Below are 72089 nucleotides of genomic sequence, written 5' to 3'. Positions count from 1 at the left end.
CTCTCTCTACAAAAATTATTAAAAGAGACAGTTTAATTTTAATATAAAAGTAGACCTAGTCACTAAATGAATTACACTAGTCACCGAAAGAAATTAATTTAGTCACGATTGGGCTAATTCTCTTTTTAATATTGGGCTTACCATTGCCTAATTCTAAGTTAAAGATAGGCGGTCTCTTACAAGACAAACTCCTCTCTCTATCTCTAATCTCCTCAAAAAATGTGCAACCCCTACATAATCCAATAATCAAAGAACGGTGGAAGTATATATTACAATATTTCAAATGTTAACTACTTTTAGGATAAAACTAGTTATTAGGCTCGGGCTATGTCCCGGGTAAGAAACAAATTTCATTTATTAATATAATACTTTATGATAATAACACTAAATATAACTTAGCCTAGTGGTTAAAACTATAGTATATGTACTTGAGGTCTCAAGATCAAATCCTATACTATGCAATTTCTTAATTTTTTTTATTGTACATGGATTACATGAACTAAAACTCCCTAGGGAGAGCGCCACGTGACATAATTTCTTATTTTTCGCACGCTTTTTAATATATTTATATAGATGCTAAACTGGTTATTTGAAAGTTACTTGAAATTACTATTAAAAATTTAAGAACTTTATATTAAATACAAAAAGTTATAAATTAATACTTAATAGAGGAAATTTGATTGCGAATAATTAGTGCACTAAACTAATCAAGTATATATGCTCACGAGCACCTTGAACTTGACCGGAAACCCTGACGAGTCGAGTCTAGCCGGAGAATTTTAAGCTTGGTCAGAAATTGCTTGACTTGATATCTTAATGAGTCGAGTCAAACATAAGTCAGCTTGTGAGTTGTGACGGACTCGGCTCGATAAGCAACCCTAGCTGGGGGTGATAGTCATTATTGGTAGAAGGTGAGAGCATGCATCAGTTCGATATATATGATTCTCCGAATGTTAACTATGTTGAGTTGGCAGAGTATTGGAAGTCACCAATACCCAATTCGGGTATGATCTAAATGGTTGGCCTTTGCAACTATATAAACACCTAAACAGAACAATATAGATTCCTATTACGCTATTATTCTTCCCAAATAATTGATCTCAAAAGGCTCATATTGTGATATTGATGCACTGATCCTATATTATACTACCAAAATAAATGTCCTTCGTTGTTATTTTCTCTGTATGCTGCATGATTATACGGGAACTTACATGAACAACATACTCCATCTCTTATAATAAGGAAAAAGATATTTTCGAAGCATTATGATACTAACTTTTTCAATTAAGAGCTAATTAGATTTTTTTTTCTTTTTAATATGCATAAGGATGTAGAACTTGAAGCTGGTGATGATGAAAAGAAACATTCCCGGGGGTCACACTTTGGAAAGAGATCTCGTGCTGCCGAGGTTCACAATCTCTCAGAACGGGTGTGTAAATATGTAGGAGTAGCTTAACATCTAGCATGGAACTTCTGTATTCTACGAAATCACACGCTGATAAGTTGTGTCAAAGTGCAGAGACGTCGAGATAGGATAAATGAGAAGATGAAGGCATTGCAAGAACTCATTCCTCGGTGCAACAAGGTATGAAAACTATATCCTATCAGCCTCGATTGTAGGTATCAAATGGTTTAATAAATTAATATCTAATTTTACTGATTAATTCATCATCTTAGTAATTTCTGTACACCCTGATAATTCACTATTTGAGAAAATTTCATTTTCAGTCAGATAAAGCTTCAATGCTCGATGAGGCAATTGAGTATTTGAAGTCTTTGCAGATGCAAGTTCAGGTATTACTCTTTGGTGCTACACTATATTTCTGAAACTATTGTGCAAGTATTACAGTAAAATTGAAGATGGTCATTGTGTTTCCAGATGATGTCAATGGGATGTGGAATGGTTCCAATGATGTACCCTGGAGTGCCACCACAGTATATGCCACCAGTGGGAATGGGAATGGGAATGGGGATGGGAATGGGAATGGACATGGGAATGAACCGCCCAATGATGTCATTTCCACCCAATATGCCTGGTTCTAACTTACCAACCGCTCAGTCGGTAGCAGCAGGATCTCAAATTGCTCCGCGGTTCACCATCCCACCAGTTCGTATGCCTTCTCTTCCTGGTTCCAATTTCTCTGCAAACCAAGCCAGCAATCAGGTGGATCCTGTCCATAGCTCATTTCCTGTTCAGAATCCTGCCTTGCCACAGCAACCAGTTCAGAATCCTGCCTTGCCACAACAGCCAAACTTGAATGACCCGTATCAGTACATGGCTTTCCAACAGATGCAGATGCAGATGCAGATGCAAATGCAGATGCAGATGCAAGCAGTTCAGGTGACTTTACCTATATATGTAGTTACTTTTATGTGCATAATTGCCAAACATAGAAGACAATCAAATATCTGTGTTATTGAAGGTCCTTTGCTGTTTTATGATAATGTGTATTATGTATCTTAGACTCTTAGTTCTAGAAGTAGTATCAGGTGTTATGTTGCTCGAACTCTTGATTTCACCTCAAATACCTGTGTTGGCTCAACACTCGGACATGAATGGAACACTTGGACACATTTTGGGCCAATATATTGTAAAAATTCTACAAAATAGCGGAGTTAGACACTCGGGCAAGTACACCGTGTTGGATATAGGTACTCTAGTCCGAGCAACATTGGGCAAGTTAATACATCCATGTCATTGTTCGAGTTTTGACACAGTTATCCGAGATGAGAGAAGCTCTAGCATTTTGTTGTTAATAGATCCTGACTGTAAAGAGTCTAATGTGGGGTTTGGTGATCAACATTTACTAGATATGCACACTTGGAATTTGGCCTTCATGCTTACGTAAAAATCCTGACTTTGTTCACAGAACCAATCAATTTCCCAACCTGGGTCAAGCAAGCCAAGCACAAGCAAAAGTGAGGCCCAACCTGGGCCAAGCACAAGCAGAAGTGAAGCTGAAGATGATCAATGATGTAAGCTTTAGCGCCGAGTTAAGCAGCTTAAGCAAGCTGAAGATTATTTTTTTGGTACCGCAGTTTGAAGTTTTTGGTTAAAGAGACGGCGAAAGGTTATTGCCTGCAAAGTTTTGACAAGGACATGTAGTTTTTCCACCAAGTTCAGTTTCATTCAGCCTACAGAAAGCAAACACAAAACTAACATCTGAAGAGGAATTCTCATGTAAATATTGTCTTCTAGGGATCAGTTCTCGTTTTTGTTCAGCTTGTGAGTTAGCTTGGTGGGTGCAACAGAATGCAAATATTTTGCAGTTGGTAGAAAGAAAATGATAAAACCGTCTTTCTACTGATTGCGTTGCACAATATTAAAACAAGTTAAGCTGAAGTGTACAACTAATAGACATAACAGAAGTTCCCAATGTGCTCAAGTTTGGAAGAATTTGGCAGTGAAATTCCGCACTAGCATTTTTTTTCGTCTTGATGGATCTAACTGATTATCATTTAATCAGTCAATATTTGTAATATCAGTAACAGGAAGTACAGAACACGTTAAATAATCACGTTCTTGAACTGTACGAGAAAGAGAAGATTTATATGCAATGGTTGCATGTACATACCAATATAACCTTCTTATAACCTTTGAAATTTGAAAAAGATAACCGCAAATCTTTAGGGGGCGTTTGGTTTATATAGTGGTATATGGGTTTTGAATCATGAATAAAATCAAGATGTTATAAGTTTGGAACTTGATACTCAATACCATGCGTTTGATTTTATTTGGGAATAAAAAAAATTTCTTTCTATCTAATACCTAAACATATTGATACGAGCCAAATCTACCTTCCCCCTTGGGTTTCTAAACCCCATACCTTATGGGTTTGAGGTATGGGTTTTAGATCTCTCAAATTATTAAACAAACACTAGGTATGAGTTTTGCTCATTTTAAACCCACACCTCATACCAAAGTTGTATGAACCAAACATTCCCTAACTGGCTGGAAGGTATTGTTGTGTCGTATAGGATATACAATAGTTGCACTGGATACTCCTGGAGTAAAAGATGAGCTTTTGTTTATTTCAGTGCATCTGCACCATACCAGACTACAGGTGTAGAGGAGAGTTAAAAAAGAGAGCAAAAGTTCAAAGACATGCACAAAGGACCACAATGAAAATCCACATCGGTTTATCCATTACAACGCTAGCACTTCTAAGTGCAAATAAAGCATACAACGCTAGCACTTCTAAGTGCAAATAAAGCATCATGGTTACTGAATATGTTTCTGTCAACTTGGTTGATCTGACTGTCACTAGACAAGTCCAATACCTAACAATGAAAGCTACAGAAACCCTATATTCTTGAATAGTTCAAGAATAAGGCATGCCATATGCATATTATAGTGAGGTTTTCATCAAAAAAATTTGGAGCCTGGTGTGTAAGAACATTGAGTAGGTTCTCCTTTAATTTGTTCTCTTTGATTTGGTTAGTCTGCAGAGACTACGGTGTTCTTTTATATCAAATCTGGTTCGTTGTTGCTACAGGGAAGCTCACTGAAACCTGCACAAGCATTAGCGCTGTTCCCCTTTAGAATTTGCTGCAGACAATACCTGCAAGAAAATATAGCAAAATGCAATGGGTTGAGAATGGTGCGCCCATGAATCATTGCATTCCAATGAGAATCTCAAGTAAAACAAGGTATTATCCTCATGGTAAGGGTGACATCGCTAGGCCTAGGGCCGATCTGACACAACCCACATGCCTGACCATCGCAACCCTCTGCCGCAGACTGAACACCTCCACTTAAGTACGGCCCACAGGGAGATCCGGGTGCATAGCCTATTACCAATGCCCGGAAAAGACAAGCTTAAGTAGGAACTTTGCACTTTCAGAGTACCTTCTCAGAGAATACACGAAACACATCCACGCTCATAGCCTTTTCGAGTTCCTGATAGTGAAACATAAAACATTAGCATATTCCATAACATAGTGCTTCAAACAATATGCTGAATTCTTTTTGGCCTCATGAAAATTTATTTACTTACTTCTAAAGCATTTGGAGAATCATTTATCCTGCAGACGAGCTTCCGAAGGTCTTCATTCTTAAGAGTATCTTGAATTTCAGTAGAAGCCCCTAGAAAAAGAATTTGACAAGGATGATGTTAAAGGCCACATCAGTAAACCTCTAGATGTATGTACTGTCTGGACCAAAATATGACCCACTGACTTTTGGGATAATGATGGAAATAATCCACAGAAAGTTAGCTACAAGAAATGGAGAGTTTAGAAATATCTGAGATATTTAGGCCCTACTTCGAGGATGACAGATAAGATTCTTTGTTCTGATAAGCCAAACTGAAAGCTATTGAGTAAAAATGACCAAATGTACTGGTAATAAGTGTTTCAAGACAGGAAAATCTAACAAAAGAAACCGCATCATCATAGATGTCTGCTATATCTTTGTAATGCTATTACGTAGTGGGGCATTGATGTATATAGCCAGCAAAAAGAAAGCCACAGGATAAAAATTGAGAACTAAAGAATATCAGAAGCATTTGAAAAGATTTAGGCCCTACATTCTACACAAATCCTTAGCACCATTCAGAGTAATGGAAGATGCAAATTGAGATCAGATGTCAGAAGAGACATGGAACAGAAAAATCAGTTTTGTCAACATCAGTTGTATCCTCTTCAATGCTCCTGGTCAGGATGGAAGAATAAAAAGAACAGCATCTGGCACACAAACTCTTAGTTGCATCACTGAGCGGATTATTGATGATTGCAATATGACAAAACCCCCCAAATTTCTAAACTTTCAAACAAGTTTCACACATGAGTAACCCTGTCTAGTGCTCGACAAGTCATACCTATAGATTCCAGTTGAGCCTGATCCAAAACTTCACATGCTTCATCAACAAATAGTGGTCTTTCTGCAAGCAGTTGAGGAGTCGCTGTTTCCAGAACAAAGAACAAGGACCTCAATAACAACCAAAAGTAAATCAGAGGGCAATTCATGTCTGTAAACTTTCTTTACATAGCACTGCAAGCAATGCAGAGTACACAATAATGCAGCAGTGCAACATAAGTGAATTAGTAGGCCATTAGAGCTAAGAAATTAAGTAAGACATTATCTAGTTGGGTTCAAAAACTAGTCCAAACGCTACTAAATTAGAGATTTTGTTGAGGGGAAATTAGAGATTTATTATACAACAATATGTAAACAAGTCCAACCACAGAAGTGTCATGATATAATCGTATACTGCAGTCAATTGAACTTTTAATTGAGGCCACTAAAGGAAGGACGTGTGAAACTAAAAAGAGTTGGCCCAGCAAAATCAGAAACAGCGCTTACAAGAGATAACTGTGGAGAAGAACTTAAATATTTAACATACGATGAACAACAAGGGCATGTTTATAAGCCTGTGATGCTTCTTACTTGGTTTTTCATCAACCGGTACAGGTATAACATATGATGTTTCTGCACATATGAGCAAATAATTAAAGACCGCAGTATGCCTTATAACAATTAGTATCAGAAAATCATAGCAATATACAGTATCTTACTTGGTTCTTCATCAGGCAATACTGACTTAGCAGTAGCACATGGAGTTTCTGAACCAAAAAAGAAACAAAAAAGAACTCATGTTAGCCTACCTTGACAGAAACCAAGACAAAAGTCTACAAAACTCAATAATCAAACTAATTTTCACCACAAGATTTTCTCGCTCTAGTCATTACTTAATACATACACCCCTAGTATCCAACTAGTATTACCTGATTTTCTGAATCCCAACAAACTGCGATTTGGAGAAGGCGAATTGACACATTTCAGTGGTATAATGTTGGCTATAATTACAAAACTAGGTAGCAACTTGCATTTTGGACTTCCGGTAGTCATTCTCATACTACAAATTGGGTACCACTACATCCAGCTATAGAGTGATTGCAAACTTGCAAATTTTGTTCTAAAGCAACTAGGAAGCACAAAACATAAATATTTCCTTTGTCAAACATCACAAGATTTGTTTTCCCTTTAATAATACAAGCAGCTACCTCCCTAGATAGATCAGCCATACCTTTGTGCTTCTTGAAGCAACCAAGGGAACAACTGCAATTCACAATATGTAGCTATTAAGACCTATCCTGAAACACATTGAACAAAGAGGATAGAAATAATTGCTTACTATGGTATAAGACATGCTGGACATTTGTACTTCGATTTCGCTTCGTTGCACACCTTACATTGCTGCAGACCCATCTTTCTTTTATAAGATTAGTATCGAAACCGAATATTCGGCTTCAAATGTCTGGTTTGCAATCTCCACTGAACTACATTACACACAGTAACCATTATTGATACATATGACTTCCTACAAAATAACACTACCAAATCACTCTGGCTTTAGTGGGTTCAACTGAAAGATCCTGAACATAAAAATTCTTAGACTGCTTTTTTTCTACCCTGTTAAAAGTTTGGAACCATATGTTTCTAAAGAGTTAAACAATACATTCACCCTACACTCTTTCTCTGTTTCTGCAATTCTAAAATTTTGGCTCAAAATTGTGGCAGAACAAATTTACCAAATCTTAAAACTTATACGAGTATTAAACTCCAAATTTTCCAGAATATTCTACTGAAGTTCCCAAATTCAAGTTTGCGATTTTTGTCTCTTATTTAAACCAAAATATTAATAATTACCCATATTTCGATTAAGGAAGAAAGTGTGCAGACCTATGTATATTTATAGATTAAGAAGAAGAAAAACACAGTTTACACAAATTCAAGAAAATGAATTTGGTACATAATAAGTGGGGAAATGAAACAGGCGAAAAAAGGAGGACAGAGAAAGATACCAAGATTTTCGGTAGCTGCTGTCTGCTGTTAATGGCGACTTTTTTGTTTTCACCTATGCTTCTGCCGTTTCAAGTTAGAGGTTTAAACGCTTTAGGAAATAAAGAATTTTTTCTGTCAAAAATTAACAAAAAGGTTTAAATTTTTAATTTTACTGATTTTTTTAATCTGGTGCATGTCGGGCCGGCCAGAGCTTACCCTATTTTAGAGGCTAACCTAGGCCGAGCAATGATATTTTACCATATCGGATATGTGCCAATACCATGACATCTATGTAATTTTTATGACCAAAGTAGTATTAAAAAATTATTAAAAAAAAATTTCATATTTTTTTTTGGGGTAGCTTGTTAGTTGACATCTTAAATCATATTTGGGCTACATCAAATCATATCAGTTCGTTATTAAATCATATATGAGCTACATCTAATCATATCCAGTAACTGATATGGGAAAAGTTGTCCCATACCGGGTATGGGACTATACTTTCTCAACCCGGCCCACCCAAAACTCCCCCGCCTCAAACCAGCATAACGGTGGGACGAGGAATTGACATAATCTAATCATGGTTGGTAAATGCAACCTCACTTTACTATACACAATCCAAGATACCCCTCATAACTCCATTCACCATCTACTAATTTCTGCCTATTTTCTCTCTCTACCATTTCTCTGGCCTTTTTTAGGGTTGTATCAATTTAATTTCTAAGAATTCCTCCATTTACGAGTGATATCTCCATAACAACACAACAAATTCAGTGATTTCTCTTGTTCCTTTCTCCATTTTCGTGGTTTTTTCTTCCTCCTTCTTCGTGATTTCTCTTCCTCATTGTTCCATTTTTGTTGTTTTAAAATAGCAAACAGTAAATTGCGAGTTAAAATTTGGAAGGAAACTGTGAAAATTATTGAAGGTTCGAATTTAAGCGGATTAGATATTGACTTTTGAGGAAAGTGCACGAAGTGAAGCAAATCGGTTCATCTTCTATTTTTCCTGTTGAAATTTTCTTTAATTTTTTCAATTTTGTTGTAACTTCTATTTGTGCTTTCTGTACTTTTTCCAAGTCTCAATTACTGCGTTTTTCTGCATTTTATTGCATACTTTATGAATCCTTCTAGATTACTCTCCGTAATTACTCCTATGATGTGAATTTGGTTTGTTTGGTCCCATGACTGTTTCGTGCAATCTGCAGGAAACAGAATAGACTGTTTCGTGCAATCTGCACGAAACAAAATAGACTATATTTCTTCAATCTGCACGAAATAGACTAATCAGGTTCGTGTAAATTAAAATATAATACTTCCTTTTATAATATTTGCAACATTTTTGAAATTGCCGATCCCTAGCCAATTTTTCTTAAGGGGTGATTAAAGTGTTGGAGAGAGAAATAATTAAATGGTGGAGACCTAATGTAATGGTATAGTTGGAGGGAGAATATTGGAACCACCAAATTTTTGAGTGTGAAAAAAAAAAGCAGACTCACGTGGCCCCGTATTTTTTAGTGGGAAAGTACTGATGGTGTAGTGGGAGGGATGATAAAACACCAATCCAAAACTTTAATAATGGTCCCCAAAGTTTGTGGACAGTTGCGTGGAAAAAAAGGGCAACTTTCCTCCAAAACTGACAAAAAATGCATTCATCTCCCATAAAAGTATGGAGGAAAATTTTACCTTCAAAAATTAAGTTTTTGCCACCATTACATACATTTATTCATTAAGTAAGCACCACTATATAAACACCAACCCAAATGAGCACCATTAATATTCACCAACCACAAAAATAAAAAACACTTAAGATAATTTTTAGACCAACAAATTAATCTCCATAATTACACAGCACATATAATACTTAGTTCCTTAATTACCATCTTCAAATTAGTAAGAAAAAAAAAAGCAAAAATCATCTTCTTCATTTACAGATCTGCTAGGGGTAAAATGCAGAATCAACAAGATCATGGGTTCTTCAGTGTTGATAAGTTGTTAGAGGAGCGAGGGATGGGATGTTTTGCTTGATAAGACCTCTGATTCAGATGAGAGGTAACCATTAGTGGTCTAATAGAAAAAACAAAATTAACTCCAAAAAAAAGAAGGCACTTAGTGGATAAGGTCCTTCAACTACAAAATGGTGATAAGTTAACTTAGGGCACACAAAGAAAACTATCAACAGATTTTGGCATTTATAGAACCACTATTCATAGAATTTCTAAACTTGCATCAAAAATCAAGGATGAACGTGTTCCACTAGATGTGAGCTCAAAGAGAAAAGGCAATTCTGGAAGAAAGGCCAGAACTTACGCTCAGGAATGGCTTAAGTCATCCCCCCTAAGCTACAGGTCCACTTTGAGGTCTTTTGCAGGATACCTTAAGGTTTACACTGCCAACAACCATCTAGCTAGGGGTGTTCGCGGTTCGGGTTGGTGTGGATTGGGATGTAACCTAACCCAAACCGCAAATATACGGTTTGACATATTTCCAACTCAAACCGTAAAACATTTTTGCCGAAATCAACCCAAAGCAAACCGCGCAAAATAGTTTGGTGTTGTTTGGTTTGCGGTTTAACCATTTTATCCTCCAGGACATTTATTTGTAATCTAAGAGTAAAAAATAATATTAGGGGGTGTTTGGTAAATGAAGGGGAAAGGGAAAGGGTTTAAGAAAAAGAAACAAGGAGAATGGAAAGCCAAACCTGTAACACCCCGATAATTCTCTCTTTCTAGAAAATACTTTTATAACAAATCTAGAGAATTACCCAGGCATTATCGCCCGTGTGAAAACGTTTCGGCTTACTCAGAATTTTGCAGCGGAAAACTTATTAAAACAAAATCAACTTTATTAAACTTATGAAATAAGAACCAAACAATGTTTGAACTGAAACACACCAACTTAAAGCTAAAGTCTGAAAATATAAATTCCTAGAAACAACTTAAATACTACTAATGTCACAAAAGCCTCTCCATTCCAGATTCCCCAATGGTATGCATCTTCGAACCTGTAATGTCAATGCTTTCTTGATTCTGCTCCCCCGAAGGATCACCACAGGATCAATAGGCAAAGCCATGATCACAAACACAGACAAGCACGTAATCAGCAAAGCTGAGTACTACATATCAGGTATACATAACCCTAAACATGATACTACAAAGTATACTTGCAGAAATAAATAATAATAAGCATATAACAAACTGCAGATGACTCTTACTGAACTAGACTCTAAACTTTTATTTCTTCTTTAAATGGAATAGTTATGGGACGAGTTGTCTATACTGAAGTAGGAGATATGGGAGCTACCACATATTCCAATTGACCTGCGATATCGAGGAACCTTTGAGCTAAAAAGGAAAGGTGATCAATCCAATCCTAGGAAAATACATATCACGGCGGACTATGTATCCCAACCCTTAGTGTCCAACTCTAGACGTGCACCAGTCTAAAGTCTATAACCTATCTCGTTTCACTTTACGTTGCATTCATTTTAATACTTGTGTTGACACCAACCAAGCACACAACACATATAACTAATAATCACATAAGATCACAAAACTCCTTTTTATCTTGGAATTAACAAGTGTTCACAACTTATCATTCAAGACTCTTTTAACTTCTTTTATTCTTTGCTAACTCGCCTGTTGAACCTAGCCAACAGAAAACTGTACCTTTATATAGGTATAACTCATATTTACCAAATAAGATCCACGGTTCTTATAAGACAAATTAATAATCTCCAAGAAATCTATGTAACACATGATTCCAACTTACTTAAATTAATCCACTTACGAATTAATACCAAAACTGAACTTATTTGCTTGCATCAAACTTCCATACAAACAAGTCATACTCATACATGTCCTCAGTTTACATGTAGCACATAGGCAAGTAACATGTAAAGCAATTATAGTAAATCATATACATGAACAATAAGGTCCTATACATGATACTAATAAATAAAAACATCCCTAAGGCATGTTTCTAAATCATATAGCACGTAGACTATGTACGTACCTTTATATACTAGCCCGTAGGCCACTTTTAAAACGTTAAAAGTCTCCTACGAAAGATTCTCCGCCTAAAAATTAATATAAACTAAAATCAATATTCTTAATTAAAAATACAGCAACTTTAAAATATTTAAAATCCCCTTTAAATATATTCAAAAGCTTATTTTAATATCAAAACTTCAATAACTTTTAATTCCTAGCATAGTACTACCATACTAGTAATTAAAAATCTTAAAACTCCATTAATAAAACTCTTTCTAAAATTCCAGCAATTTTAAAATCATAAAACCTTCTTTAAACGTATATAAACATGTTTAAAATCATAATCTAAATCAATCTCATAGTATCTAATATGCTACTATGGTTTTATAGTAATTAAAACTCTAAAAATCCATGCTTTAATGATTAAAACTTCAATCTAAAAATAATAACAAATCGAAAATATTAATATTCAATATATAATATATATGAAGTCAATATATAAGAAAACGAGGAAACGAATCAAAAAGGAAAACGGAGAAAAATAGTGAAATACCGAAATCGCGAGTGAAATATGGCAGCAGAATTGCGAAACTTGCAGAGGCCATAACTGATAGAATAAGAATCGGAATTGAGTGATTCTTGAGCCTAAATTCAATAACTTTTTGAGATCTACAACTTTCAAGAAGGAAGTTTTGGCTAAAAAGTAACGGAACTATGAGAAATCTGGCCAATCAGATTCGGGTGAAAGAAAAAAACGAGTGAAGAGAGGAAAAAGAAAAGTCACGTGAAAAGAGGAGAGAGAAATAGAGTGTGTAGGGTAAAATATTTGGGTTTTTAGGATATTTACATAAAGGCTAATCCTTTTAGGTTTAGGAAAAGAGATAAGATTTAAAATGATTTGATGACTAATAAGATGATCAACTTAGGACTTTAATCATCAATAGGACTCTTTTCCTTTTTATCCTTTTAGGAGTTTCGATTCCATTAAACTTCTTTTTAAATAAATACTTTTAATACTTAAAGCTTTTATTAAGACATGCTTAATTAAAACATTTTCAATTTTATTAAGCTATGAAAATATTTTTAGTTGACTTTTAAAATAGTCAACCCTTTTTAAAAGTCAAATCATTTTCCAAACTCATTCGGATTTAAATATAACTACATAAATATTTAATATATTTATGAAAATCCTTTAAAAATGGGGGATTACAGTCTACCCCCCTTAAAAGAAGTTTCGTCCCGAAACTTAACACAAAACCCTCGTCTTTCGAAAGTTTGAACTCATCATTTCGAAAATCTTTGAAGAAGGTAGTGCATCTCGTGCACTTTCCCATTTTTAAAACACTTGTGTACTTATGAACACTTTTCTTATGCGGAGACTCTACTTCTTTTGCACTAACATGTGCAAATTGCCCAACATAGGCATACATAACATGAAAATCTCATAAAAATGGCAAAAAGCGCGAAATTTATCGCATTCTACCCCCCTTAAAGAAAACGAGTTACGCCCTCGTAACTCACCTCAAGGAATAGGTCTGGATACTTTTTCTTCATATCCTCTTCGGCTTCCCACGTTGCCTCTTCTGACTCGTGGTTAGACCAAAGAACTTTGACAATATGAACATCCTTGTTACGCGTACTACGCACTTTCCTGTCGAGAATCTTGACAGGTCTTTCCTCATAAGTGAGGCTACTATCTATCTGAACTCTTTCAGGCTCTAACACATGGCGCTCATCAGGGATATAGCGCTTCAAGTTGGGATATATGAAACACATCATGCATCTTTTCAAATTCCATTGGCAATGCCAATCTAAGCTACTTTCCCAATGCGCTCCAAAATCTCATATGGGCCTACATATTTAGCACTCAGCTTGCCCTTTTTCCCAAATCTCATAACGCCTTTGGTGGGTGATACTTTCAGGAATACTTTATCACCTACAGCGAACTCATCTTCGGCCGTTTTAAGTCTGCATAACTCTTCTGCCTATCTTGCGCAGCTTGAATTCAGCCTGAATCAATCTAACTTCTTGACGGTCTCCTCAATAATTCGTCCCCAAAACTATATTCTCACTATAGTCATTCCAGCAAATGGGACTTCTACACTTCCGTCCATATAACGCCTCAAAAGGTGCCATCTTTATACTCGCATGGTAACTATTGTTGTAAAAACTCAATCAAATCTAATTGGTCCTCCCAACTTCCTTGAAAATCTATAGCACAAGCTCGCAACATATCCTCCATAGTTTGGTTAGTCCTCTCAGTCTGACCATCGGTCGCAGGGTGAAAGGCGGTACTCATCTTTAATGTTGTCCCAAGGTTGATTGGACCTTTTTCCAAAACTTAGATAGAAATCTAGAGTCACGATCCGAGATAATGTCCTTTGGAACTCCATGCAATCTCACTACATGCTTGATATAGGTTGTAGCGAGTTGCTTCTTCTTCCATGTCTCCTTAATAGGTATGAAAACAGCGGACTTGGTCAGTCTATCCACTATAACCCAAATGGTATCATTTCCACTCCTCGACTTGGGTAAGGCAGTCACAAAGTCCATAGAAATCGAATCCCACTTCCATCCAGGAACCTCTAGATTGACTTTCCCCATGGGCTCTTATGGTCTATCTTCACTTTCTGACAGGTTAGACACTTAGACACATACTCAGCTACCTCTCGCTTCATGTTCGGCCACCAATAATCACCTTAAGATCCTTATACAGACTTGTCACCCCCAGGGTGCACAGAATAGGAGTTTTCCCTCATCCATAAGACGTCTCTTAGGCATTGCACTTCTGTGGTACACACCACCTCCCTTTAACCTTAGACTCCCATCATCATGAATCTTGAAGTCTACTTCCTTACCTTGCTTCATTTTCTCTTATCTTATCTAGATGCTCATCCCCAACTTGACCCTCAATGATCTCATCGAAAACTGACACTCCCAAAGAAAGATTACTAAGTCTAGCCTCACTTTCCCCAGGATTTAAAATTTCTAGGTTCAACCTTTGCATATCTCTACACAACTCCTCAGGGACTATCAAAGCACTCAAGCTATGACTCGATTTCCTACTCAAGGCGTCAGCCACCACATTGGCTTTCCCCTCATGATACTGGATATCTAGATCATAATCCTTAATCAACTCTAGCCATCTTCTTTGCCTCATATTCAAGTCTTTTTGGGTAAATATGTACTTCAAGCTCTTATGGTCTGTAAATATCTTGCAAGTTGCTCCATAAAGATAATGTCTCCAAATCTTCAATGCAAACACTATGGCAGCTAACTCTAGATCATGGGTAGGGTAATTAGCCTCATAAGGTTTCAATTGACGCGACGCATAAGCTATTACCTTACCATTCTGTTGCAACACACAACCCAAACCATTTTTCGAAGCATCACTATAGACCTCAAATCCCTCATTCCCATCAGGTAGGGTTAAGACAGGTGCAGTGGTTAAACGATCCTTCAAGATCTGAAAAGCTTCCTCACACTTCTCATTCCACTCAAACTTGGACTCCTTTTTCATCAAATTAGTCATAGGTCTTGCTATCTTCGAGAAATCTCACAAATCTCCTATAATAGCCAGCTAAACCCAAGAAACTCCTAATGTCAGACACACTCTTTGGAGTTGGCCACTCACTCACAGCTTGAATCTTAGCAGGATCTACGAGACTCCTTCCTTAGACACAAAATGACCCAAGAATGCTACTTTCTCCAAACGAAACTCACACTTAGAGAACTTGGCATAAAGTTGGTTCTTTCTCAAGGTTTCCAAGATAGTCCTCAAATGTTCATCATGCTCGTTTCATTCCTCGAATATATCAAAATGTCATCAATGAAAACCACTACGAACTTATCAAAAACTCATGAAAGATTCTATTCATCAAGTCCATAAATATAGCAGGAGCATTGTTAACCCAAATGGCATTACAGTGAACTCGTAGTGACCATAACGGTTCTAAAGGCAGTCTTAGGTACATCCTTATCGCTACCCTCAATTGATGATATCCTGAACGTAAGTCAATCTTCGAGAACACACTAGCTCCATTAATTGATCGAATAGGTCATCTATTCTAGGCAAAGGGTACTTGTTTTATGGTAACTTGTTCAACTCCCTATAGTCTATACATAACTCATACTCCCATCCTTTTTCTTCACGAACAAAACAGGAGCTCCCCAAGGCGATGCACTAGGTCTGATATAACCCTTATCCAAAAGTTCTTGCAATTGTGTCTTTAACTCACTCATCTCAGGAGGTGCCATTCTATAAGGTGCCTTAGATATAGGTGCAGTTCCAGGAACTAAGTCTATGGTAAACTCAACGCTCTTGCAGGTGGCATGCCTGAAATTTCACTCGGAAATACGTCCATAAACTCATTCACTATCGGAACATCCTCAAGTTTAACTCAGCTTCTTACTCATATCTTGCACGCTACAGAAAAACAACTCACACCCCTTTCTCATCAACTTCTGCACTTGCATAGCAGAGATCACTCCAAAGTTCTTAGGTTTCCCAAATCGTCTATATGAGGTCAATTTTCCCGAAGGGTTTCTCAACACTACCTTTTGAACTTCACAATCAATCCTGGCCTTGTAATGACTCAACCAGTTCATCCCAAGAATCACATCTAGGTCTCCCAAATTGAATTCTATTAAGTCAGACGGAAATACAAAGTCTCCTATCTTTAAAGGCAATTTCTAAACAACTTGGTATACCTTATGATTTCTCCAATAGGTATGCTAATAGGCAAATCAACACTTCAAATTCTACTAAACCCAATGGAATTTCCTCAATCAAAGCTTGCTCAAATCATTGAGCCTTTAACTCCTTAGTGGCTATTACCTCAAATGCAAACTAGCTATGAACTTCTATAATACTTAGAGATAGTCATACTTCTCATCCTAAGGTTGTAAACTTCGGCTTTTAGTTTCCTCATAAAAGTGGTAAAACTTTTCTCTTAAAGCAGCAATAAAGGATTCCCAAATAAACTCTTTCATAATACTAAGTCTAGTCTCATTCTCTCTCTACTATAAGTCACTCTCATCTTTCAGATACAATATAACTTGACCTACTTTCACACTCTCAGGACAGTTCACAGCCCCAAAAATCTTTTAAACGCCCTAATCCGACTCTCTAAGAGGATAAGGTCAGCTTACCCCTTAAGGTACGACAGTTTAATCTTAGCTAGTCTCTCAAACATGTCCCAGCAGAATCGGGACACTCAACTTTTCGAGTCAAATTCTTTGCCAACAGGCGAATAGCAGAGCTAAGGCATCATTAGTTTGCACTCTACTTCGCGACTGAAATCTAACGTAACTCTACTTTGGTTCCAGCATAACTTACATGTCCATCTAATAAGGCAATATTGATTTGATCATTAAAGATCGCATCAACAAACAATTTCCACAAGTTTCAACTGAAATGTTCTCTAATAATCACATAATCTTCATGTAAAATATATTCACATCAACGTGCAAGTAGAAACAAGCAAGCAAGAATATAATCACATGATGAAAAGAATAATAAAAAAAATATTCCCATCACGTGCCCAGAATAAATTCTTACTCACTCATATAAAGAAATAATAACTTCTATTCCTCAATCGATAATAAGAATATTTTCCCAATCCAAAATAACCAACTTATTCCTCAATAATATAAAGAATACTAATAAGAAATTTAAACCATTATAGCTTGACTACTTTCCAACAACTAATCTCAAAGCATAAATAAATACTCTATGGAATTACACCATTATTCTCATCCTTATTTCCTTTATACTGAGTAAACATTTCATCTCCAAAGTCTCCAAAGTCTTCACTATAATAATATATAAACAATAATAACTTGAATTCCTAGATCTAGTAGATCTTCAAACTTTTGGATTGATGTCCATTTCATCCATCTCTAAAACACTCACATCGCTCAGATAAAGTCTCCAAATAACATTGTATGTCCTTTCAAGTTTGCACTCTAGTACAATCAAACTCTTGAATTACTTCATATATCGCTAACAGGGATACCTACTTTTAACACATAAAGCATAATGATCTTCAGGCTTATATAACTATAACTTCCAGGCTCATACATCGAACATTCTCATCATCACTCAATATAATTGGGTTATGATAGCTTCCTACTCTATTAACTTTGCCTGACAATTCTATTAACTTGTCTGGCAGACATGGTTAGGGATCTACAACAAATAAACCTATAATGGTTTAGCACTCTCTCTAACGTGTTCCCACCAATAATCAAAGGGTAAACAAAAACAAAGGCATGTAAAATATAACACCTTAGCAGGCAAGAATGATATAACAGTTAGCAGGGAAGAAAAACATTCATGCATCATCAGCAGGGAAGAAAAATAAATAATGCACTTATTTGCAGGGAAGAAAATAATGATGATGCTGAACTAACTTCTCAATGCAGAATATAATGTTTCTATCTTATATGCCCTTCTTATACTACCCATTCTCACAATGCAATACTATACCTTAAAGGCATGAAAACTAATGCAGACACTTTTTATAAATAACATTACTTTTGTGCCTAAAATAATTTTTCGAAAAAAAATTTGGACTCCAAGGTTACTCGAAAAAAAAAATTTCACTCGAAATATTTTTTTTTTTTTTCGGACTGAGCACGTTTATTTTTTTTTTTTTTTGAACTCTCAAATTTCGAAAAAACATTTCGAACCTAATTTCCGAAAAATTTCGGTTCTTAAAAAAAAATTTGATCCTCAAAATATTTTTGTCTCACTTTTCGAAATGAAACGTAGGAGCATACTAAGGTTTCCTTCAAATAACCCATAAGCTAGGTAACTTAAGAAGCTAAAGTCACTTAATAAGCTGTAGTTAGTTAGGCGCCTATAAGTCTTAAACTAACCTAAAGCTCCCAGATACCACTTTGTAACACCCCGATAATTCTCTCTTTCTAGAAAATACTTTTATAACAAATCTAGAGAATTACCCAGGCATTATCGCCCGTGTGAAACGTTTCGGCTTACTCAGAATTTTGCAGCGGAAAACTTACTAAAACAAAATCAACTTTATTAAACTTATGAAATAAGACAAACAATGTTTGAACTGAAACACACCAACTTAAAGCTAAAGTCTAAAATATAAATTCCTAGAAACAACTTAAATCTACTAAGTCACAAAAGCCTCTCCATTCCAGATTCCCCAATGGTATGCATCTTCGAACCTGTAATGTCAATGCTTTCTTGACTCTGCTCCCCGAAGGATCACCACAGGATCAATAGGCAAAGCCATGATCACAAACACAGACAAGCACGTAATCAGCAAAGCTGAGTACTACATATCAGCCATACATAATCCTAAACATGATACTACAAATAACTTGAGAATAAATAATAATAACATATAACAAATGCAGATGACTCTTACTGAACTAGACTCTAAACTTTTATTTCTTCTTTAAATGGAATAGTTATGGGACGATTCTATACTGAAATAGGAAATGGGACTACCACATATCCAATGACCTGCGATATCGAGGAACCTTTGAGCTAAAAGGAAAGGTGATCAATCCAATCCTAGAAATACATATCACGGCGGACTATGTATCCCAACCCTTAGTGTCCAACTCTAGACGTGCACCAGTCTAAAGTCTATAACCTATTCTCGTTTCACTTTACGTTGCATTCATTTTATACTTGTGTTGACACCAACCAAGCACAAACACATATAACTAATAATCACATAACATCACAAAACTCCTTTTAATCTTAGAATTAACAAGTGTTCACAACTTATCATCAAGACTCTTTTAACTTCTTTTATTCTTTCTAACTTGCCTGTTGAACCTAGCCAACAGAAACTGTACCTTTATATAGGTATAACTCATATTACCAAATAAGATCCACGGTTCTTATAAGATAAATAATATCTCAAGAATCTATGTAACACATGATTCCAACTTACTTACATTAATTCACTACGAATTAATACCAAAACTGAAACTTATTGCTTGCATCAAACTTCCATACAACAAGTCATACTCATACTATTCTTAGTTTACATGTAGCACAAGGCAAGTAACATGTAAAGCAATTTCAGTAAATCATATATATGAACAACAAGGTCCTATACATGATACTAATAAATAAAAACATCCCTAAGGCATGTTTCTAACCATATAGCACGTAGACTATGTACGTACCTTTATATACTAGCCTGTAGGCCACTTTTAAAACGTTAAAAGTCTCCTACGAAAGATTCTCCGCCTAAAAATTAATATAAACTAAAATCAATTCTTAATTAAAAATACAGCAACTTTAAAATATTTAAAATCCCTTTAAATATATTCAAAAGCTTATTTTAATATCAAAACTTCAATAACTTTTAATTCCTAGCATAGTACTACCACACTAGTAATTAAAAATCTTAAACTCCATTAATAAAACTCTTTCTAAAATTCCAGCAACTTTTAAAATCATAAAACCTTCTTAAACGTATATAAACATGTTTAAAATCATAATCTAAATCAATCTCATAGTATCTAATATGCTACTATGGTTTTATAGTAATTAAAACTCTAAAAATCCATGCTTTAATGATTAAAACTTCAATCTAAAAATAATAACAAATCGAAATATAATATTCAATATATAATATATATGAAGTCAATATATAAGAAAACGAGAAACGAATCAAAAGGAAAACGGAGAAAAAAGTAAATACCGAAAATCGCGAGTGAAATATGGCCAGCAGAATTGCGAAACTTGCAGAGGCCATAACTATAGAATAAGAATCGGAATTGGATGATTCTTGAGCCTAAATTCAATAACTTTTTGAGATCTACAACTTTCAAAGAAGGAAGTTTTGGCTAAAAAGTAACGGAACTATGAGAAATCTGGCCAATCAGATTCGGGTGAAAGAAAAAAACGAGTGAAGAGAGGAAAAAGAAAAGTCACGTGGAAAGAGGAGAGAGAAATAGAGTGTGTGGGTAAAATATTTGGGTTTTTAGGATATTTACATAAAGGCTAATCCTTTTAGGTTTAGGAAAAGAGATAAGATTTAAAATGATTTGATGACTAATAAGATGATCAACTTAGGACTTTAATCATCAATAGGACTCTTTTCCTTTTTATCCTTTTAGGAGTTTCGATTCCATTAAACTTCTTTTTAAATAAATACTTTTAATACTTAAAGCTTTTATTAAGACATGCTTAATTAAAACATTTTCAATTTTATTAAGCTATGAAAATATTTTTAGTTGACTTTTAAAAATAGTCAACCCTTTTTAAAAGTCAAATCATTTTCCAAACTCATTTGGATTTAAATATAACTACATAAATATTTTAATATATTTATGAAAATCCTTTAAAAATGTGGGGGATTACAAAACCCTTTGATTAAGAGGGTTGTTTGGTTACAATACATCTTTTCTTACTCTCACAATTGCTCCACCATAAATGTTCTCCCTCCCTCACCTAATAACCTCCACCACCATCTTACTGCCGCCTCTCACAATTGCCGCTGCCCCTCAACGTTGTTGCGCCACCTCCAACCTTGTCGCCGCCCCTCCAATTGTTACTGTCGCCGCCCTTGCGCCTCCTCTCTTCTCTCTTTTCCTTCTCCACCACCACAGAAGCTCATATTTGAGGTTTTAAATGTCAAATTCGACCATAAAAACTTCAGATCTTAAGTTTTCATGGCCGAATTTGACCATTTAAAATCATAATCAAGGATAAGTAAAGGTAAATCCGTTGTTATTATTGCTTTTCTTTTATTTTTGATGTGGGAATTTTCCGGGAAGGTGGTGTTTCGGTGGCTAAGATGGGAGTTTGGTTGTTCGTGTGGTTGTTTCATGTCTGAGTGGTGGTTTTGTGGACTGGGGTGGTCTCGTCGTGGTGGGGTGGCAATGGGGGATGGGGAATCAGGGGCCGGTGGTGGTGGATGAATTTTGGTAGTTTCCGGTGGTGGTGTGGTGGTCCTCAGGTGGTGCTGGTAGGGTGGTCGTTGATGGTTGAGTGATGGTGCTAGTAATTGGGTGGTTTGGTTAAGTGGTGGTTGGGTGGTCAACGATGAGTCAAAGAAAGGGAATATGAAACCTTAGGGGGTAGTGGGGAATCAAAATAGAGGGATTTGGGGGTAATGGAGGGGAAAAGAGGAGAAACAAAAACCCCCAATCCAAACAAGATATAAGGGGATGGAATCAACTAATTCCCTTTCCCTTTCCTGTAACCCCCTAACCAAACGCCCCCTTAATAAATATAAAGAGTCCAAACAATTATGAAGTTGACTTCATATTAAACATAAATAATATTTTATCAAAATAGTCCAAGTTCTTATCTTAAATATCTTTTTTCAATTGTATACTTGTATGCCACCTTGTCAGGTGTATTTAAAAAAATTTAAAAAGAAAATCATATAAAACTGTGGTTCACGGTGCGCTGTTTTGGTTTACAAATATTAAAACCCAACCCAAACCGTAGTTTACTCTAGGGGAAAAAAAGGAAGGGCTGCGCTGGAAGGGCTGCACTTTCTTCATTACGCAGCCCTTTTATACAGTATGGCTGCGCTTTTAAATAAAACGCAGCCCTTCGTTAAAGTAGGGCTGCGTTTTAATTAAAAAGCGCAGCCCTACTGTTACAGAAGGGTTGCGCTTTTTTAAAAAGCGCAGCCCTTCTATGGGCTTTTTTTTTAAGAATAATTTCGCATCCCTCTCTCACACGCCCCTCTCTCTCTCACGCCTCCCTCTTCTCTCTCACCCTCCCTCTTCTCTCTCTTCTCTCTCACCCTCCCTCTTCTCTCTCAACTTCTCAGACAAACAAAAGCCTCGTGTTTACGCTGGTTAGTCGACCGTAGATTTAGAAATCGTATTTACGCTCCTCCAACGAATGGGAATCGGCCTCGTGTTCTCGATGGTTAGTCGACCAAAATCTCGTCGGAATCCAAAGCGAAATCAACCCTCGTGTTCGAAATTACAGGTTATGAAAACTTTTTTAGATCTAGAAATCGTATTTATTTTTATGAAAACTTTTTTAGATCTAGTATTTATTTTTATGAAAAATTTTAGATCTAATTCTTTTAATTCGTTCGAAATACATCTTTGAAATCGTTTCGTTCGTCTTTGTCAGCTTTTGGAATTTTTATTTTGTTTTTTTCCTTTTTCATTAATGGTGTTGTTGCTTGTGGCGGTTCAACGGTTGTTGTTTCAGCGACTTTTTGTGCCCAATTTCACCGACTTTTGTTGATGGCAGTGCCCAAGAACGGTATTGTTTCAGCGACTTTTTGTGCCCAAGAACGATGATGAACAAGAAGAGGAGGAAGGGGCAGGATTCACAATCGCAAGCACAAGAACATCAAGTTATAGATTTTTCGTTTTTCAGATTTATAATTTCTTAATTTTTGTTTTGATTAATTTTCTTGTATTTTCAGATCTATAATTGTTTCTCTTCTGTATTTTAGTTTCTGTTTTTTTTTTTCATTGTTCTTCTGTATTTTAGTTTTAGTTTTAGTTTTTTTTTCCTTCTTCTGTATTTTAGTTTTAGTTTTTGTTCTTTTTTTTTCTGCAATTATGTGATAATATTTTTTGATTTTCTGTTTTAGGTTTTTTGACCATATTCCCTATCCCCTTTCTGTCCATTTTCGTTCCCCTTTTGTTTTGAGTAAAAAAAATGTCAAAAAAATTTTTTTTTTAATTTTTTTTTGGTAGGAAGGGCTGCTCTTTTTAGGTAAAAGCGCATCCCTTCTAGCTTAGAAGGGCTGCGCTTTTACCTAAAAAGCGCAGCCCTTCTTTGTGAAGGGTTGCGCTTGTGTAGCGCAGCCCTACTTAAAAAGTGAAGGGCTGCTATTAAAAGGGCTGCTGTAAAAAAGCGCAGCCCTATAGGCCTTTTTCAGCGCAGCCCTTCTTCATTTTCCCAGTAGTGTTACTTGAAATCATAACCCAAACCGCAATTTAAAACCGCAAACCAACACAAATCGCAAAAAAACGGTTTGGGTTATGGTTTGGTGCGGTCTAGACAACACTCTGAACATCCCTACATCTAGCCCTCACAGAGGCGCATAAGCTTGCAATGATGAAGTGGGTTCTTTCCCACATCCTACCTGCCACTGCAACTGAACCAACAGTGTTCGAACCCAGGCAAAATGTGGTTCTACTTACTGTCCAGGGAAGATTATCCATACAAATGCAAACAGTCAAAGAGGTTTAAAATCAAGGCTATGTTTATGACACTGACTTCAAGCCTATTTATAACACAGAAGGTCAAATGATCCATGATAGGAAATTTGGTATCTATCCTTTTGTGGAAAGGGTTGCAGCAAAAAAACAAGCAAAAACAGAGTCAAAGGCACTATTAAGACTAAACCAATAGAAAAATCACCCAAGTGGTCTTCAAAGATGTCATAGTGAAACAAGTCATACCAGCAATCATGACGAAACGACCTGATCATCTATCAAAAGACATTTGTATGTAACAGGATAATGCAAGGCCACGCATAAGTCTAACTAATCTAGCTTTCATGGCAGCAATGACAAGGAATGGTTTCAACATCCAACTTGTATGTCAGCCCCCGCCGGTCCCTTGATCTTAACATTCTAAACCTAGGTGTTTCTAATGTCATTCAAGCATTGCAATATAGGACCCAAGAACATTGATGAGTTAATTGAAAAAGTTAAATCATCATATGATTTCTTTGAACCTTTGTTGTTAAAGTTCACATGGCTACAACTATAATATGTGATGGTTGATATTTTACAAGTTAAAAGGGGAAAAACTACAAGAACCCTCGTCATGGGAAAATGAGATTCGAAAGGTTGGGACTGCTACCAAAAAATGTAACAGTAGATCAGAAAACCATTGATGTTGCAGTGGACTACTTGAATAAGAAGATCAAGTTGTTGAAGAAGATGATCCTATGGAGACTTTTGAAGTGGATGCAGACTAGTGGGGTGTGTGCGAGATATTCTAATGCATGAAAAAAGAAGAAGGTAGAAGTAATTTTTTGTTTCCACTACTACTATACAAGGTTGAATGCTACACAAACTGTTAGTCTTGGACGAACACTTAAGCAACTACAAGAGGGGGGGGGTGAATTGTAGTTGGAGAGATTTTCAAACTTTTTGCGGAAATAAAAGAATGATTGAATAAGAAAGAAATAATTGCATGAAATAAGAAAGAACTAGGAACACGAAATTTTTACAAGGAAAACTTCCTAGGCCCAATAGGAAGAAAAACCTTGACCACAAGCGATTTTGACTCAATTCTCTTTAATAACTTTTAGGCCAAAAGACTCTCTTTTGTACAACCTAAACTTGGGCCAACTCTGTTCCTCTAGGAACTGGTTCCCTGTCAGCCTGTTCCTCCTAAATAGTTGACTTCTCCCTTGACTTCACACAAAGTCTTTTCTCTTTCTCTCTTCTCTTTCTCTTTCTCTTTTTCTCTCAAAATGATTACAGACTTAGATTCACTCAACCCAATCTATAATAAATCAATTTCTAAGAAGAAGAAAAACCGAATGTACTTTCACTAAGAATATTACATAAAATTCTGAAAGTATCTCAAATAAGATCATTACAAAACTCTATTTGTAGGGACCTTTCTTCTCGAGTTCTTCTCCACGATCTTCTCCAATATCTTCTCCATTATCACATGTAGCTTCAGCCACTTCTCCACAATATGTCCGTTGTGATAATTCCGTTGGCAGTTGGGCTTCCTTAAACTTAGCCACTTCTCCACGTTCACACGCCTTATAAATAGATCGCTGTTGTGGTTCCTAAAATGTAGGAACTACCTCAACGATCTATTTTTAAGCGCATGCCTAGGTTAGTGTTTGGCGGCTCCTAGATTGTAGGAAAACCAAAGATGCTGCACACACTAACTAAACAAAATATTATGGAAACTTAATATATTAAATTTGTTACCTCCATAATATTAACCGAATATCACAATAAGGTATAAACAACTTAATCTTGATTAAACTCCTAATCAATTCTTCATAAGTTATTTAACATGTTATTCGTGAAATCTAAAGATAAATAAACTAATTAAATCTAAAAGAATAAATCTAACAAAATAAAATAAAATAAACAAAACAAGAAAAATAAATCAAAGACATATGAAATTACTTCTAACATAATAAACTAAAAACCGAACTTAGTAAACTAAAATTACGTAAACTTTAATTATATGTCATTATCAAAATAGTGAAATAACGAAATTCCCCCTTTTTGATTATGACAAATAATTAAAAAAAAAATTAAGTTTTTATGTTTTTGAAAAAAATCTAAAGAAGCTAAAGACTAAGAAAATAAACTACACCAACTATCCACAATCTAACCTAATTAAAACTCTACTGAGACTGGGAACAGGATCAGACTTGACTGGGAACAGGGATGAGAGAAAAATATACATAGGAACTATGATAATTTTTTTTTGTTTTAACAGTCATATCTCTTCCCCCTTTGTCATTATCAAAACCAAGGATTGTACCTGCAGCAATAGAGAGAACAGTCTAGGCAACAAGCAAGTTGCTCAAACATACATCTCATAATATTAGCCATCCAAACACACAAACAAAATAGGCATGCAGAAAGCAACATTATAGACAACAATAATTATGCAATATGCAGAGTAATGCAAAAGAAAGTGAAGAAAGTAAAGAGAAATTAAAAGTACTTCATGTGTCTCAGACACAATAAGAGAAATGCAAAAGATTGTTTAATAATTACAGCCAAAAAAAACTTGTTCAATTGGTCCAAAGTTAAGAGAAGTTAGGGTTTGGTTCTTTTGAAGAGAGAGGAGACCACATAATCTATCTTGGAGAGCACACCATCCACCTTGTTCCTGATCCCAGTATCAGCATTCTTGATTGCAAGCATTTGTTGTTGCTGCTGAGAGTCCAGAACATTGACAGTAGCTTCAATGGCATTGATCCTAGTGTGCAGAAGGGTCAAGGAGTCCTGAATTTCCCGGAGTAGCTTGTTAAGCCAGTTGTAGACAGTAATGGAAAATCCACAGCAATAGAAGGGACAAGATCATAATCTAGGTGAATAAAGACGGTGTCACCCTGATCCTGCTCCTTCTAGAACTTGGACCCAGCCAACCTTTGGCTCTTCCTGACAGACCCACTGGGAACCCCTTATTCATCCAACTTCCTCTTACTACCCACTTCAACCTTTACAGGAGTTTCTTCTCTCTCAAAATCTATCTTCCCATTTACCAACGAACCTCAAGCTTAGCCTAGTTAGAGTTTCTTTTGTAAGATAATTTTCTGGCTCAAGAGAAAAGGAGGGACTAGTAGGCAGTTTAACTTTGCATTGTTTGAAAACAGAGGAAAGAAGATTTCCATAACCCACTTTGGTGTTATAAGTAATGCAGTGAGAGAGATGTGAAATTATCAAGGAGGGAAGGTTGATTTTTATGCTTTCAGCAAGGCAGTACATAATGGAAAGATCCATTAGACTTGCCTGGGTTCTTTTTGAGGAATGGGGTAAAATGAAACGCCAAACCAATTGAAATAGCAACTTATGAAATGGAGACAATTCTTTTTGATCTAAAGATAAATCATTTGAATTGCCGTTAAAGAAAGCAAGAATTTGAGCATTGGAAACTCCATTTATGTTCAACTTAGCCCTACCCTTAATGTAGTCCTTGTAACCCTCATTCGGAACATCAAACCATTCCCCCAGTTTCTTCTCAATGATGGTAACTACAGACCCATTGATAATTGACACACACACACCCTCAGATATGGTAAACCCAGAACAAAAAGCTTTCATCTCCTTTTCACAAAGACCCTCATCTATGCTAACAATTTTCAACCACTTTTGAAATTTCAAAATTTTCAATAACTCATTCCACTTAGACTTTTTGCACCATGCAATATCTACACAAAAGCCCACAAGAAATTGTGAAGATTTTGTTTTCTTACCTCGTTTTGTAGGTACAGTAATCTCTTGTTCTTGATCGCTTTAAATATCGTTTTCACCTTCTTCCTTTTTCGGAGAGAGAGAAATAGGAGCAGAGGATGCCGATTTTGACCCGGTAGAATCTGCATCGTTCTTGGATGATTCTTAAGCACTTAATTCATCATGGGATGGTGTTTTCTCTTTTGGGAAATTTTCATGATCACCGGAATTTTGAGTTTTGGAAGACATGGTGACAGAGTTTTGGTGTGAGGTTGAAGATGAGAAAGAGGAGAGAGAGAGAGACAAGTGAGTTGATGTGAGAGGGAAATTATGAGGGGTCAGTGATGTGATGGGTTGGGTTTATAATGTAATCATAATTCCGTGTGAAAAAGAAATGGAGAGTTAGGTTTAATGAAACGGTTTAATGAAACGGTTTATGGGTTTTTGGAAGGTAATTAATGAAGTTTCTTCATTTAACATTAGATTAATTGAACGCGTAATTTTGGCCATAATTCAGATTAATGTTTTTAATTTTGGACGGAAAGGTGTGAAAAGAAAAAGAAACAAGGAAATTTGGAGGTAAATTAGTAAAATGGAAAAAGAAAATAAAAAATTTACTCTTGCATATGATAAAAATGTGTCCATAATATACAAACTACATACGTACCCAATATGTGCAAGGACACTAAGGGTAATATTCAGAGACATATGTGAGTCCTTATACTTGACCCTAGGTGTATGAAATTTAATTCATGAAGGTTGCAGGACATAATTAGTAAGAAACAATTTGGGGGGAATCAACATCATGTGTACATTTAAACAATTTTTATCATTCCTAGTTCCAAGCGTATCTTTTCAAACCTGTCCCTAGATAGAGGTTTAGTCAATATGTCAGCTATTTGATTTTCAGTAGGACAAAAATCAACTTTGACTAATCCCTTCTCTACATTGTCTTTTAGGAAATGATGTCTAATGTGAATATGCTTGACTCTAGAGTGATAAACTGGATCCTTGGAAATGCAAATAGCACTAGTGTAATCACAGAATATAGGAACACACTTAAATTTTATGCCAAAGTCACGTACCTGTTGCTTGATTCATAATACCTGAGAGCAGCATGCAGCAGCTGCCACGTATTCAACTTCTGCTGTGGAAAGAGCAACAATGTTTTGTTTCTTTAAGCTCCAAGAAACCAAGCTTGATCCTAGGAACTGGATAATACCCGATGTACTTTTGCGATTCACCAAGTCTCCAGCATAGTCAGCATTTGAATAGCTTACTAGATCAAAGATGTCACTTCGAGGATAGAACAAACAAAGATCATCACTTCCTTTCAAATATCTAAGAATCCTTTTGACAGTTGTCAAATGGGATTCCTTAGGATTTGATTGGAATCTTACACATAAACCAACACTAAAGGATATATCAGGCCTACTAGTAGTTAGATAAAGTAAGAAACCAATCATACCTCTATAGAGTTTCTGATCTACGGACTTACCACTTTGATCCTCATCTAACCTTGTACCTGTTCCTATAGGAGTATGGTTTGATTTTGCTTGATCCAGTCCATATTTTTTCAATAACTCCTTTATGTATTTTTGTTGATGGATCATTCTTCCTTTTTTCAGTTTGCTTGATTTGCAAACCGAGAAAGAAGTTTAACTCTCCCATCATACTCATTTCAAATTCACTACGCATTAACTCAGCAAATTCTTTACAAAGAGATTCGTTAGTTGCACCAAAAATTATATCATCCACATAAATCTGAACCACTAGGATGTATGTTCCTTTGGATCGAAGGAATAGGGTCCTATCAACTTTGCCTCGTATAAAGTCATTAGAAAGTAAGAATTTTGAAAGTCTTTCATACCATGATCTAGGAGCTTGCTTAAGCCCATAAAGAGCTTTATCTAGCTTATAGACATGATTCGGAAGATCCGGGTTTTCAAAACTAGGAGGTTGAGATCAAGGTTGAGATCAACAACGTAGGTGTTCCCTTTCCTTGTTCCTTCTAGTATTTTGGTACCTGTTCCTGCATTACTTACTACACAACATTCATCAGTAAAATTTACACTGTTCCCTTTGTCGCAAAATTGAAAAATACTAAGCAGATTATGTTTTAAACCCTCGGCCAAAAATACATTGTCTATGGAATGTGACTTAGACTTTCCTACCTTCCCTATTGCAACTATGTTACCTGTAAGATTGTCTCCGAAGGTCACAATCCCTCCATCATAGGCTGAAAGTGAGAAATTTCTCTTTATCTCCTGTCATGTGTTTAGAACAACCACTATTGAGGTACCACATGTTGTTCCCCCTCACTTTAGCCTGTATCAAAGTAATCAGTTAGTGCTAGGAACCCAGTTTGACTTGGGTTCCTCTGTCGGGCTTGTATTTCTCTTAACTTTCCAAACTTGTTTAACTAAGTGGGTGTTCATTTCAATATGTTCTTCTCTGGAGGAACAGTCAGACACTAAGTGTCCACTATTCCCACAGTAAGAGCATATTCGGCTGCTTGGAAGATCAACATATTTTTTTTTGTTTTTCTTCTTGTGATTGAAACCTAACCCACTTCTTCCTTCATTTTTATATTTTTGTATCCAGCTCACTGGATCAGGAAGAGTCGTTCTTCAAGATTCTATTTTCTCTTTAAGTACCAGATATTTACTCAAAACTTTTTCATGTTCGAATTTTAACTTTTCGAACTCGGATTTGGTATTTATAGAGGAACTGGTTCCTTCAGGAACAAATAGTTTCAATTCAGCCATTTCCATATTCAAGAAATAATTTTCATTTTTAGCATTTTCAAAAGCTTCTCGAATACGTCGGTTTTCATCAAAGACTTCAAAGAATCTTTCCTCAATGTTTGCATTCACTGTTTTTAAACCAATTTGAATGTCCTTTGGTGACTTCTAAGGCTTTTTCTAAATTTTCTTCTCTAACACAAATGGCCTTGTAGTCATCCAAAGTTTCCAAAAGTAGTTTTATTAATTGATTCTTTGAAAGTTCTTTTAACTCTTCTTCAATAACATTTATGCGTAATTGTTGTTTGGCAAGTCTTCTTCCTCGTCTGTTTTTGCCATAAGACATAAATGAGCTGTCTCCTCTTCTGGTTGTTCCTGCTCCTCGTCTGAATCGGATTCTCCCCAGGCAGCAACCATGACCCTTCTCATATCAACTTTTGAGAAAGGTTTTTGCTGTTCCTTTCCCTTCTCCTTGTACTTTCCTTTGCTCTTTTCATTTTCCCAGAGAGGGCATTCCTTTAAAATGTGATCCGGACTTCCACACTTGTGACAGCTTAACTTTCCTGGCTTTTTCAAGTTTTTCCCTTTGCAGTTTTTGTTGAAGAACTTTTTGAATCTTTTCATGATCAGTGTTGCCTCTTCATCGTCAGTTTCTGATTCCTCTAAGTCATCAGACTTGAGAGCCAATGCCTTAGGCCTATTAGAGTCAACTTCATGAGTTCCTAGATGGATTTCATGAGTCAACAAGGAACCGAAAAGTTGTTCGATATTGAATGTGGTGAAATCTTTAGTTTCAAGCAGGGCAGTAACCTTTGCCATCCATTTTTCATCCTGAGGAAGACTTCGTAGAACTTTTTGTACTTGTTCCTCCGGAGTGATGATCTTTCCTAGAGATTCAAGCTCATTAATGATGTTGGAGAACCTTGTGAGCATCTCTTGAACAGACTCCTTATGCTTCATTTGAAATAGCTCATATTTGTGCATGATCATGTCAATCTTTGATCTCTTGACTTTGTTTGTTCCTTCGTGAGTAACTTGAAGAAGTTCCCACATTTGCTTGGCTGATTTGCATCCCATGATTCGATTGTGTTCATGGGGACCAAGACCACAGTGGAGAATCTTTTTGGCCAAGTTATTCATCTCCATCTTGTCGAAGTCATCTTTATCATATTTGGAGAGTGGCTTCGGGATTTCTTCACCTTTTTCATTTTTCTCTGTGACATCGGAGTCACCGATCTCTATTACTCTCCAAACTTGATAATTTTCGGCCTTGATAAATATTTTCATACGATTCTTCTAGTATAGATAATACTTGCCATAAAACATTGGTGGACGCTGAGTTGAGTAACCTTCTTCCAATATTTCTCCTGATGTGTTCATCGTTTCCAGGAACTAGCTCCTCAGTGTTAACAGATTTTGGAAGAACAAGGCGTTGATACCAATTGTTAGTCTTGGACGAACACTTAAGCAACTACAAGGGGGGGGGGTGAATTGTAGTTGGAGAGATTTTCAAACTTTTTGCGGAAATAAAAGAATGATTGAATAAGAAAGAAATAATTGCATGAAATAAGAAAGAACTAGGAACACGATATTTTTACAAGGAAAACTTCCTAGGCCCAATAGGAAGAAAAACCTTGACCACGAGGGATTTTGACACAATTCTCTTTAATAACTTTTAGGCCAAAAGACTCTCTTTTGTACAACCTAAACTTGGGCCAACTCTGTTCCTCTAGGAACTGGTTCCCTGTCAGCCTGTTCCCCCTGAATAGTTGACTTCTCCCTTGACTTCACTCAAAGTCTTTTCTCTTTCTCTCTTCTCTTTCTCTTTCTCTTTCTGTTTTCCTCTCAAAATGATTACAGACTTAAATTCACTCAACCCAATCTATAATACATCAATTTCTAAGAAGACGAAAACCGAATGTACTTTCACTAAGAATATTACATAAAATTCTGAAAGTATCTCAAATAAGATCATTACAAAACTCTATTTGTAGGGACCTTTCTTCTCGAGTTCTTCTCCACGTTCTTCTCCAAGATCTTCTCCATTATCACACGTAGCTTCAGCCACTTCTCCACAATATGTCCGTTGTGATAATTCCGTTGGCAGTTGGGCTTCCTTAAACTTAGCCACTTCTCCACGTTCACACGCCTTATATATAGATTAGTTGTTGTGGTTCCTAAAATGTAGGAACTACCTCAACAATCTATTTTTAAGCGCATGCTTAGGCTAGTGTTTGGCGGCTCCTAGATTGTAGGAAAACCAAAGATGCTGCACACTACTAAACAAAATATTATGGAAACTTAATATACTAAATTTGCTACCTCCATAATATTAAACGAATATCACAAATAAGGTATAAACAACTTAATCTTGATTAAACTCCTAATCAATTCTTCATAAGTTATTTAACATGTTATTCGTGAAATCTAAAGATAAATAAACTAATTAAAACTAAAAGAATAAATCTAACAAAATAAAATAAAATAAACAAAACAGGAAAAATAAACCTAAGACATATGAAATTACTTCTAACATAATAACCTAAAAACCGGACTTAATAAACTAAAATCACATAAACTTTAATTATATGTCATTATCAAAATAGTGAAATAACACAAACCTTATTCTTATTGTTATAGTTGATATGCAAGATTTTTTTGTAAACTGAAACAGGATGGACAACAACTTTTTTGTGTTTTGAAATGGTATAGGTAGATGCATACCAACTTTTGTGTTTTTACTTGGTATGCATATAAACTTAGGTAAGTAAAAAACTTTTGTATAGATTACAGGTATGCATATCAACCTAGGTTGGTAGACGCAGTCAAGTTTATGCAGTGGATTTTATTCTCAGTTTGCGATGTATGAAAAAGTTTTCTCAAATTTGGTCCTACATTAATCCATTAGGGATATGTGGATTTTACTCACACTAGTAGAATAAATGCTTATTGATGCGATCATTAAGTGGCCTGTTGCAGCAATTTTGGCCGCACAATAATTAAGAGCGCAGCAACAGGTAATTAACCTATTGTTGCGGTTTTTGACCGCAAGAATAAGTCAAGCTATTGTTGCGGTTCCTAGCCAAAACCGCAACAATAGGTTTATTTTTTTTTATAAAAAACGTACAACGTATTGCTGCGGTTTTGGCTAGGAACCGCAACAATAGGTTTGATTTACTGCTGCGGTTGTTGCCCAAAACTGCAGCAATAGGTCCCCGTATATGTATTTAATTTAATTTTATTCCTTTTTTGCATTTTCCAATCAAATTTGAAAGATTAAAATCAGGCAAATTACCCGTCCACGACGAACTGAAGATGAAATGACATATGAATCTCATTAATATATATAAAGATAAAAAATCTAGTTCCGTAAATAATACAAAAGATAAAAAAGTAAAATGAAAAGGCAAAAATAAAAAAGCAATAGTTACAACTAAATGAGTAATTACAAAAAATATAATTAAAAAATATATATGAATAAAAAGAAACTGAAAATCAAAAAGAGATCCTAAAAAAAAAATAAGAAATTGAAAATCAACAACAAACTCGAAGAAACTGAAAATCAACAACAAACCCGAACTAACATAAATCGCCAAGAAATCGAAGAACTCGAGGCAACCCACGAGCGAGTGTTGACGAAGGAGTCACATAGAAACAACGACCAACGAAAGCAAGCAATGGTGGACGACCAGAGCCACGAGCAAGTGTTGAATCTGGCGACTGACGTTGCGACAAACGAATGGTCAACGACGAAGGATGGTTGGTGTCGAATCTGGTGAGCGACCTTGCGACGCCATTGATTTCTTGTCGAACAGTCGATCGACGAGGGTGGTTAAAGCATCAGCCAAGAATTAAGAGGATGAGAGGGTTAAGAGGTGATTGAGATGATGAGAGGGTTAGAGGAAGAGAGAAAATGAAGGGGAGGAGAAGGCGTGAAACAAATGAGAGGAAGAGTGAGAGAAGATGAGGGGAGGAGGAGACGTGAAACTGATGGAGGAAGAGGGGAGGAGAGAGAGTGAGAGGAGCGAAACCCTAGCTTAACAAGGAAATCCTAGATGGACCCTTTTAATTTTAAAAGCCTATTATTGCGATTTTTTGTAGGAACCGCAGCAATAGGTTCAAATAATATTTTTTTATATTATTTTAATATATTGCTGCAGTTCTTGCCAAAAATCGCAGCAATATGCTTGGTCAAATAGTCGAAGAATTTCAAAAAAAATTCGTCGAAACCATATTGATGTGGTTTTCGGCCGAAACCGCAACAATATGGTTACTTTATATTTTCTTTTCTTTTTACGTGATATATTGCTGCGTATGGGTAAAACTGCATCAATATCACCGCAAGAGTAAGCAATTATTCTACTAGAGTCATTAAAAATAAGGTTTGACACCTTAAACCTTAATAGAGTTAACTTTGGAGCAATTCAAATCTTGTTTAAGAATAAATTATCCCCTTCATCCTTTGGATTTTGGGGTTAATAGGGACTCAATACTACAACTCTAAACATCCAACAAGGCAGGGATAAACCAAATTCACATCATACATCATTGAATACAAGGTTTGATATCTCAACATAGCTCATCATTTGACATCTAATAATCCATCAGGGGTATCTTAATTTAACTCATGGAATACAAAATTTGGTACCTCAACAGAGTGAACTTTGGAGTAAATCAAACCTTGTTTTGAGTCCCTTCATCATATGGATTGGGTGGCCACATAAATTAGGGACAATCAATAATAACCTTTAACATCATTAGCTAGCAACCTCAGCATACTAACATGGGTCAATCAACATAGTGAGGCATAGAATTCAGGTACTCATCACAATTAAGCAACATAAATTAGGGACAGTAAAAAATCAACCATTAACATCATTAGCCAATAACCTCAGCATACTAACATGGGTCATTCAACAAAGTGAGGCACATAATTCAGGGATTCATCACAATTTAGGATTGCAAGCAACAACTAAAATGATCAAAAGAGCTAAAGGAGTAAGAAATAACCAAATTATGTTGTGGCAGATGTGGGACTCAATCACATGTGCTGCTTCCTAAATGTAGGGACATGTCCTTTCATGAACTTCAACGCTTGAGGATCCCATTCATCCTCATCAATTTGCATGCATGACCCAACCCAATTCTTCCTACCCTCACTACGTTGCACAGAATGGAGTGGAGTGGCGCTACCCTCCATTTCTTCTTTTGGGAAGAAGATAAAATAAGCTTCCTCTTCCTTCTACCTCTTTTGATCACTGGCTGGATTGCTGGCAACGCAAACACCACAAACCCTTCTCCCACCATCCACAACCAGCCCCTTCCCTTTATCCACAACAACCTCCTTTCCTTTACCCTCATTCTCAACCCCCCTTTTTTAGTAACTTGCAGATCTCACTGCAAAACCTCAGCATATAGGGCCTACGAACAGAAGAATTTCCCTGTTTCTTCTCCTACACCACATCATGCATCACAAAATCCTCCTCAATTTTTTCTAACTTCATCATCTTCTTCAAAAACCCTAATTTTTCTTGTTCCTCCTCCTCACTATCAAGATCAATAATCTCCTTCACGCCCGCAAGGGATGAGTCATCGAAAAAAGTAAAATCTTCTAAGATCTGACAGTCGCTATCCTCTTTAACATTTTACGTAGCCAATTCGGGTGCTAACTTGGGCCTCACCTCCCCCGATTGAAAAGCCTCCATCTCCCCCAACTGCTCAATGCACATTTAAGCACCTTCTTTGCACTTTATGATGTTCCACACCCCCAGTTTCATAAAAACAACGAGGCCAAGGAGATCTACGCTCGAAGGAGGCACAGATGTCTTTGATTAACAACGTTTCACCATCATCATCAGTCTCGAACAATGCATCAGTCAAGACACTCAAATTGGGGATGAAATTGTGGGCTATGATTTCTATTTGGTGTTTAAGGATGAAGATGAGAGAAGGAGATCGTGATTTGGGTCGTAAATTCTAGGGTTTTAGTGTTAGGGTTGAAGAACAGAGAGGAGATAATAGGAGAGAAGGGGAGAGAGTTGAAAGTTCAAGAAATGTGGGGGGTTGGGTTGCTTTAATTTTTTTTTTGGGGGGGGGGGGGCACTACTACAAAAAAGAGCAAACATAACACTCCTAAACTAACTCTTATTTAAGCAACTGTTATGTAAAGTCTAAATTTAACGTTTTAAGCGTAGAACTGTTATCTTAGGTTGTATTGATAATATATCACTTAAAATTTGTCTTAAGGTGTGTTATCTTTGCTATGAAATTATTATGTGATGCTTTGATTTTTTTATGAGAATAATAAAAACTGTTATCTTTGCTTATTATTAATAATTATAAATCTGTCGTAATAATTAAATTGAAAAAAAAAACTGTTATAGCCAAAAATTAGGAGCACTTACTATATTTTCTTGAATTTTTGCTTTAAACCCGCCTTTTTTAAGTTTTTAAGTTGCTATAACCCTTTTTGGTAGGGTTTTTTTCGCCTCTCCAAAAAAAAAAAAAAAAAACTACCATTAAACTCTCTCTCTAATTTCTCGTTGCTCGTTTTTTCTTCAAATTTCTTCTCTTAATAATGGCGGCAGTGGAAATTATGGAACCAGTATCAGTTACTACCGAATCGTTTCAAGCTGATGTAAAACTCTTCAACCAGTATCAGTTCACTCTCTATTCTCTGTCTCTCTCAGTTCCCCTCGTAAGTTGGCGTCGGTCGCCTCCAGTCATTGGTTGTCATCGGCTTCCAGGTATGCTTAACACGATTAATTCTTACTGTTGTGGGCTTCCAGGGCTTATTCTTTGCTGCTTAACGCGCCATTTTTCTCTAATTATTGTTGAGTCGTCGCGCCGGTGATGTCCGCCACCTCTGCCGCCAGTCGGGTCTGCGGTCTATGTGACTGTAGATTTTAGCCTGGTGTATCGTTGGTTAATTTTCTTCGTTTCTTTCTCAAAAGCTCTTTCAATTTCTTTTCATCTAATGATTTAATGATTTGTGAGTTTATGGGTTTATGAATTGTGTGGATTTATATGGGTTTGTTATTAGGAATCTACTAATTTTTGAGCTTAAAAATCAAAAGATTGTATTTATGAATTTAAAAATCAAAACACTGGAATATGTGAATTGGGAATTCACAGTGTTGGTAAATTATAACTTATTTACTTTGTTATTGAACTAAATTGGTGAATGAGTGAATTATAATTTGTGAATTTCTTACTAATACACAATTATACGTATTTGTTATGTTGTCTTGTGAATCTCTGATGTGAGTAGTGTATTTTGTTTCGTATTCTGACATTGAATTTCAATGAATTATTAGTTCACCTTGAAACTTCATAAGAGAATTCCTTTAAAAACAAAGTTCTCATTTCTCTAATCTCTTCTTTAAAACTGCTTGTGCAGCCAAATAATGCAAATATTGAAAACCAGAGGAGATTTGTTTGTGAAATTGTGTCTGGTATACTAAGAATTCAAACTAAAAATAGTGTATAGTTTATATCTCTTGTCGATCTATTGGTGATTATATACCCATTTCTTTTTCTTCTACAATCTACTTTCCGTGTCTTTGATAAAATCTGCTACACAAGTGGGCTTTGATTTTCAGCAAATATCTTCTTTCATTGTGGCTTTCTGCTGCATTATTTTTAATGTTTAGGACATTGGGTGGGTTAAAATTATGTTCCCTACATCTCAATAGGAACGCTGTCATCTCTCTTCTCTCCTTCACTACCTTCCTTTGTTTCTTAAGCTTCCCTTAGAAAGGTTGCAAAGGGCTGCTAGAGATGGACTTAAAGCTTTAGAATTGGTGACGGTGAATATTCTTAAGAAAGTATTGTCCCTGAGATGTAATAAAAGCTGTAGAATAGGTGTAATCTACTGTCTTCCCCCTGTGACCAAATGGTGTAAAAGAACCTACATGGAGAGAGGGAGTGAAAACCGCCACGAGTGCAATGGGACCAAATCTCTGTCTATGTAGGATTGTAACAGGCAAGGAGACACTGCTCCAAGCCCCAACTTCCATGTTTCTGTGTAATCAGTACAATCTATATCAAGTTTTTTGTGTTGAAAATACTTTATGCATGTGCATGATTTCCAATTAAGCTGATAATATGTGTTATGATTTTTTCCTAATCAGGGTATATATTAGAGAACCAGCTCTCAAAGTGAATTAGATTTATGCATCATATCCCAGTTGAATAGGAGATATGTAGTGCAACCCACAATAATTTCTAGAAATAGTTTACTGTAATTAGTTTAAACCGAGTAGTTGCGACTGGATACTTGGGTGCATAAAACAGATGCCATATTCCTCCTAGATCAATCTCTTCCTCAGTATGTTTTGTGTAATGATAGATTATTGTGATGATGTAATGTTTAATTTTTCCTTTAAACTGATGTTTCTTCCTTAGCATGGACTGTTTTTGGCAATTTAGCCCTTGGACATTGACTTAAAGAACGAACCATTTTCTTAACAATCAGTGGGTTTGTGAAAATAAGCAGTGAGAGTTTTTAAGTAATTGTATCATATTATGCGTAGTTTCATATCTAAATATGCTCAAGGGCGAAATGCATTTGGAATAGCAATGAGTTGGATAACTATATGGTTATATCATTCTGTTATGAGTTGAGCGAGTTTTGACAGTAGACATTTGTGTATAATGAGGATCCCGCTCTCATATTCATCAGTTTTAAATCATGAGTAAAGACTTTTGTATTCATTATAAATATATATTCGAAATTAAGTTTGACTATATATGTGGTTATTTCATTTTGTTCTCATCGTTGTTGAATTATGCTCTTTTCTTTTTTCTTTCAGGACCCTAGATTGCTAGAAGAGCAACGAAGAAAGCCTTTTTTTTATTTTATTATTATCAGTTGGAGTTATTTCAACAGGAGGGAGATGATCTTAGAGTGAGACAGTCGTCTACAATTGCAGATTCGATATATGTTTTACTTAAATATATAGGTAATTAACCGGGATCTTTTAGATGTAAGAGGTTGCATGAGAACTAGGAACAAAGTGGAAGTACTTGATTTATAGTTTTACTCACAATATAGGAAAATAGGTAGAAAATTAGAGTGGAAGCAGCCCCCAACCAAGCTTTCTCTATGATGACTCCAGAAGCCTTACAGAGTTGAAGGGAAAAGGTAAGCCAGAATAAATATGTGCATCATTTGTAGCATATGTATCATATCAGTTACACAGCTACACAAGATTTTATTTCATTATTTGAGTGTGGAGGAATTATCTGATTATTTGAGTGCTGAGGGAGTATAATAGAATAGACTAATAGTATATTGTGTGTGAACTTGTCTAATTCGGTGTAGAATGGTTTTTTATGTTGCTAGGTAATAAGGTGAATTGACGCCAAATTTTGACATCTAAAGCAAACCTTGGAGGTACATAAAAGAGAGATCAACAACGTGCACAAAAAAATCTGAAACCAGAAGTTTTGGTTGAGTAATTTATTTTACCTTTCATTAGCTTTAATATTTGCATGAAAAGTCCCTAAAGGTGTATTACTTCAATGTAGGTTTGAGATGAGCCCATCCGTGTAATTTCGACATCAATTATCATCCCTCTACTTAGTTAAAGCTCTTCTGCAAATAAAGGTATCTGACTTTCATTTCATTATTTTGATACACAAATATTTTTCATTGTCTATATATTAAACTATTTGTGATTTCTTGTGTATAGTGCCCTCGCCAACCGCTTGGTACTCTAGATTGTGGATATTATGTATGTCGTTACATGTTTGAGACGGTATAGTTGAGACGACTAGTTATTCCAGATAAGGTACTTTAACATTGGTTATAATTTGACTTTTTTAATTTCTATATTATTATGAATCTTTCAAAATGTAGATTTACATCTATATTATATTAGAGAGATGAAGAGTAGTTTGGGTAAATTAGTTAAAAACACTTGATTATTATTTTATATCTGAATGATCTTGCTACAACTATGATGAAAAGAGTTATGAAAATTAAGCATTGTTTAAAGTAGATTTTCCCAACAAAGTAAGCAACAAAAGCATTGCTAGCTAATTACCGACAAATGCGATATACTATTAGCAAATTTACTACAAATTCATGCACCTGCATTTGTTTCCTTTTAATTTGTGCATGATTAATTATAATGTTCAATTACTTTTCAAGTTTTTATATATGAATACTTATTTTGTAATTACCTTTATCGTAGTACTATCAAGGTATTGGTTCAACCTATTCTCAGGAGAAAATTGATGGGAGTTGTGGATTACATACGTCGGAGATCAACATGAAGCACAAATGATGAACGAGCTCTAACTTTCCGCCTAATTTTTTTTTAATCTTAATCCACTTTTGGACATGCATTATATTTTTGGATTTGGATATTGATATCATGTGGATGTGACTATAGGCTATATTTGATCTTGTTTATCATTTAGATTAATATTGATATGTATATATAGTTGTTCTTTTTAGAAGTTTAGAATTATGAATATTAGTTGAATTATTTTGGGATATAAAAAATTTTGGAAGTTTGGAATATCATATTCAATATATTGGTTGTAAGATGATATGGGTTGAGTATTAATTATACAATAGATACAGGTGCTGGACTATCTTGTAAAAAGAAAGGAATTATACTGTACGATATTGTTGTGATGCGTCTGCCAGTATATGCATGAAATGATAATTTGATTAACTTTTTAAAAAAATATCATAGCTAACAGTTATAGGTAATATATGCTATATATATTATAGGAAAACATAATAGTTATTCAAGATAAGTGTTAAATTTTCCTATTAATTTGTTATATAAATAGCAAACATAACACTTATTTACAAAATGTGTTATCCAGTGGCATAACGTGTATTACAAATGACTGTTATGTTTTCTCTGGCAAACATAACACTATTGTCAGGTGTTATGTTTACTTTATATTACATTGACTTGGATAACACCTCAAAACTGTTATGTAAAGCCTAATTTAACAGTTATCTTTGCCCTTTTTTGTAGTAGTGGGGGTTGGTTTAATTATTTTTGAGGGGGTTGATTTAATTTGGGGGGTTGAATCTGAAAAGTGGTTGGGTTTAATGAATTATGGTCGGAATCATTAAATTGGGCTAACATGTTTAGGGATTTAATTAAGGTTCACAAATCAGTTTTTGTTTTTTAAGTAAGGTAATATTGTCTTTTCACCCCCAAAGCTTACTAAATAAGGGAAGAAAAAAAATGTTGCATTTATTTTGAAACACCCCTAAATGGAAAGTGCTGAAAATATCATAAAACACAGGAAGTATTTGGGGTATAAATATCCGATTCGATTGATCCAATCCGATCAATTGGATATATGATTTAATTTTTTTAGTTTTCGGATATTACATATCGGATATCTGAAAATCTTCCAGTCGAATACAAATCGTGAATTTTCAATTTCGGACATCTGAAAATATTCGAAATATGGGGATTTTTCAGATATCTTATCCGAATATCCGGATTTATATGTTTTCAATACAGGATATCCAAAAATATTCGATGCATGACTAGATATCCAAAAAATCTGATGATCTGGGTTGAAATTTATTTTTATGAACTTTTCCTTTGAAAAAATGAATTTTTTTTAACGGATATCAATCCGATCTGAAATTTTGGAATGGATTCGGATCACTTTTTCCCTGATTCAAAATTTTTAGATTATCTAAAATTCCAGATGGAATCAAATGGATTATCCGAAATGAACACTCCTTTAATTTATAGTAGAACTAACAAGGATTGTTCGTGGGTTGGGTTGGGTTAGTGCAAATTGGGATGTAACCCAAACCAAATCGCAAATATATGGCTTGATATTTTTCCAATCCAAGTCGCAATGCACATTTGCCCAAACCAACTCAAACCGCACCACGAGAAACCGTCTAATGCAGTGACGTTTGATTTAACCATTTTTTAATCCTTGATATGAGTTATGTAATCTAAGAATCAAGATTTTTTCTTTGATCAACTATAGGAGCAAAAGATATGTGAAATACTTAAAAGAAGTGAAATAATCCTACACTAGTAGAATAATTGCTTATTGCTGCGGATATATTGCTGCAGTTTTACACATATGCAGCAATATATCAAGTAAAAAGAAAAGGAAAAATATAAAATAACCATATTGCTGCGGTTTCGACCGAAAACCGCAGCAATATGGTTTCAACAGAAATTTTTTGAAATTTTTTTGACTATTTGACCAAATATATTGCTGCGGTTTCTGTCAAAACCACATTAATATATTAAAATAATATAAAACATATTATTTTAATCTATTGCTGCGGTTTCTTATAAAAACCGCAGCAATAGGGTCATTAGGGTTTTATAATACATACGAGAGCGTCATTTCACTATCTTCCTCACGCTCTCTATCTCTCCTTCCTCTTTAGATCTCGCCCAGGAAATTTGTGTGGTGTTGTCTTCTACTTGTTTCCTACTGGTTTTTGTCTGATGCTGTTCTACCGCAGTTGTATGCGGGTTTCATTTACGTGACTCTTGTCCCTGATTTTTCTTCCGTTTCTTGGTTCGGTTTAATGCTATTGAGGTTCAATTAGTGAGTGTGGTATTGTGGTTTGTTATTCTTACTCGGCAGTAGATTTGTTTTGTTGTGTTGGTGTTGAGTGTTGTCTCATGGCGGTAGTAATTCCTCTTTTATTTGTAATTCCTCTTTTATTTATGTTTGTTTAATTTTCTGGTAATTTCACCAGATCTAGAAATTATTTGTTATTTCATATAATTTCGTAATTAGTTTTTTCGTGCTTTAGTTATTTTTTTGGATTATAAGTTATTTATTCATTTATATTTTTTGTAAATATTTTCTGGAAACAGAAGTTTTAGAGTTTATTGTTGGTTATAAGATGTCATTTCATCTTTTGTTTGTCTGTGAATTTGGTGGATAGTGGATGGATTAATTGCTTAGTTTCAATATTTCAAATTTGATTCTAAAATATAAAAAAAAAAAATTTAGGTGTACCAGTAATATTGTTGCGGTTTTAGGCAACAACCGCAGCAATATGCGTATTTTTCATTATTAAATACAGCATATTGATGCGGTTTTTCCTTAAAAACCGCAGCAATATCCTTTATTATTCTGATATAAATTACAAATATTGCTGCGATTTTACCCGAAAACCGCAGCAATATAATTATTATCTATTGTTGCCCCCTTAATTGCTGCACGTCCGAAATCGCAGCAATAAACATTTATTCTACTAGTGCTGCCCTAATCTAATTTTGTGCCCTTTCTCAAGTGTATTTCGAAAAAAATCAACATAGATAAACTTCAGTTTTTTTTTAAAAAAAACATCTATATAATTTTGTAGTTTAGTTCTACAAAGATTCAAACCCAACCTAAATCTCAAATCGCGATTTGCCTAAAATCACAAATCAACCCAAAATTTTAAAACCGTAAACCAACCAAAACAACGAAAAACAAGTTGGATTGCGGTTTGGTGCGGTTCAGACTACACTCTCAACAGCCCTAAAATTGACCCATAGACGTATTATGTGAACATTAATTTTTTTTTTTAGTAGAACAAAACATCATCTAAGTGGTGAAGTCAACAGCTGCCTGAGCTCTTCCTAAATAGTGTTCTCTAGCTAAAATTCACCTCCCAAATAACTTGGCATCTATTATAAGAATGTATTTCATCTGATAATTCTCTTACTTGTAAGTTAAATTATCTATTTGATTTTTTTTCTTAATATGAATTTATTTTGTTTGAACTTTTTGGTCTTAAATAAGTCTAAATAAGTTAACATATATTAAATCAAATAAACATTAAGTTTTATTTCTACATGTAAGTAGTGTTTGGTTCTTGGGATTATATAAGTATGGTTGTAGACACGAATTTGTGTCTTCCCATTGAGTATCCAATGATGAAACATACCGTTGTCCTAATTCGTTTGATGAAAAGGAAATGCAATCGAACGACCTAACCCTAAAAGCGTTTCAATAATATAAAGTCTATTTATCAAATACAAGCACAATTTTCAAAGGCCTAATTAATTATTCTTGATAATTACTTTTATTTTTACTATTTTAGTATTAATTATTCCCGATAATTATTTATTAATTAATATTTCAAAAATCAAATTTTATTCCTAAAGATATCTTATTTAGGATTTCAAATGATAGATTTCATCAATAAATCAAAAAGAATCTTAAAACGACCAAAATTCGGCCCGATCAGACGCAACCTATTGTGCGCAGACAATGTAGATGCCATACACAAATTGCAAAAAAGGCAAAACGAATACGCTAGACGCACGAGTCGTGCGCTTAACGCACAATTTTGTTTTATCTTCTTCACAGTTTTTTAGGTTTCATTTGCCTATATAGGTTTCCTTTGCCTATAATAGCTACTTTTCCTCGAACGTTTTTCCTATCCTTTGACGACTTAGAATATAACTTAATACCATACAAACACACATTATACACATTCAAATACATCCAAACACATTCATACATTTGAAATTCATGTTTGAAGCTTTAAGCTAAGATTGCTCCTCCTATAGATCGTTGCATAAAACCCATGCAACAAAGATATTATTCTTGAGGGTCAATTCCAACTTAATTCCTTTTATAAAAACAATTTACTTGTAATTATTTAGATTAATTAAGGAATTAATGCTTTTTTGTAAATTCTTCTCTAAACCTTTTCTTTTTATATCTTTTCAATATTATATATTCATATGCATGATTATATGATTTTTAATGCTTTCGCCACCGCACGTGTTTATATTATTAGTCAAAGACCTAAATAAATGTTCCCAACGCTAAATTTAGAATATTTAGACAATTGCATTAGGTTCCCAATAATTTGATTGCATAATAACATATGTAGCTAAAAATTAGTCTTTTGTGTGTTTAATGAACCAACCTAGGTTAATTTTTAGATTGCATTAACATATTACTTGGTTGTTTAATTGCATAAAACTTGACATAAATCAATATTAAGTAGAGGCCATCAATGGACGGATTTTATTCCTCGTCATATTCGTACTCCTCAACCCCAAACTCAATATTTGGTTCATTGACCATTTATGGAGTCATGACGAGGAAATCTACAATGGATAAATCCCTAAGTTCGCCCTATGGATTTCCAATATCCAATTAGGTTTATGAGTAATCTTGAAAGCAGATTGGTGATTTGAAAACATTTTTCAATCAAACATTTACAATGTGGTAGTCAAATACGTGCTTATCCCGCGTAGGCAATGAAAAACATGCCTACAATGATTGTCCGCTGTTATTAACAACAATATTAAATCAATTGAACTAGGGTTAGACGATTTATCCTTTAATGGACTAGTTTGTTACGGTTCACCTTTTCTTATCTATTTTTGAAGTGTTACACTCACACCAGAGCCATATTAGGTATGACTTTCTTGTCAAAGTTTTGCTTTGGCTTCATTTAAAGGAAACAAAAAAAAATGATAAAGTTCACTATTTTTCAACCTTTCATTTATAATAAACCAAAGTGGAAAGAGCTAACCCCCTTCAAAGTAGAGATGGCTAATAGGGCGACCCAGCCCAGCCCACTTTGTGGGCCACGTGGAATGAGCCAGCGAAAAGCCCGATCCCACGAATCCCACTACTAACACCGCTCAGCTCGAACCATGAAACTGGTCCAGTCCGGCCCATGAACCGAACCAGCCTAACCCAACTAATTATTCAACCAAATTGTGTATATCTTAAATTTTAATAAAATTGCATATGATTTTAATTCAATCAAATTCAAAAATAGTGAAAATTTTCATTAATATTAATAAGGGTTAATTGGCTAGAACAACACGAACTATGCCTAGAACAACACGAACTATGCCTCAAGTGTAATACTCCATATTTTTGGGAGTTATTCTTTTTTTCTGCTAAATAAGTAAGTAGATTCATTGATTCCTTCAACATACATCCTAAACAAACTGAAGGCCAAACAAACAACTAGGTTGGACTCTTTGGCATAAGAGCATGTTAACAGTCCAACAACAAATAACCAATTCACCTGTACTCACATTACATTACAAACTATCAAACCACCTATGATCTTTCCTAGAAATCTGCTTAGGTAATACAACAATAATTCTGAGTTTAGTTTCATTTTTGATACTAACCCGCTACAGTAGGAATACAATGACTCCAATAAGCTTCATTTCTACATTTCTAAACCTGGTATACAGTTGCTGCAATGCCTGCCAAAATCATCTGCTTCTGAAATTTTATCTTCAAACTCCTTCTTACTCATCTGCAGATCTGCTGATACTTCAGACTTGTTGCATGTAAACCCAGTCAAACTTTAATCAACTTCAAGCATTCTGAGCTGAACTTACATGCGAAGAAAAGGTGTGAATGATTTTCAGCCGTTATCCCACAAATCATGCATAAATCTGTACTACTAACTCTTATTTGCTTCATTTTTTTTCAAAGTAAGAAGAGATATATTGCACTCAAAAGACATTTACAACCTAGAGCCTCAAACTGAAAGAGGATAGTCCTTATAAGAAGGACTCCCTTCTGCCGGCAGCTCAACACCAACATGGCCAACAAGCTAGCCTAAGATAACTATATAAATAGTAGACTATAAAGCATAAAGCAAGCCAATTGATATCTACAATTTTAACTTTTTTGCTATGAATTTGTACAATTCTATTCTTTACTTTATGTTGTATAAACGTCACTAATGTGTCAACATCTGGGCTTTTTACTTCCCAAAGAGCAGTGTTCCTACTCTTCTTTTTTTTTTTGGTAAATAAGTAGTAAAATTAACCAAACAACCAATACACCTAAAGGAGCAGCAAATCAGCTACTCCCAAAACCAACTGGACATGCCCAGCTATTACATCTCCTCAATCCATTTCCTATCTTCTTCTTTAACTTTTCTTCCTATAAGCTGCACAACTCTATTTTTTTATAATGAACTTAATATGATTAACTGTACTATCAACAGTATTAACAATGTTTTCCCAGAAAGCTTTGTTCCTATTGCACCAAACCAGATAGACAGTAGCTGCAATAGCTGCCATAACTACCTGCCTCCTGAATTTAGATCCTCTGTATCTGCTTCTAATCCACCTGCAAGCCTGAGGTAAATTCCTATTACTCCAGCCAATACCAAGCCAATCTGCTACTTGTCTGATACATCTGTCACTAAATTCACATTCAAAGAATAAGTGTGCAGTATTCTCAATATGTTGAGCACAGATTTGGCAATTCTCATTATCACTACTGCCCATCTTTTTAAGTCTCTCATTGGTTTTAAGCCTCTCCCTCATAGCCATCCACATGATAAATCTGTGCTTAGGAATAGAAAATCTGTTCCATACACGTGACTCCATTGCTGATGATGTGTAGTGATGTGTACTTCATTATAATGCTTCTTGATGCTAAAAGATGTGCTGCTCAGCCACTGACTACCCCCCAGTTTCTCATTAAGCTCTTTTTTAGCTCTACAGATGTGCTTCCAGGACCAGCTAGCTGCACTAGGAGCCTCATATGAGTCCCAAACTGCCTCTTTAATATAGACAGTGCTCACCCATTTGACCCACAGATTGTCCTTCTTTTGAGCCACCCACCAAGCCATCTTACTTACTGCAATCAAATTCCATATATGGATGTCCCTGAACCCTAGCCCGCCAGCTTTCTTCTCCTTGCAAAGATCCTCCCATCCCACAGCTCCAGGTTTACTATTGTTGTATGAACCAGACCAAAGGAAGTTCCTGCAAATACTATTGATCTCTTGTAACACACTCTTAGGGAATAAGAATAACTGCCCCCAATAAACATGAATACTCATTAGAACACTCTTCCAAATCACATAACAAGTAGCAGCAATTGCAGTGTTAGTCTTGGACGAACACTTAAACAACTACAAGAGGGGGGGGGGGGTTGAATTGTAGTTGAAGAGATTTTCAAACTTTTTGCGAAAATAAAAGAAGAATAAGAACAAAATAATTGCAGGAATAAGAAAGAACTAGGAACACGAGATTTTTACAAGGAAAACTTCCTAGGCCCAATAGGAAGAAAAACCTTGACCACGAGGGATTTTGACTCAATTCTCTTTAATAACTTTAGGCCAAAAGACTCTCTTTTGTACAACCTAAATTGGACCTACTCTGTTCCACTAGGAACTGGTTCCCTGTCGCTTGTTCCCCCTGAACAGTTGACTTTCTCTCTGACTTCACTCGAAGTCTTTTCTCTTTCTCTCTTCTCTTTATCTTTCTCTTTTTCTTTCAAAATGATTACGGACTTAGATTCACTCAACCCAATCTATAATACATCAATTGCTAAGAAGAAGAAAACCGAATATACTTTCACTAAAAATATTACATAGAAAATTCTGAAAGCATACTTAAAAAGATCGTTACAAACTACTATTTGTAGAGACCAATCTTCTCATGTTTTTCTCCACGATCTTCTCCATGATCTTCTCCATGATCATACGCAGCTTCAGCCACTTCTCCCATTAATATATCCGTTGAGTTTTTTACCGTTGGCGGTTGGTTAGTTTGGCTTCCACAATCTCAGCCACTAACACACGCGCACCTCCACCTCCACACGCCTTGTTAATAGGTTGGTTGTTATGGTTCCTAAATTGTAGGAACTACCTCAAAGCATCTATATTTGGGCTCTTGTTTAGGTTAATTTTTAACGGCTCCTTGTTTATAGGAAAACAAAAGGCTGCACACAAACTAACTAAACAGAATATTATGGAATCATAATATATCAAATTTTTACTTCCATAATATTAACGGTTTGTCACAAATAAGGTTTAACAACTTAATCTTGATTAAACTCCTAATGAATTCTTCATAAGTTATTTAACGTATTATTTGTGAAGTCTAAAAATAAATAAACTAATTTAAAACTGAAAGAATAAATCTAACAAAATAAACTAATCAAAATAGAAAGAATAAATCTAAAAATACACGAAAGTAAATCTAACAAAATAAACTAGAAACAAACGAAAATCAAATAAAGTTTAATTATTTGTCATTATCAAAATAATGAAAAAACAATATCCCCCCTTTTTTATTATGACAAATAATTAACAAAAAAATTTATGTTTTTAAAGAAGAACTAAAGACTAAGACTATAACTCGCAAAACAAATAAAATACATATACTTAAGTAAACTCTACTGAGACTGGGAACAAGATCAGACTTGACTGGGAACGGGATGAGAAAAAAACATGCATAGGACCTAAGATAAAAAAAATTTTATACACTATATCTCTTCCCCTTTGTCATTATCAAAACCAAGGAATGTACCTGCAGCACTAGAGAGTCAATAGTCTAAGTATCAAGCAAGTTGCTCAAACATAGATCTCATAATATTAGCCATCCAAACACACAAACAGAATAAGGATGCAAAAAGCAACATCATAGACAACAGATATTAGCAATATGCAGAGTAAAGCAAAAGAAAGTGAAGAAATTAAAGAGAAATGAAAAGTGCTTCATGTGTCTCAGAAGGACACAAGAAGAGAAATCCAAAAGAGATTGTTTAATAATTACAGCCAAAAAAAAACTTGTTCAATTGTTCCAAAGTTAAGAGAAGTTAGGGTTTGGAGCGTTTGAAAGAGAGGAGACCACAGTCAATCTTGGAGAGCACACACCACCTTGTTCCTGATCCTGTATCAGCATTCTTGATGGCAATCAGTTGTTGCTGTGCTGAGAGTCCAGAACATTGACAGTGGCTTCAATGGCATTGATCCTGGTGGGTAGAAGGGTCAAGGAATCCTGAATTTCCCGGAGTAGCTTGTTGAGCCCAATTCTGGACAACAATGGAAAATTCACAGCAGTAGAAGGAACTGGATCAGAGTCTAGGTTAATAAACATTGTTTCACCTTGATCCTTCTCCTTCAGAGACTTGGACCCAGCCAACCTTTGACTCTTCCTCACAGACCCACTTGGAACCCCCCTCTTCATCCAACTTCCTCTTGCTACCCACCTCAACCTTTACTGGAGTTTCTTCCCTCTCAAAATCTATCTTCCCATAACAACCTCAAACTAAGCCTGGTCAGAGTTTCTTTGTAAGATAATTTTCTGGCTCAAGAGAAAAAGAGGGCTGGCAGGCAGTTTAACTTTGCATTGTTTGAAAACAGAGGAGAGAAGATTTCCATAACCCACTTTGGTGTTATGGGTAATGCAGTGAGAGAGATGTGAAATAATCAAGGAGGGAAGGTTGATTTTATGTTTTGGCAAGGCAGTACATAACGGAAAGATCCATTAGACTTGTCTGGGTTCTTTTTTAGGAAAAGGGTAAAATGAATTGCCAAACAAACTGGAATAACAACTTATGAAATGGAGACAATTCTTTTTGATCTAAAGATAAAGCATTTGAATTGTCGTTAAAGAAAGCAAGAATTTGAGCGTTTGAAACTCCATTTATGTTCAGCTTAGCCCTACACATAATGTAATCCTTGTAACCCTCATTTGGGATGTCAAACCATTCCCCCAGTTTCTTCTCAGTTATAGTAACCACAGACCCATTAACTACTACTGACACACAAACACCCTCAGTTATGGTAAACCCTGAACAAAATTCTTTCATTTCTTTTTCATAAAGACCCTCATCCAAATCTACAATTCAACCATTTAATTTTAAATTTCAATAACTCATCCACTTGACTTTTTGCACCATGCAACATACACAAAAGCCCACAAGAAATTGTGAAATTTTTTTTCTTACCTCGCTTTGTAGGTACTGTAATCTCTTTTCTTTGTCGCTTTCAACCTCGTTTCACCATCTTCCTTTTTCGAAGAGAGAGAAATAGGAGTAGAGGATGCCGATTTTAACCCGGTAGAATCTGCTTCATTCTTGGATGATTCTTGAGCACTGATTTCATCATGGGATGGTGTTTTCTCTTCTGGTAAATTTTCATGATCACTGGAATTTTGGTTTTGGAAGACATGGTGAAAGTGTTTTGGAGTGAGGTTGAAGATGAGAAAGGAAGAGAGAGAGAGATGAGTTGATGTGAGAGGGAAATTATGAGGGGTCAGTGATGTGATGGTTGGGTTATAAAGTAATCATGATTCCGTGTGAAAAGAAGTGGAGAGTTAGGTTTAATGAAACGGTTTATGGGTTTTGGAAGGCAATTAATGAAGTTTTCATTTAACTTAGATTAATTGAACGCGTAATTTGGCTAATTCAGATTAATGTTTTAATTTTTGGACGGAAAGGTGTGAAAAGAAAGAAACAAGGAAATTTGGAGGAAAATAGAAAATAGAAATAAAATTACTCTTGCATATGATAAAATTTGTCCATAATTACAAACTACATACGTACCAAATATGTGCAAGGACACTAAGGGTAATATTCAAAGACATATGTGAGTCCTTATACTTGACCCTAGGTGTATGAAATTTAATTCATGAAGTTGCAGGACATACTTAGTAAGAAACAATTGGGGGAATCAACATCATGTGTACATTTAAACAATTTTTCATTCCTAGTTCCAAGCGTATCTTTTCAAACCTGTCCCTAGATAGAGGTTTAGTCAATATGTCAGCTATTTGATTTTCAGTGGAAAAAAATCAACTTTAACTAATCCCTTCTCTACATTGTCTTTTAGGAAATGATGTCTAATGTGAATATGCTTGACTCTAGAGTAATGAACTGGATCCTTAGAAATGCAAATTGCACTAGTATTACACAGATATAGGAACACACTTAATTTTATGCCAAAGTCACGTACCTGTTGCTTGATCCAAATACCTGAGAGCAGCAAGCAGCAGCTGCCACGTATTCAGCCTCAGCTATGGAAAGAGCAACAGTGTTTTGTTTCTTTGAACTCCAAGAAACCAAGCTTGATCCTAGGAACTGGATAATACCCGAGGTGCTTTTGCGATTCACCAAGTCTCCAGCATAGTCAGCATCGGAATAGCTTACTAGATCAAAGATGTCACTTCGAGGATAGAACAAACAAAGATCATCACTTCCTTTCAAATATCTAAGAATCCTTTTGACAGCTGTCAAATGGAATCCTTAGGATTTGATTGGAATCTGCACATAAACCAACACTAAAGGATATATCAGGCCTACTAGCAGTTAGATAAAGTAAGGAACCAATCATACCTCTATAAGTTTCTGATCTACGGACTTACCACTTTGATCCTCATCTAACCTTGTACCTGTTCCTATAGGAGTATGGTTTGTTTTTGCTTGATCCAGTCCATATTTTTTCAATAACTCTTTACGTATTTTTGTTGATGGATCATTGTTTCTTTTCAGTTTGCTTGATTTGCAAACCAGAAAGAAGTTTAATCTCCCATCATCTCATTTCAAATTCACTACGCATTAACTCAGCAAATTCTTTACAAAGAGATTCGTTAGTTGCACCAAAAATTATATCATCCACATAAATCTGAACCACTAGGATGTCTGTTCCTTTGGATCGAAGGAACAGGGTCCTATCAACTTTCCTCGTATAAAATCATTAGAAAGTAAGAATTTTGAAAGTCTTTCATACCATGATCTAGGAGCTTGCTTAAGCCCATAAAGAGCTTTATCTAGCTTATAGACATGATTGGAAGATCCGGGTTTTCAAAACCAGGAGGTTGTTCCACATAGACGTCTTCAATCAAATATCCATTTAAAAAGGCACATTTGACGTCCATTTGGTACAACCTAAAACCCATGAATGATGCAAAGGCAATCAAAATTCTTATTGCTTCTATTCTAGCTACAGGAGGAAAGGTTTCATCAAAGTCAATACCTTCTGTTGATTATACCCTTTGGCTACGAGTCTGGCTTTGTTTCTTATGACTGTTCCATGTTCGTCTAGCTTGTTCCTGAAGACCCATTTTAGTCCAATCACCTTTTGGTTTTTAGGCTTGGTCTCAAGATGCCAGACCTTGTTCCTCTGGAACTCATTCAGTTCCTCTTGCATGGCTGTTTATCCAGTCAGACTCCAGTAGGGATCATTGTGATCTCGTGGTTCTGTCATAGACAAAAAGGCATGGAAAGCACAAAATTTTTCAGTTGGGATCTCGTTTGAGTTCCCTTTTCAATATCACTTACTATTAAATCCAATGGATGGGATTTAGTGTTTCCAGGTCTTGGTTCAAATCTCTTGTCTCTGCTCCTCCAGTTGAGGAGCTTCATTCGCTCGTCTACTGGATGAATTTCTGATGCCTGTTCCTCCTGTATAACAAGATCAGGATCAACTATCTCTTCTTCAGGAATATGCTTTTTGTCGGTTCCTGCAGGTGTTAGTTCCTCATCAATGTTTACTGACTCCTCAATACGAGTCAGTCCTATTTCAAAGTCATTTTCATGACTTGTTCCTGCAGAGAGTTAGTTTCATCAAAATAACTGGACTTTCCTCAACACACATTGTTCTGTTTGTTGAAACTCTATATGCTTACTACTTAAAGCATATCCAATAAAAACAGCCTCATCGCTTCTAGCATCAAACTTTCCTAAATTGTCTTTACCATTGTTATGTACAAAGCATTTACAGCCAAAGATTCTAAAGTATGAGATATTGGGTTTTCTTCCTTTGAGACTCATAAGGGGTCTTCAAGACAATAGGTCTTAGCATGACTCTATTGATTATGTAGCATGCCGTATTCACTGCTTCAGCCCAGAAATTCTTCGGAAGATTGCTTGCTATGATCATTGTTCTTGCCATGTCCTCCAAAGTGCGATTCTTCCGTTCTACCAGCCATTTTGTTGTGGAGTTCTAGGAGCTGAGAAGTTGTGATCAAGACTCTTTCTGCAAAATCATCAAATTTGGTTTTCAAACTCCTTACCATGATCAGAACGCAAGTGCTTAATTTTAAAACCACTTATTCTTTGAGTTCTTTTGCAAAGTTAACAAATTCATCAAATGTCTCATCTTTGCTATGAGAAAAATAACCCAAGTGTATCTTGAAAAATCATCAACTATTACAAGCACATATCTCTTACCAGATCGACTTTGGATTCGAACAGGGCCACAAAGTCCATATGAATCAATTCAAGAGGACTTTGTGTCTTACCATTTTCTTTGATTTGAACGAGGATCTAACTTGTTTACCTTTTGCACATGGTCCACAAACTTCATGGTTTGAGACTTTGATAGTTGGTAATCCAACACCAAGTCCTTACCACTTAGCTTCTGGAGAATGCATACTTGCGTGACCACATCTTTTATGCCAAAGAAGTGGTTCATTTCGAGGACTTAAACAGTTAGATTGTTCCTAGGAACAAGGTTGAGATCAACAACGAGGTTTCCCTTTCCTTGTTCCTTCTAGAATTTTGGTACCTGTTCCTGCATTACTTACTAACAATCATCAGTAAAATTTACATGTTCCCTTTGTCGCAAAATTGAGAAATACTAAGCAGATTTGTTTTAAACCCTCGACCAAAAATACTTATTTTATGGAATGTGACTTAGACTTTCCTACCTTCCCTACAACTAATGTTACCGGTAAGATTGTCTCCGAAGGTCACAGTTCCTCCATCATAGGCTGAAAGCGAGAGAAATTTCTTTTTATCTCCTGTCATGTGTTTAGAACAACCGCTATCGAGGTACCACAGGTTGTTCCCCCTCACTTTAGCCTGTATCAAAGCAATCAGTCAGTGGTAGGAACCCAGTTTGACTTGGGTTCCTCTGTCGGGCTAGTATTTCTCTTAACTTTCCAACACTTGTTAACTAAGTGGGTGTTCATTTCAATATGTTCTTCTCTGGAGGAACAGTCAGACACTAAGTGTCCATGTTCCCACAGTAAGAGCATATTCGGTGCTTGGAAGATCAACATATTTTTTCATTTTTTTTTCTTCTTGTGATTGAAACCTACCCACTTCTTCCTTCATTTTTATATTTTTTATCCAACTCACTAGATCAGGAAGTTTCATTCTTGAAGATTCCATTTTCTCTTTAAGTACCAGATATTTACTTAAAACTTTTTCATGTTCGAATTTTAACTTTTCGAACTCGGATCTGGTATTTATAGAGGAACTGGTTCCTTCAGGAACGAATAGTTTCAATTCAGCCATTTCCATATTCAAGAAATAATTTTCATTTTTAGCATTTTCAAAAGCTTCTCGAATACGTCGGTTTTCATCAAAACTTCAAAGAATCTTTCCTCAATGTTTGCATTCACTATTTTAAACCAATCTGAATGTCCTTTGGTGACTTCTAAGGCTTTTTCTAAATTTCCTTCTCTAACACAAATGGCCTTGTAGTCATTCAACGTTTCCAAAAGTAGTTTTATTAATTGATTCTTCGAAAGTTCTTTTAACTCTTCTTCAATAATATTTATGCGTACCTTGTTGCTTGGCAAGTCTTCTTCATCGTTTGTTTTTGCCATGAGACATAATGAGCTTTCTCCTCTTCTGGTTGTTCCTGCTCCTCGTCTGAATCGTGTTCTCCCCAGGCAGCTACCATGGCCCTTCTCATATCAACTTTTGAGAAAGGTTTTTGTTGTTCCTTTCCCTTCTCCTTGTACTTTCCTTTGCTCTTTTCATTTTCCCAGAGAGGGCATTCCTTTATGAAGTGATCCGGACTTCCACACTTGTGACAGCTTAACTTTCCTGGCTTTTTCACATTCTTCCCTTTGTAGTTCTTGTTGAAGAACTTTTTGAATCTTTTCACGATCAGTGCTGCCTCTTCATCGTCAGTTTTGAATCCTCCAATCATCGGACTTGAGAGCCAAGCCTTAGGCTATTAGAGTCAACTTCATGAGTTCCTAGATGGATTTCATGAGTCAACAAGGAACCGGAAAGTTGCTCGATATTGAATGTGGTGAAATCTTTAGTTTCAAGCAGGCATGACCTTTGCCATCCATTTTTCATCCTGAGGAAGACTTCTTAGAACTTTTCGTACTTGTTCCTCGGAGTGATGATCTTTCCTAGAGATTCAAGTTCATTTATGATGTTGGAGAATCTTGTGAGCATCTCTTGAACAGACTCCTTAGGCTTCATTTGAAATAGCTCATATTTGTGCATGAGCATGTCAATCTTTGATCTCTTGACTTCGTTTGTTCCTTCGTGAGTAACTTGAAGAAGTTCCCACATTTGCTTGGCTGATTTGCATCCCATGATTCGATTGTGTTCATGGGGACCAAGACCACAGTGGAAATTTTTTGGCCAAGTTTATCATCTCCATCTTGTCGAAGTCATCTTTATCAATTTGGAGAGGGCTTGGGGATTCTTCACCTTTTTCATTTTTCTCTGTGACTTCGATGTCACCAATATCTATTACTCTCCAAACTTGATAATTTTCAGCCTTAATAAAATTTCCATACGATTCTTCCAGTATGGATAATACTTGCCATTAAACATGGGTGGACGCTGAGTTGAGTAACCTTCTTCCAATCTTTCTCCTGATGTGTTCATCGTTTCCAGGAACTAGCTCCTCAGTGTTAACTGATTTTGGAGGAACTAGGCTCTGATACCAATTGTTAGTCTTGGACGAACACTTAACAACTACAAGAGGGGGGTGAATTGTAGTTGGGGAGATTTTCAAACTTTTTGGGAAATAAAAGAATGATTGAATAAGAAAGAATAATTGCATGAATAGAAAGAACTAGGAACACGAATTTTTACAAGGAAAACTTCCTAGGCCCAATAGGAAGAAAAACCTTGACCACGAGGGATTTTGACTCAATTCTCTTTAATAACTTTTAGGCCAAAAGACTCTCTTTTGTACAACCTAAACTCGACCATCTGTTCCCTAGGAACTGGTTCCCTTCAGCTGTTCCCCCTGAACAGTTGACTTCTCTCTTGACTTCACTCGAAGTCTTTTCTCTTTCTCTCTTCTCTTTCTCTTTCTCTTTTTCCTAAAATGATTACAGACTTAGATTCACTCAACCCAATCTATAATACATCAATCGTAAGAAGAAGAAAACCGAAATACTTTCACTAAAATATTACATAAAATTCTGAAAGATACTAAAAGATCGTTACAAACTACTATTTGTAGAGACCATCTTCTATGTTTTCTCCACGATTTTCCATTATTTCTCCATGATCTTTCCATGATCAACGAGCTTCAGCCACTTCTCCATTAATATGTCCGTTGATTTTACCGTTGGCATTGGTTAGTTAGGCTTCCACAATTCAGCCACTAACACACGCGCACGTCCACGTCCACACGCCTTGTTAATAGGTTGGTTGTTGTGGTTCCTAAATTGTAGGAACTACCTCAAAGAATCTATTTGGGCACTTGTTTAGGTTAATTTTTGCGGTCCTGTTTATAGGAAAACAAAAGCTGCACACAACTAACTAAACAAATATTATGGAATCATAATATATCAAATTTTTACCTCCATAATATTAACGGTTTGTCACAAATAAGTTTAACAACTTAATCTTGATTAAACTCCTAATCAATTCTCATAAGTTATTTAACATATTATTTGTGAAGTCTAAAATAAATAAACTAATTAAAACTGAAAGAATAAATCTAACAAATAAACTAATCAAAAACAGAAAGAATAAATCTAAAATACACGAAAGTAAATCTAACAAAATAAACTAGAAACAAACGAAAATCAAATAAAGTTTAATTATTTGTCATTATCAAAATAATGAAACAACATGCAGCTAGATAGACTTTCCTTCTGAGCAAATTATGCTTTCAATCCCTCTAATCCCACTTCATAATTCTGTACACATTATGTAGATGTCTTTGCAGACCAAGCCATCTCAGAATCTTAAGCATAATCAGTACTTGCGACACATTCATAGAAGAAATGAGCATGTGAGTTTCTTCCTAATCACCACAAAGACAACAATTCTTATGAGGTGAAATACCCCAATTAGCAAGCCTAAGCCTTGTTGGGAGCCTCTACTTCATCATCAACCAGAGGGTGAATCTTTGCTTGGGAACAGTGAACCTATTCCTCACTCTTGTAGTCCACACCCATCTAGGGTTTTCAGGGCATATAGTAGCATAAACCTGCTTGATACTATAATAGGTATCATGAGAACCATGAAGCAAAGGTATAATGCTTGTCCTTGCCTTACATATAATTTTCCACACCCAACTATCCCTAAGGACATATGTATTGGCTCCATGGTTATTCTTTGATGTAGATAGAGTGAACCCACCTTACCCATGCATAGATTATCCTTTTTATGAGAGATTGCACATACTTGTCTCCCAATAGCTGCAAGGTTCCACAGGATTAAGTTTCTGATCCCTAACTCTCCTGTAGATTTAGAGTGACAAACCTCTTCCCATGCAATATAACCTACTCTTGAGCTATCCAAAGTACCATGCTAAAGATAATGCTTGCAAACTGCAATAATCTTCTGGAGGATAGACTTAGGAAGTATGAAAATCTAACACCAATACACACAGATATACACCAATACAACATTAACTAACTACAACCATTCACTATATGATAAATGTCTGCTGCTTCAGGTTTTGATTCTGTGACACATCTTCTCAATCAAACTGTCACACTCACTCTTCTTCATTTTCTTGGAGGTAATGGGTAGTTCAAGATACTTAAAGGGGAGAGATCCTAACCTGAACCCAATGAGTTGTGTAATGCATGACCAATGCCTTTACAAGTATTGCATTGATCTAGCTTGCATTCATAGGTCACTAGCACATCAGTTAACACACCATACGCATTTACAAAATTGATGGAATCTGAATTTTTTTGATTCACTTTAACCTCTACAAGAATTCTAGCAAATTATAACTTCTCCTTCTTCCTTGTTGCTTCATCTCTTCTAATTGGATCTCCAATTTGAGACACAATCTTATGTACACTATTCTCTCCCTAATATTTCAAGACTAATATCAAGTGTACACATATTGGAAGAGTTTTCAAAGACTCTTTATCCATATCTAAATCAGGATGCTAAGGTTTCTTTATAACAACCTTGCTATCAAAGAAATATTGACCCTGAATCTCTAGAGTCTATTGCATGAAATCGCACTAAGTATATACTCATCTACTAACCACATCTACTTTATCAACCTTAAACTTCCTCCAAATTCTCCTCAGAAATCCTTCCATAACCTGTATTGGCAGCTTCGCAATAACCACGTAGCAGACTAGTGAAGAATTCCAATAGTTAATTCTAACAAGCCGAGGCACGCGTGTGGTTAGTGCTGCAACCACTGGCGAGTCAGTTTGGTATAAAAAAAATCTATTTTTACTACTTTAGTTAAATTGTAAATTCTGATTTTTGTAATTTGTATAAATACATATATTGGATTAAGCTGTATTACAAATAAAGTATAGAATTATTTAAAGAAATCAGATTTATAATTAGGTTGTATTTCTTATGATAATTCTATTTCTCAAATCTGATTTTTATAATACTTGTGTCTATAATGGTTTAAGTTAGCTTTGTAATTAAAGAATAGTAAAAGTTAAAGGAAATCAAATTTATGATTATACAATTAGTTCTTATGATAACATGATTTCTTAATTTTGATTTATTTATTTATGATAACAATTTAGACATATCAGCAGTAAAACCGCCACCAGAAGTACCTGCAGCACCAAAAACAGCATGGCAAGAAGTGCCTTCCCCAACATGGTCAGTGGGGTCAGGTACACGTGGCGTATACCAAGAGGGATGGGTGGCGTCATGGGCAATAAGCCCCTGGTGGTAGTACTCATGATAGATGGGATAGAGGGCGTGGCGCCTGTCAGACTCCACGGTGGTCAACCGTGTGTCCAGTGTGGTCAGGTGGGTCTGAATAGTGGCCTGACCGAGCTCAAGACATCCCATCTGTGAGGTAAGGGACTGATGTCCCTGCTCAACGCGGGTAAGGGCGACCATCATAGGTTCTACAGGTGCGGAGGAAGAGGCTTCCCCAGCGGACTGCCTATGGTAGGTCCTCAAAGGTCGTCTGGCAATGGGCTCCTGACCCCGTAAGGGAAGTAGATACGAACCTACACCAGGTATAAGGTGGGTATGGGCAAGGTCAGGAAGAAGGATTGAATCCTTCTTGGCAATGTACCACCTAAACTTATTGGCCGATTGGGCAGTTATCCATTTGGCATTGATCATATAATCGATGCCAATCTCTGCAGGGCCAGGTACTGCATTGTTAGTGTCAGGCACATAGCCAAAATGAACAGCGATAGTGGTAATGAGGCCCACCTAAAACAATAGGTTGCCCCCTAACACTACCATCCTCAAACGTGGCAGGCAAACTAGTTGCACTTCGTTTTAGCTGGGACACAAATAAGTAGGGAAGGCACAAAGAATAGTCGAACTCGGGAAATAGATAACTCCCCATCAGAAAAATCTCCTATTTTTTACAAGAGTGGGGCTCAGCATGCCCAAAAAATGTGAATCCCAGAAATTGCTGCAAGTAGCGAAGATTGGGAAAATGTAAATGGTCAGCAGACATGTGTTGGATGTTCACTTCCTCTTCTCCCGTAAATGCTGCCCACAATGTACTTATGCGAATGTAAGGAGGGTGGCGATGGTCCTTAGTTATGGGTAGGCCAAAATAGCAGCTAATTGGCCTAGGGTGAGTTCTCGATCCTCATTCATGAGGCAAAAACGAAGAACCTGATTTTTGTTCCCTACTTCTAAGGAACTCAGGAATTTAAGTGTTAGGTGCCTAAAGGTCCAAAAGAACATGCCAAACATAGTTCTTAATCCCAGTTTCTCAAATAAATTCTTACTATCAGCAAATATACCCAACGTATGCAAAGAATGTGAATCAACAAAACGAGTGGGGAGTATATTCCGAAATTTCAACTTTTGAAACTTTTGTTTTTGCTCTAAAGATGTAAAAATTACCTCAGGAAAAGTTGAATCCGATGGTATTTGATTGCTTGATTCCCCTCTTGTGTTTTGCCTCCTTTTGCTTGGCCTTGACATGGTGAAGTTGTGTGAGAAGTTGGATTGATGTGAGAGGGAGAAAAGATGGGAAATTTCTGAATTTTTTTGTGAGAAAAATGTAGAAAAAGAAGGAGGGTGGAGAAAATTTGAAGGAGGAGATGAAATTTGTGAGTGAAGAAAGATAGGAGAAGGAGGAGGTATGGAGGTAGTGAGGAGAGAGAAAGGGAGGGTTTGGAGAGGATGAAGAATTGAGAGAAGAAAAGAAAGAATGAAGAGGAGGGTGAAAAGGGGGCGCACAAATAGCTGTTGAGGATTCAGCCCGGTCGACTGGGCGAAATTTTTTTCTTGTTTACTCCGATTCGCTGGGTTTTCGCAAGTAAAGGTAGTCCGCCCGATCGGGCGGTTTCCAAATTGCACTCAACTTTTTCTCCCGGTTGATCGGGCACCAAAACCCAAATTTTGCTTGAGCACCCGGTCGGGCGGCCTTGCCCGGTTAGCCGGGCGAAAATTACGTTACTTTTTTCTCCATCGAATTTTTCGCTTTGTTTTGAAACGGTTACGAGCCCGGTCGGGCGGTTTTATTCCTCGCATTGTTTCCGTCAAAATTTCCCTATGTCATGAGATTTGCCTCCAGCACACATTAATAAACTTGTCTAAATATCAGTACACTCTCCCTCACCTCTCTAATACAATAACAAAAAATGAAAATAAAAAAGATATAATCTAAACTTACAAAGAAGAAAAGAAAAGACGGGTTGCCTCCAGCAAAACGCTGGTTTAGATGGTCCCGCATGACCGTAGTACCTTTGATTTCAAAATCAGGGAGTGTCTAGGTACATAACCTCTACTTGGCCTATGAAAGCTCCCTCATGGTACAGTTTCATACGCTACCCATTCAGTTTAAACTTCGTCCTAGCTGCATTAGCCACTTCAATAGCTCCATGTGCTTTCACGTCAGTGACAACAAAAGGTCTAGACCATTTTGACTTAAGCTTTCCAGGAAAGAGTCGTGTCTAGAGTTGTATAATAGAACTTTGTTACCAACATGAAACTCACGCTTCAAATCATCTTGTCATGAAATATCTTTGTTTGCTCCTTGTAAAGTTTGTGGTTTTCATATGCTTCCAGTCGAATCTCATCTAACTCATTTAATTGAAGAAGTCTTGCCTCCCCTACAGCCTTCAAATCCAGGTTAATTTCTTTAACTGCCCAAGCTGAGAGATATTCCATTTCAACAAACTGGTAAATGACAAGTTTTGCCATAGACCAATCGATATGGGATGGTTCCTAGAGGTGTCTTAAAAGCAGTTCGCAGAGCCCTTAGAGTGTCATCCAATTTTGGGACCAATCCTTCCTTGACCTGTTGACTACCTTCTTCAAGATGCGATTGATCTGACGATTGGAGACTTCAACTTGACCACTAGTCTGAGGGCGATAAGCTAAACCAACCTTATGAGTGACTCCATATTTCTTCAGTAAAGCTTTGAAGGTTCTCTGATGAAAGTGAGATCCCCCATCACTGATTAAGACTCTTGGGACTTCGAATCGAGGAAAAATAACCTTCTTGAAAAGCTTCATGACTACCTTGGAATCATTGGTAATTGAAGTCACAGAACCCACTTAGTCACATAATCTACAACAACCAATATATACCTGTTTCCACAAGAAGAAGGGAAAGGTCCCATGAAATCAATGCCCCACACATCAAATGGTTCAATCTCCAAAACTCCCATCTGTGGCATCTCCTCTCTCTTTGAAATATTACCAGTTCGTTGGCATTCATTACAAGAAAGACAAAAGGCACGAGCATCTTTGAAAATAGCAGGCCAATAAAAACCACTCTGGAGAACTCTATAAGTTGTAGCTTGTGAGCCAAGATGTCCACTACAAGGCATATAATCACAATGTTGTAGAATCCCGACTATCTCCCAATCAGCAATACATCATCGAAACAAGCCATCTGAGCACTTCTTGTATAAGAGTGGGTCTTCCCAATAGTGATGTTTGGCATCATGATAAAACTTCTTCCGCTGTTGATAAGTCAAATCAGGAGGATGAGAACCACTAACACAATAGTTAGCAAAGTCAGCATACCATGGAGATTGAGTAGACACAGCAAAAATATGGTCATCTGGAAAAGCATCATCTATGGGACCATCAACACTTGACTCAAATTTCAACCTGGAGAGATGATCAGCAACTACATTCTCAACACCCTTCTTGTCGCGGATCTCCAAATCAAACTCTTGTAATAAGAGTATCCATCGTATAAGTCGTGGCTTGGCCTCCTTCTTGGCCAATAGGTATTCCGGCGCAGCATGGTCAGTATGGACAATCACTTTCGAACCTATGAAGTAGGTTCAAAACTTATCAAAAGCATAAACAATGGCCAACAACTCTTTCTCTGTAGTAGCATAGTTAACCTGAGCTTCATCTAAGATCTTGCTGGCATAGTAGATGGTGTGGAGGACTTTGTTCTTCCGTTGACCAAGCACAACACCAACTGCATAATCACTAGCATGACACATGATCTCGAAAGGGAGACTCCAGTATGGAGGTTGTATGATAGGGGCAGTGATCAATGCTTCCTTAATCTTGTCAAAAGACTCCACACACGCATCAGTAAAATCAATAGTGGCATCCTTGAGCAACAATTGAGTAAGGGGTTTTGTAATTTTTGAAATTCTTTTATAAATCTGCGATAAAAACCCGCATGACCCAGAAAACTCCTCACTCCCTTGACATTCACAGGAGGAGGAAGTTTATCAATCACCTCAATTTTTGCTCTGTCCACCTGGATGCCACACTCAGATATGAGGTGTCCAAGTATCACTCCGTCATTCACCATGAAGTGACACTTTTCTCAATTAAGAATCAGATAAACATCAGAACAACGTTTCAGAATTTTAGAGAGATTATGCAAACAAACATCAAAGTCAGAACCATAAACACTAAAATCATCCATAAATACCTCCATGATATTCTCGATGAAATCAGAAAAAATGGCCATCACAGATCTCTGAAATGCGGCAGGGGCGTTGCACAAACCAAATGGCATTCTGCGATATGCAAAAGTCTCGTAGGGGAAAGTGAACGTCGTCTTCTCCTGATCGGCTGGGTGAATGGGAATCTGAAAGAAACTTGAATATCCATCCAAATAACAGAAAAAGTTATGTTTTTCTAATCTTTCTAACATCTGATCAATAAAAGGGAGAGGAAAATGATCTTTCAAAGTGGCTGTATTTAATCTACGATAATCAATACACATCCGCCAACCTGTAAAAGTATGAGTAGGAATTAGTTCATCCTTATCATTTTTAACAACAGTAGTCCCCCCCCTTTTTAAGAACAACTTAAACCGGGCTCACCCACTTAGAATCTGAGATGGGATAGATGATGCCCACGTCAAGTAGTTTCATAATTTCCTTTTTCACAACCTCTTGCATATTAGGATTCAAACGTCTTTGGGGTTGTATGCAAGGATGGTGATTTTCTTCCAAGTTTATTCTATGCATGCAAAAATCAGGACTAATACCCTTTAGATCATCAATATTATACCCAATAGCTTTCTTGTGCATGCGAAGCACTGAAAGAAGTTGTGAAATTTGGCTATCTGTGAGTTTAGTACTGACAATCACAGGGCATTCCTCAGCATCATCAAGAAATGCATATTTGAGGTGAGAAGGTAAAGGTTTGAGTTCTAACTTCTTTACCTGTGGTTCGGAAGTAGAGCAAATAGTCTCCACTACCTTCCAATCTACTACCTTATCAATGTCAAGGCCATCATTCAGATCAAGACTTGTCTCCAATAATTTATCTGACATAAATTGTGAAAAACTAACTCCAGAGATCTCATCGAGTATGTCAATCCTGCAACATGTGTGCTCAAGCATAGGAGACTTAATAGCATTGGTTAACTTAAAAGTAACAGTATCATCACCAACACTCAAAGTCAGAGAGCCAGATTTTACATTAATAACAGCACCTGTAATACATAGAAAAGGTTTACCCAAAATAATGGGAATTTGACTATCTTCTTCCATATCAAGTACTACAAAATTCACAGGAATATAGAATTTTCCAACTCTAACAGGTACATCCTCTAAAATACATAAAGGATATTTCACATATCGATCTGCCATCTGCAGAGTAATCTGTGTGCACTTTAAAGCACCTAAGTTCAGTTTATTACAGATAGATAAAGGTATAATAGATACACTAGCACTAGATCACACAAAGCGTTATCTATAAACAAAAAACCCACATGACAAGAGGATGGAAAAACTACCAGGATCTTTTAGTTTTGGTGGAATTTTATTTTGCAGAACAACACTGCATTCTTCAGTTAAAGCAACTCTATGTATCCCACCAAAATCTTTCTTTTTAGTGATCATATCTTTCAAAAACTTAGCATGCACATGTACTTGAGAAAATAAATCAGTAAAAGGAACTGTTACCTCAAGATTTTTGACCATAGACATAAATTTACCAAGTTGTTGGTCGACCTTTGATTTTTGCATCCTATAGGGGAAAGGTAGTGGTGGAGTAGGAGAATCAGTAACCTTCTCCTTGCGTTTCTCTGCTTCATCTACTTTCCCGGGCTCAACTTCAGTTTTGGAGCTATCCTCACCTTCATTTTCATCCACAGCATCATCCTGAACTAGAGGTAGTGAATTATCAATAGGCATAGGTGGAGCATCATATTGTGTACCGCTTCGAAGAGTGACGGCATTAGTAGTTTCTTTTGGGGATTGGTTGCCCCGGCAGATGACCTGGTTGCCTCTGTGCATTATTTCCAGTCACCTGAGCAAGTTGAGTCTCCAAGTGTTTGGTGGTGTTCTTCAACTCCTTGATGCTCTCCTCATGATTTTTCTGCACAGAAACCATCATTTTCATTAGATCGTACATAGTAGGCTCTTGAGAGCTGGCATTCAGAGAAGCTTGTTGCTGATAGCCTTGGTGTGAAGGCCTATTGAAACCATAATGTTCTGAGGAGCCCCTTGAAAATACGGTTTTCTAGTAGCATGTTGTGGTGGTTTTGGTGAGGTGGTTGGTAGGAAGATTTTGCTAGAGGTTGAGGATTCTGAACATTGTTGTTCTTATAGGAAAAATTAGGATGATCTCTCCAACCTGGGTTGTAAGTGTTAAGAGTAGGGGTTGTGTGGAGGTCTCTGCTGAAAAGCATTTGCATGTTCCATCTGATTCGGACCAGGTTGACTGTAGCAACAATCATGACTAAAGTGGCCTTGAACACCACACACTTCACAAAAGGAAGAAGTAATAGGAGCCATGGAAGACATCGCATTAATACTCATAGGAGGAGTACTAGACTGGCGAAGATTTCAGTAAGTCCATCTTCATGCATGCTCAACCGTGCTACTTGTGAAGACAACAAGGCGTATCCATCAGCATCCAACTTTTTTTTGTAATAGTCCTGCAGAAACTATGATCATTCGCTGCTAAGTTGGCTAGAAAATTGTACCCTTCATCTACCTCCTTTCTAGGAAGACGCCCCCTGCATATGAATCAATTGTACTCTTGATATGGGGTGATGAACCACTTGTATTAGTTGGAATAGACCATTGTAGAATGCTTGGGTGATGAACCACTTGTCCAGATTATGATGTGGGCATTCCCTTTGCAGATCATTGAACCTATTCCATGCTTCCTTCTGTGTTTCATCGGGTTCTTGTTGAATGTTAGCAAGCATATGTCTTATTTCTACAGTTTTGGTAGGAGCGTAGTACTTTTTCAGGAATGCTTCAGATATAGTACTCCACTCGGTTTCATTAACATCGTTCAGCCATTTTTGTGCCTTGTCCTTTAATGAAAATTCGAAGACATGACCTTCAACTGATCAGGAGTGACCCCGTGGTGCTTAACGATACGACAGAGTTGTTGAAATCGTTGTAAATGATTTGCAGGGTCTTCAGATGGATGCCCGCCAAACTGATTCTGTTGGATCATATTAATGAGAGCAGGCTTGATTTCGAAGTTGGTTGCCTGTATATTAGGCATAGTAAGGCCCATGGGAACATTGCCAGGAGAAGGTACCCATAAGACTTCAATGACTTAGGAGGCATGATTGGTTCTATTGGTTCTTCCGTGGTTTTTCCTTGATTAGCATACTGCTTTTTTTTTCTTTTGTGTCTTCTTGAGTTGTCGGAGGGTTTTCTCAAGACCAAGATCAGTTGGAACTTGATGGGTTTTAATATATACCGCAAGTGCATGGTGTCTGTTTAGCAGAAACTGGCAAATAAGGGTCGATCCATAGGGAGAGGAGTTCTCCACATTTATGCTCAATTATTTAACTACTTCAAGACAGAAATTAATTGAAGAATTAATAACTAAACTAAAGTAAACTAGAACACAAAATGATATAAGTTTATCAAATAATTAAAAACCTAGGGTAATTGATCGGTTCACCATGCTTATACCAATCTAGTCACTATAATATAGTTCAACAATATTTGGATTGAGGTTCGAATAAATAGAGTATTTCGTTAATCCTTGGTCAGGCTTTAACAACTCTTAGATTAACATACTCCAGTACGATCGCTCAACATAATCAAACCTACCTATTGTAACAAGCCTCTAATGAATACAATATTTCGATTCTAATTCTAATTAGCTAAACATAACTCATGATATTGCGCAATTACATGAATTAAACAAGCATAACAAATAAACAGGAATTATTCTAATTCAATCCAAATAGCAAAGAACATCAAACCACAATAAAAAAAAAAAGGTAAAAACATGGCTTCCCTCTCTAAGCCCTAGAAATAGACTACTCACTCATGATCATAATAAACTCAATAAACATAATCAAAGTAAAAGAATTCATTAAATCAAACAAAGTAAATATGAATACCGAATGATTGAGAAATAATGGAAACGAAATCAATGATCTCTATAATCTTCGAAGGTACAAGTTCATACAGAAGTTAGAGAGAGAAAAACTAAGTGTTTAGCCCTAAAAATGTAGAAAATAAGACAGTCTAATCGAAACTACTGAAAACCTATTTATACTTTTTATAAAACCGGCTAAAAAAAAGGCAAAATAACCCGTCCCGAGAAACCGCTCGGTCGACCGGGCGAAATCCGCCCGGTCGGGTGACAGTGATTGACAACTTATGACAGAACAGCAAATCCGCCCGGTCGGGCGCGTAAGCAAATTTGTCCATTTGGTCGCCCGGTTGGCCGGGCTAAGTGAAAATGTTGGCAGCTCAAGTTTCGTGGCTCGCCCGGTCGGGCCAAACCGCCCGGTCGACCGTGCGGGTGTGTTTTCTCGTCCATTTTCCGTGCAATCCAACCGAATCACTCGTGCAATTATCCGGATACTCCTTGGACATTGTGTGACCATTGGACTCCCGTGTCGCGACTTAAATAAAGACATCAAATGCCTAATCTGCATCAAAACATGCAACACACGAAAAGAACTCCAAACACATCAAATCCACATGAAACGAGCTCAAAAGAGCTCAAATCGACTATCAAAACTAAGGGGATTGGAGTAAATAATCGATAAATAATAAACACATCAAACAATCATATATGTAGTGAAATCTTTGTAGCAAACTTGCAAACACCACATCACCTGACTACTGTGAATCCTACGCAATCCCTGTGAGACTATGTATAGCCTCCGAGAAGATCAGGAAGCCACTAAATGTGACATCCCGAAGTCCCAACCCAAATGCACAAGAACGACCCATTTCCTGTTCTGCACCGAAGCTATAAAACACAAGATGAACAAAACAAAACAAGGGGCATAACGCTACCACAGGTTAGATGGACAAACTTTGTTAGGGGCACCAACCAAAGTCATCCTTGTAAAGATCATTTTAGAGACATTGTTGAGCATGATTGATCATAAAACAAGGGATGAAACATTCCATCTACAACGTACACTTCACAAAATCAAACCTTAAATGAAAAGATATACAAAGAACAAAAGGCATATAACCATAAACCATAACTTATATGTAAATTCAGTTGATAACATTGGGCGAATAAGGATTTTAAATTTGAGGGTTCCTAAACTCCTAACTAAATTAAATCAGAACAGAATGAACATATATAATATGTATATTAAACAAAAAAATCATCAGATAAAACTTAGAAAAGACAAATCCAGACTTTGTATTGGTAATGTTATATCTCAAAAATATTTTTATTATATCATATTTTCTGATTCCCTCCAATTTTTAATCAATATGACACGTTAATTGTAGCGATTTTCAATACACCAACTTAACCATTAGCGTCTTTAATTGTTCATTAGCAAAAAGTATCAAGTTGATATTTGTAGGACATACATAAAGACAATCCCAATATCTTTTTATAGTAACCTTATTTTTATGTATTTCTAAACCAAAACCGAATCAAAACTTAGTATATACTAGCCCTCCTTTTATCTAGTATGATTGATATATAAGCTTAAACATAGTCATATAGCATGTTATTTAATTCGTTTGATGTATATTTTCAAATTTTCAATTTTTAATTAGATAATAAAAAGTATCAATGGTTAAGATTGTCTATTGAGAGACATGAAAGTCAATATGTTAAAGTAAATTAGAATGCAAGAAGTATGTATGAATAATTGGAGAAGGTGAAAAACTAGTAATGTAACTTTAGTAGAAAAAAAGGAGGGAAAGGGAGAAGGTGAAAGAAACATAGTATATTGAATTTTCATTTGGGTAGCACTTAGCAGTACTAATTTGACGAAATGGGAAAAAGTAATAAGCAAGTATGGCTGCATCCAAAGTCGAACACGCAACCCCACGAGATATCTGTTTTAACCACTGGGGTACCTCAGGATAAGCAACAATACAACGCGGAGATTTCATTTAAACTATTTTGCAGTTGGTCTGACGCAGGAAAAAGAGTATTTTGGGGGGGTGATGCCACCCAGGTCACCAAGTAGATTCGCCTAATAACAGATGTAAATACTTCACATATAAAGTCCTTCTGGCACACCTTCTTTCTTCTTGAACATGACCTTATCTTTCGCCTTCTTAAAGTCCGCATGTGTAACCTACATACATCACAAATGGCCCCAAAGCTCAATTAGAACATCATTCCTTTATCAACCAACTAAAAAAAGGAAAAAAACACCTTTCACACCACCACCAAACAGCAAAAATGCAACTAGTAGACCAGTGAAGTCTATCAAAGAATATTAAGAGTTATAAGCTCAGTACTAAATTTGAAAAAGACTAGCTAACCTTCATACGGCGTTCTCTCAGTGCTAGTAAACCAGCTTCAGTGCAAATGGCCTTTATATCAGCACCAGAAAACTCATCCTTGGTCATAACAAATTCTTCTAGATTGACATCATCAGCCAGTGTCATTCTTGACGTGTGAATCTGCAACAAGAGTATTTGATGAGAGGCATCAACATTGAAGATCATATGAATAGACTGACTCATGAGATATAACAAATATTCCAAGACGAGATGAAGCAACAAGTGTACCGTAAAAATTCTTCTCCTTGTTTTGATATCAGGAAGTGGGAACTCAATTTTCCGATCTATTCGTCCAGGACGAAGCAAAGCTGGGTCGAGGCTTTCGATTTTATTTGTTGCAAGGATGACTTTGACATCTCCTCTTGAATCAAAGCCATCTAATTGATTGAGAAGTTCTAACATAGTCCGCTGAATTTCGCGCTCACCACCAGAATGAGCATCATACCTGAAGGTCTCTAATTAGTTAGTGTTACTATATTTCTCCATAGTTCAAATTGAAATGTTCATCAAGTTTACCTCTTTGTCCCAACTGCGTCGATTTATCTATGAAAACAATAGATGGTGAAAGGTCATCAGCTACTCTGAAGAGCTCCCTGACCAATTTTGGACCATCACCAAGATACTTCTGGATCAACTCACTACCAACAACACGTAGAAAGGTAGCTGATGTCGAATTTGCCACTGCCTAAAGAAGGCAACAAAAATGCCATGAGTAAGTTCTGAAATCACGGTACATATTAAATGGTTGAGAGCACCTAGACCTATGTGCTCTCACACATTCTTTTGCACATTTGTCACATGTTCTCACATTGGCAAAAAGTAAAATGTGCAAATGTAAAATATGCAAAGATGTGAGAGGGAGCACAATGGAGGCTTTGTCATCAGGAGCCATACACCCGTACTATAAACTATAAATTACACCCTTATACAATGGGCTCCTGAAGCACCCTCAAATATAATGATATCAGCACATTTTTTTGTTATTATTGAATAAGAGGGGTTTATGTCAATGGCACGTTACACAGTCAAATCAAGAGCTAAGTGACCAGTAACAACAAAAATTTCCAACTCATACAGTCAAGTGAGTCAGCACAACTACAAATTTATAGACAACAAATAAATGGAAGATGGATACACAACTTTACAATTCATATTGGCTTACAATATATGACATCTAGCTTAAAGTACGACTAGAACCACATCTAGTAATTCAAAAAGAACGATGTTTTTTTTTGGGTGTAAATGAGTGACTAAACGTAGTGATGTAGACGAAATTCAATCCCATGACTTAAGTACCACCCCCAAAAACTTTACAAACTAAGTTAGATGACATCCACCCATAAAGAAAGATGTGCTGAAACATTACTCTATTTGGATCTTATAGTTCAGTTGGAGTTTCTCCAAAGTCCAAATTGCTGCAACAAACTGAAAAATGGTTTAGACGCAACTAAGCTGTGAACAACGTCATAACAGATCCATTCACTCCCTCCGTCCCTTAGTATTTGCCCCATTCCTATTGGTTACTTTTTTAAGTTTTATTGAGTGGGTAGGTAGTTTTTTCATCTTGTGTGTGGGGTAGGGAAAAAAAAAGTAGAGCGTTTGTGGGAAAACTCGGAGGCCAGAGCCATGTCATCTAACAAGGAAATGGAGCAACCTTTAGGGACGA

At 36.2% G+C, this 72089-nt stretch overlaps 3 protein-coding genes, 1 long non-coding RNA gene and 1 other non-coding gene across 13 annotated transcripts in view; 3 read left to right on the top strand and 2 right to left on the bottom strand.

Annotated features, from left to right (window-relative positions):
* The window catches only part of LOC104899495 (transcription factor PIF1), an 11262-nt gene extending 7831 nt beyond the window's left edge, over nt 1-3431 (top strand). For both annotated transcript variants that reach the window (XM_010686693.4, XM_048633667.1), the window contains 5 exons: nt 1328-1429; nt 1520-1585; nt 1729-1794; nt 1880-2341; nt 2871-3431. In XM_010686693.4, the coding sequence (XP_010684995.2) occupies nt 1328-1429; nt 1520-1585; nt 1729-1794; nt 1880-2341; nt 2871-2975 (801 nt within the window). In that variant the 3' untranslated portion in view covers nt 2976-3431. The remainder of the gene's footprint in view (nt 1-1327; nt 1430-1519; nt 1586-1728; nt 1795-1879; nt 2342-2870) is intronic.
* A 654-nt stretch (nt 3432-4085) lies between these two features.
* On the bottom strand, nt 4086-7929 carry LOC104899494 (uncharacterized). Of its 4 annotated transcripts, none has more exons than XM_048633670.2 (9): nt 7807-7929; nt 7137-7276; nt 7029-7060; nt 6517-6564; nt 6389-6430; nt 5820-5903; nt 4998-5086; nt 4850-4900; nt 4086-4512 (listed from the first exon to the last, which is right to left on the bottom strand). In XM_048633670.2, exons 2-9 carry the CDS (start codon nt 7208-7210, stop codon nt 4471-4473), a joined length of 462 nt encoding a protein of 153 aa, XP_048489627.1. In that variant the 5' UTR covers nt 7211-7276; nt 7807-7929; the 3' UTR covers nt 4086-4470. The 4 variants fall into 4 exon arrangements, with proteins under 4 accessions (XP_048489627.1, XP_048489626.1, XP_010684991.1 ...); XM_048633669.2 differs by having other exon boundaries at nt 7137-7281; nt 7807-7922; XM_010686689.4 differs by lacking the exons at nt 7029-7060; nt 7137-7276; nt 7807-7929 and adding an exon at nt 6727-7022 and having other exon boundaries at nt 4086-4562.
* A 28440-nt stretch (nt 7930-36369) lies between these two features.
* On the top strand, nt 36370-40924 carry LOC104899493 (uncharacterized). Of its 5 annotated transcripts, none has more exons than XR_007268393.2 (6): nt 36370-37141; nt 39209-39358; nt 39451-39540; nt 39742-40005; nt 40091-40189; nt 40595-40924. It is a non-coding gene; the product is annotated as an uncharacterized LOC104899493 (long non-coding RNA). The 5 variants fall into 5 exon arrangements; XR_790961.3 differs by having other exon boundaries at nt 39209-39540; nt 39742-39792; nt 39927-40005; XR_008967102.1 differs by having other exon boundaries at nt 39209-39540; nt 39742-39848; nt 39927-40005.
* A 25860-nt stretch (nt 40925-66784) lies between these two features.
* On the top strand, nt 66785-66891 carry LOC125492143 (small nucleolar RNA R71). Its single transcript, XR_007268588.1, has one exon. It is a non-coding gene; the product is annotated as a small nucleolar RNA R71 (small nucleolar RNA).
* A 2949-nt stretch (nt 66892-69840) lies between these two features.
* Nucleotides 69841-72089, bottom strand: part of LOC104899552 (26S proteasome regulatory subunit 4 homolog) — a 4379-nt gene continuing 2130 nt past the window's right edge. Inside the window, 5 exon segments of the mRNA XM_048648034.2 lie at nt 69841-70212; nt 70403-70543; nt 70652-70868; nt 70940-70964; nt 70967-71108. Coding sequence (XP_048503991.2) covers nt 70129-70212; nt 70403-70543; nt 70652-70868; nt 70940-70964; nt 70967-71108 — 609 coding nt within the window. The 3' untranslated portion in view covers nt 69841-70128.

Source organism: Beta vulgaris, chromosome 7, assembly GCF_026745355.1.
Source record: "Beta vulgaris subsp. vulgaris cultivar EL10 chromosome 7, EL10.2, whole genome shotgun sequence".
Lineage (NCBI taxonomy): Eukaryota > Viridiplantae > Streptophyta > Magnoliopsida > Caryophyllales > Amaranthaceae > Beta > Beta vulgaris.
This window is presented reverse-complemented; position numbering and strand designations above follow the sequence as displayed.

What these genes read in the sequence shown, in the direction of transcription:
- LOC104899494 (XM_048633668.2), bottom strand. Translation starts at nt 6,856, where the DNA reads ATGAGAATGACTACCGGAAGTCCAAAATGCAAGTTGCTACCTAGTTTT. An exon ending in ACCGGTTGATGAAAAACCAA is followed by an intron (nt 5,904 to 6,388) that starts GTAAGAAGCATC and finishes TTCTGGAAACAG; the next exon opens with CGACTCCTCAACTGCTTGCA. An exon ending in TTCGTGTATTCTCTGAGAAG is followed by an intron (nt 4,513 to 4,849) that starts GTACTCTGAAAG and finishes ATGCTTGTGCAG; the next exon opens with GTTTCAGTGAGCTTCCCTGT.